At 37.7% G+C, this 72089-nt stretch overlaps 1 pseudogene; it reads left to right on the top strand.

The window, feature by feature from the left end:
- The first annotated feature begins 39173 nt into the window (after positions 1-39173).
- Positions 39174-45024, top strand: LOC149162588 (leucine--tRNA ligase, cytoplasmic pseudogene; annotated as a pseudogene).
- The last annotated feature ends 27065 nt before the right edge of the window (positions 45025-72089 follow it).

Raw genomic sequence — 72089 nt, 5'->3', positions numbered from 1 at the left:
CTTTGCTTTGACTGTTGCTAAGGAACTATCACCCTTAGAGTGGGATAGGGTCATTCCGTGTCGGATACTTTTCCCTACAACAGACTGGCGACTCCGCTGGGGAGCCTATCCTGTTGGTAGCTTGTGTTTCTTGCTATTCATTTCCTAAACAAAGGGAGTACCGAATCGAACTGAATTCGAGTCCATCAAATGCAAAGTAGAGGGCAGCTACTCTAGCTCAGTTCTGGGCATGTTTATGATTTGAAGAGCTGATCCACAAGGACTCTTAATAGCTCTTTGTGATAGTGTTCATCTTCCTTTAATCATCCTCTAGTGTATGCTTGATTGATAGCCTCTGATTTGGCCAAAAACAGTTGATTTTTGAGCAATCTGTGACCCGGATCCAAAGAGAAACGAGACTTTTCTCTTCAGCGCAGGCATTGTGAAGGCAGTCTGCATTTCAACGCAGGTCCCGAAGGGGCTACCTGCGCTGAATGTCAAACTGACAGTGTTCTACCTGCGCTGATCCAGTTTTGCATTGTGCAGCTGGGGTTCCCTGCTTTCTGTTGCCCAGTTTTCAGTATTGTTTTGCAGCCTGTTGTCAACCTGTATACCCATCTGAAACTACCTTTCTTTGCCATCATTCCGCCTCGGTTGTGTGAAGAAACTGTGATTGTTCTTTGTTGTATTTCTTACTTCATTTAAAGTTTCCCATAACGAAAGTGAACTAGTCTTGTTGTGGCCTCTTAGATCTAGACCTATGATAAAGTGTCGTTTCGATCCCAAGAGTTAGTATTTGCTGTTCATAGCTGATTGAGCATTTGCTTTCGTTATATGGTTCGGATTCCAATATTTCTAGTGCTGAACCAAGTAGATCTTAAGGTGTTCTTTTGATTTTGGACAAAAGCTTGTTTGTTTTCGCTTGAAATTGAATTCGAAATTGCACAACAGCTTTCTTTTTGTAATACATCAACATTAAGAAAGACGAAAAGAAATACCTGCATTGTGCATGTGCATTTTGACAGTTTGCATGTCGATTTAGGAAAAGTGCATCAGTGTGTGCTCTATGATCTGTTTGAAAAGATGATGTCTTTCTTTTCCCTCAGTAGTTAAGATTTTCATAAGTTGAAAGAATTGAAAAAGCTTGCTTCTCATTCTTAGACTGCATTTAGGAGTTGTACCATACATCACGTGGTGATCCATAAAGGCAAACTGCTAAGCAAGATCAACTTAAAATGAACTGAATTTACATAACAACGCTTTGAAACATAACGAAACACATAGAGGTCTAAGCTAGAGACGTGTTCCGGCGTCGTTAAGCCTAGTGACTGTCGTCTCGGGGAAGGTGGGTGATTCCTCCTGAGAGCCGGTAGCGCTAGTACGGACTTGTGCTCCCACGTACCGTCGCGTATATATTGGGAGACCCCTATAGGAACAAACCTTTTATCCATAGGAAGCCGTGTCGGCCGCCCTACTGATCGCGATGCAGTGAACACAGCATTCACGAAGATCGACCACTCGTACCGTAAAACGTATTCTGTGGTTTCGCGAAAGGTTTGGCACACCCTCTGCCTAGAACTCCAGAGTAGTTTCTTTTGGCCTTTTTCAAACTCTATAACTGAAAAAGTCCATCCGAGCATTTGTCACTTCAGGCTCGTTAATACATCGAAGGAGACTAGAGTCATCTTTAGCTTTTTCTCGACTCTTAAAAAGTGAAAAAGCAAGTTGTGTCTTAAAAGCGTCGTCATATAAAATTCATTTTAAGCGGAACATAATCACCCCTTATTCCTACGTTGATCTTCAGATTGAGAACATGGAACACACCAATCAAGGAATCCCCCATGATGGGAATCCTAGTCCCTTCTCCTCTTGGGGAGAAGTTGGTGCGCCCCACATGGCCACATTGTCGCTTCCAGGGCTGACAATTGGCCTGCCTATTTGGCTGTTCTCAACCAGTGTAGTTCAGAACACCGCGGTTCCTGAACAGTCGAGTCAACAGTTAGATCAGTCTAGAGCTATCCTCTAGCCTTCCACTTCTTATAAGTCCCCCTCCGATCCTTCTTCTTCGAAAGGTGGAGCCGGCAAAAGCCAAGCTCCCGAGGAGAAAAAGGAGAAGAAGAAGAAAGAAAAGAAGAAGAAGGAGCCTAAGGTGACTGGGGGCAAGCAAAAGACATCTAACAAAAATCCACACACAGCACGGACCAGGCCCAAATCGCCATGTGTCATATGTAGAGGAGACCACTTCCACCGAGATTGTCCCAGTATTCCCCGGATACTAAGGGACTGGTCCCCTCGTTTGCACGATTCGGAAGCATCAACCTCTGACAGCCAGGTCGAATGCTTACCGTCATCCAACGAAAGTGAAGGTTCTAGACAAAGAAGGGGAGCAAGATCCCCCTGCGAACTGTGTGAAGGCAATCACACCCTCCGCCATTGTCCCTTTTTAGACAAAGCAAAGAGAGTTTTGGAAGATCAACCGATTCCACCGTTGCTACTTCCTCCTGGATACCAAAAACTCGCGCCAAGTCCTTCGTTGGTTGAAAATACAGCTGTCCCGCTCAAGTGGTCAGCTGAAGAGTCAGTCACTGAAAATGAACCTACTGAATCCGGACCAGACGAAAGTCCAAAGGTCGAAACGGAAGTTGACCCGGTTCTCCCTTCAGAAGTTTCATCGTCAGATGACGCCGTCACTGAAGATTCATCTCCAGCTGACACCCGCACCGAAGAGAATAAGGATGACACCATCCAGATTCTTTTCATCAACACCGATTTTGATGAGCATCAGGGCAATGCGCCCACTCCTTTATCGCAGGAAGGAGCATCGTCAGGATCATATCCGGCCGTATATTCGGTCCCACCACCAAGCAACCTGGTTGTGTCCTTCGATTGGAACCAACTAGGCAGACCCCGGTTACCAGCCAGTATACCGTTCAGAATTATAGTCCAAATATACAGAATGGTAATGGCTGGAACTATCATTGATGAAGGGGCATCTGTGAGTATCCTATCCTCTATTGCTTGGAAAGCACTGGGTTCACCGGCGCTTTTGCCTGAGATGAGAAATCTCTCGGGTTTTGATAAAGGAACCAGTCGACCATTAGGGATCCTATCTAATGTGCCTATTACATTGAAAGGGAAGGCTGTCAAAATGAACTTGATGGTCGTCCAAGGACCCTTGGATTATAACCTACTCCTTGGACGAGACTACATATATTGCATGGGTGCAATAGTCTCCTCACTCTTTCGAATAATGTGTTTTCCCCATGAAGGAAGAATGGTCAAGCTCGTAGACCAACTTTCATTCCCGGGGTCACGCATCGCGAATAGTCACATACCCATCCTGAATGGTCTTTTCAATCAAGAAAGGCCTCCACCCCCGGTTCTTCTTCCCGATGAGTGCGAGTGATTCGGGAAAGTAGGGCTGGAACCCAGGGGGCATGCATCCTGGCCTGCTATGGGCAGAGAAAACCCTGGGTATAAGGTAGAATTTCCGCGAGAGAATATGACTAGTCCGTACCCCGTCCCAAACTTTTTCTTCAAAAAGGAAGAGCCGGCAAAGTGCCAAGGCTCCATGAAGAAGGGTTGTAGCAGGAAGTGGGGTTGTTCTGGAATAAGATTCTTTTGTCAAAGTTATGTGTTTGATACAAATGGTCACTCACCGTTGTCTATTTTGGTAGACAGCGCCGAAGAAATGTTTTATACGTAATCTTTGGGTAACCTGAAAGAGGTAAGCCTCACCCGTTAAAAACAAATGTTTTGACGATGAAGTAGGGGCAGCCTTGAAATTATACTTTATACCCGGGGGCATGCAAACCTCTTGGAATGCAAGCACGGGCGGCTATTTGTTTTTTAGTTTTTTAGGTCCTCCCTTTAAACCTGTAGGTCTAACCCTTTAAACTCGTAGGATTAGTCGATACCCAACTTGCACGAAGAGGGGATGTGGAGCAAAGTGTAGGGAGATGAAGCTCTTTAAAAAATAGCAATCTTCCAGGAGACCTTCCTATCTTATGACTGGTAAAAACGAGCAGTTTTGGCAAAAGTTCATGCTCGTTAAAAAATAAACGCAAAACCGAGCAGTTTTAGCAAGAGTTCATGCTCATTAAAAAATAAATGCACATGTGAGCAAGCTTCCCTCCAGAGTTCAAGCTCATTCAGAAAAAATGAACCGGTAAATGACCATTTGAGACCGTAAATCCATCAGCCATAAGAACCTTGGTCGTGTTTGCACCATCACCTCCATTTTTCATTTGGCCAATCATTCACCTCCACTTGATTGTTTACCTATTTTGAGGAACAGCTGCGAAGAGTGATTTCACCTAGCCATCCTTGTAACATTGCCGTGATTGGAAAATTCCAACCTGTACCTGGAATCTACTGCTATCCCTGTTTATCACTCGTTCCTCAAAATATGAGTCTTCTTTGAGCTCTTTTCACTGACTCGTAAAAAATGAAAAGTTTGCCGAGTTTTGGCCTTCCAGCTCGTTAAAAGGACCGGAAGAGCTATCCCTCCTCTAGATTTTAATCTTTTTGGACCTGAGGGATTATTGCACAAAAAGATCGAGAGCTTGTCTAGTTCGGCTCGATAAAATTATCGAACATTCATCCCTTCTGTATTGTTTTACACTTTTTCGGACTTAAGGGATTAGATGACGAAAAAGGACCTCTGGAGTCAACTTTATGTACCTTTTTAGACTCTCTAAAAATGAAAAGGACCGAGTTGTCTTTGTCACTAGACTCATTAAATGAATTAAAATAGCGACAAACTTGTCTTTAGACGAGAACGAGTTTCCCTATCGCTAGGCTCGTTAAAACATAGCGATGGGCTTGCCCGAAGGGCAGGTTATAGAACAAGCATATGTTATCCTCCTCAAGCTTGACAAAAATAAAGAGGTACTGGTCAGAAATGACTGGGGAAAAATTGGGAGAACCTCAAAGCTTAAATGGTAGCAAGTCGCTCTTGAACATGACACTTTTGCCTCCGTACCACATCGGGTTGGGTTGTTTTCATTCACCGGTTCCTTCGCCATGGTCTCGCCATACCATCCACATTTGGGGTAATGCTACCAATCCATCACATCAGTGTCGTTATATGTTCAAGAGATGTCATTCAGGAAAAAGTCAACCGTGTCCCATCCACTGCCATACATCATCTTTCATCCTTTCATGACCGCCACCCTGAATCATATTTCACAGATCGTTTTCACCTTCATCACAATGATTAGCTCCATTCTATGTCACTGATGTGGGATTCATTAAGGCCCTCCTTTGACAGATCGCTTCTTGTCGACATCAGCTCATTATCCAAGAAGTTGATCTAGGAACAAACCCCCAGTACTTTGAAGCTTGCATGCCTCAATGGCAAGTTTCTCACTTCCGGCGATAGGTATACATCAATGACCTTCGACCGGAGGATTTTGCGTGGTGTTCGACACCAAGTCCTATATTCACGCCACGTGAATTGTACTGCAGTACCTTGAGGGTCATCATCATTATCGGTGATTCCTCTCGCGCTTGTTAACAGTTTACATTATTGACTGGTAATCAAGCGATGTCTTTCCATGTTCGACTCCAAGAAATTCTCACATGGATCGACTTGTACTTAGAGTGAAGATCGAACGAGTTTGAAGACCCTGGATCTAGTTTCATCCATCCGGGCTGCGATATATATTCAGGAGATAAAAACATTAACATGTGCAGCAGATGATCATCCTAAGTAAAGGATGATAATTTTAGCAGAGGATTATCAGTCTACCATCAGACGATCGTCTGTTCTATATATAGAAAATGTATTTATAAAGCTGAGCATGGGAAATGCCCGCATCAGATAGATCATGAAAGCAGTATGAAAAATAATGTATTGTATTGTATCTTATTACAGGTCACCTCCCGGCGATTGAATGAACTTCGGATCCTCCTAATAAAGCATTTCACCCGATAAACGACCTCATACTTTAGGGGGCAACTGTTATAGACATTTTTGTGCCTTACAGCATGAAGCATGAAGTGTCAATAATCTGAGGGATCCAAAGTCCCTAAACATGTTGTTCCTACCCTTAGAGGAACAAGGTCAGCAAACCACAGCACTTCAGATCAGTTCTCCACTGAAAAACACTCAAAAACAGGTCAATTTTGGATCATGTCAACTGCTCCACTGAGCACCTGCGTTGAATGTCAAAAGCTCCATGGTGTACCTGCGCTGAATGTCAAGTTCATCAAAGGCTACCTGCGCTGAGCACGTTTGGACATGTGGAGGAATCTTTCCTCAATGTGTCAGTGCCCAGGAAGCTTCCAAATTGACACTTGGATCAAAAGATTCGCCTAAGTGAAGAGTAAGAGGTTCTAAAACTCCGAGTGGAAGGTAGAATCTCCAAGTGGACTCAAGAACTGAAGAACAACTGGGGTTGAAGAGGACACCAGTCACACATTCAGCGGACTTATCTTCACTCCAAAACTCTATATAAGGATCTCATCCCATGGGATCTGGAGGACGGAATTTTGTGCAAAGAATTGCTGTTGGTTTACAGTTGGTATCATTGGGTGATTGCTTGAAGGAGGTGAAGAGGAGATTTCTTTCCGTCGGGACGGTGATACTGGATTGGGCCTCTTATGGTTGTATCGCTACCTGAACCTTACTTTCTTCCATTAATAAAGCATTTGAGGTTCTTCTATTCGCATGTGTTTCAATGATGTATTGTCTTACTTGCGTATTTGATTTATGCTAATCCTTGAATCAATTATGAATGCATGCTTCTTGTAGTTTCCATTTCTTATCTTGTTTGCAGGATCTCGTGTAGCTGGGCCCGTGAGAAGACTTGAAGCTGGGAGCAAGCGGCAAAGAGAGAAGATTGGATCGACCATTTGCGCAAGACATCGGTAAGTGGATCTCTTCCTTTCCTCTTTTGCATGTCATAAAGAAGTAATCTTAGATAGCTTTGCTTTGACTGTTGCTAAGGAACTATCACCCTTAGAGTGGGATAGGGTCATTCCGTGTCGGATACTTTTCCCTACAACACTACCATGTAGAAATTTCCTGTAGATTCACAAGCTCATGCAATTTACTAAAGAAAAAGTCAAGAATCTACTTCTACTTTCAACCAGCGGAAGCCAATGGATCAATGAAAACAATAATAGTGTTAGAAAATTATATATTACGGAGCAATGGAACACATAAAATATTGCAGAAATATAAACACAGAAAACGCACAAAACAAGAGAGACACAGATATACGTGGTTCACCCAGTTTGGGCTACGTCCACCCCGAACAGCCAGTCCTTCCTTTCTATTATCCAGCAAAATGAAGAGATACAACCTACAGCAAATCCGCTGTAATATCCTCTGTTTTCTCTCACAGTCTCACCTCTCTGTTTCTCGCTCACCGAATACACATCTATCTCACAGCCTCAAATACAATGCCCTCATATAAAGAGAGGGGTTGCCTTCTAGGGCAAAAAACCCTAAACTAAACATAAGTTCTACCGTCAGATCATCCGCCTAATGAACGGCCCAGATTGACTAGAAATTACTATACTTTTACAAGGCAATTTTACAGCTGTTTTTAGCTTCGGGGGCGCTGCCGCCCCCCCCTGGACCCCCCACGGCAGCGATTATTTTACGGGCGGCGTTGCTGCCCCATTTTGAACTGGGGTCCAATGTGCCGGTACTATAGAAGATAATCAGGCTCCACACCCAACAATCTCCCACTTGGAGACTGATTGTAGCAACTCCACCGCTGCTCCATTTGCTGGACAATGACTCCTCTTTGGACCTGGCTGTTTCTCATCTTCATTGTCATCCTTGAAGACCAACTGAGACTGAGCATATTCTCAGTTTCTCCCTGGTTACAACTTTTGTTAGCATATCTGCAGGATTCTGGCTAGTGTGTATCTTTTCCAGCTTCAACTCTCCATCTTCCAACACTGATCGTATGAAATGGTACTTGAGCTGTATGTGTTTAGTCCTGGAATGAAACGCTGAGTTCTTTGCAAGATGAATGGCACTTTGACTATCACTGTATAACGTGCCCATATCATGCTCCTTACCCAATTCACCCATAAACCTTTGTAACAAAATCATTTCTTTACTAGCCTCTGTAGCAGCAACATACTCTGCTTCTGTTGTTGAAAGTGCAACAACACTTTGGATTTTTGAAACCCAACTGACAGCTGTTCCTCCAACAGTAAATACATATCTTGTAGTTCTCCTCCTATTATCTCTGTCACCTGCCATATCTGCATCAACATATCCTTGTAGGGATATGTTTGAACCACCAAAGCATAATGCCTGATTTGTGGTACCTCTCAAATATCTGAGAATCCATTTCACTGCCATCCAATGTTCCTTTCCTAGATTGTTCATGTACCTGCTTACAACTCCCACTGCATGTGCAATATCAGGCCTTGTGCAGACCATTGCATACATTAAGCTTCCAACTACTGATGCATATGGAACTTTAGACATATAATCCATGTCTTCTTGGGTCTTTGGGCACATTTCCTTGCTAAGTTTGAAATGGCTAGCAAAAGGTGTACTAACTGGTTTTGCATTGTGCATGTTAAATCTTTTCAACACCTTTTGTATGTACTCATTCTGAGACAATGTTAATTTACGATTTTTCCTGTCTGTAGTTATTCTCATACCAAGGATTTGTTTCGCAGCTCCCAAATCCTTCATTGCAAATGAATTTGCCAATTTTCTTTTGAGCACATTTATTTCCTGCATGTTAGATCCTGCAACAAGCATGTCATCTACATACAATAACAATATAATATAGCTGCCATCATTTTGCTTTTTCAAATAAACACAATGATCAGAGTGACATCTAGTATAACCTTGTTCAGACATAAACTTGTCAAATTTTAGATACCACTGCCTTGGAGCCTGTTTTAAACCATACAAGCTCTTCTTCAACCTGCACACAAGTTTCTCCTTCCCTTTCACCTCATATCCTTGTGGCTGCTGCATATATATCTCTTCCTCCAAATCCCCATGGAGAAAGGCTGTCTTTACATCTAACTGCTCAAGATGCAAATCTTCAGCTGCTACAAGACTTAAAATAGTTCTGATTGAAGTCATTTTAACAACAGGAGAAAATATTTCATCAAAATCAATACCTTTCTTCTGTGCAAACCCCTTCACCACAAGTCTAGCTTTGTACCTTTGCTTTCCTCCATCTTCTTCCTTCAGCCTGTAAACCCATTTATTCTTCAATGTAGTTTTTCCTGCAGGCAACCTGACTAAATCCCAAGTCTGGTTATGCATTAAGGAATCCATCTCTTCTTCCATGGCTACCTCCCACTTCTTCTTGCTTTCAACCTACATTGCTTCTTCATAACATTCAGGTTCACCGGAATCAGTCAACAATAAATAATATAATGAAGGAGAGTATCGTTCAGGAGGTCTACTTGTCCTGGTAGATCATCTAACACCACTTTCAGGTGTTTGGGGTGCCTGTTGCTGTTGTGGTGGTTGTTGTTGTTGTGGTTGTTGATTATTATTATTTTCAGGCACCTTTACTTTTTCAGTGATTTCATCAAGAACTGCGTATTCCTTGTTTTCCTTTTCCTGTTTCTTTTCCTGCAACTAATTCTTATACAAGACCTTTTCATTGAATATTACATCTCTGCTCCTAATGATTTTGTGATTTTCGTAATCATATAAGCGATAACCAAAATCATTAACACCATATCCAATAAAGGTACATTTCTTTGACTTTGCCTCAAGCTTTGTTCTATTTTCTTTATCAATATGGACAAAGGCCTCACAACCAAAAGGCTTTAAAATAGAGTAGTTTACCTTTTCACCTGTCCATGCTTCCTCTGGAACACCACCATCCAAGGAACTTGAAGGCCCTCTGTTTATTAGATAAACAGCAGTATCTACAGCATCTGCCCAAAACTGTAAAGGCAATCCTGCATGCAATCTCATGCACCTTGCACGCTCCATGATTGTTCTGTTCATCCTTTCTGACACACCATTTTCTTGTGGTGTTCTTGGAACTGTCTTCTCTCTGCGAATTCCATGCTCTGAACAATACCTATCAAACTCTTTGTTGCAATATTCACCTCCATTTTCTGATCTAAGACACTTCAATTTCTTTCCTGTCTCAATCTCAACCAAAGCTTTCCATTTCTTGAAAGTATCAAATACATCAGATTTATTCTTAATACAATAAATCCAAGTTTTTCTAGTTGCATCATCAATAAAAGCAACATAATAACGAGAGCCACCAAGAGATGATACCTGAGCAGGTCCCCATACGTCTATATGCACAAGCTCTAATTTTTCGTTCTTCTTTTCTTTCCCAACTCTGAGAAATCTGACTCTCTTCTGTTTTCCATAAATGCAGTTCTCACAGAAGTCCAAATCAACATTCTTCAAACCCGGCAACAAATTCCTTGAGTGAAGAATCTTCATCCCCTTTTCACTCATGTGTCCGAGCCTATGATGCCATAATGCTGCATCTGCTCCTCTGGAAGTTAAAGCATTAACAGAGTTAGAAATACCATTGCATAAATACAATGTACCAACCTTTTCACCTTTTTCTATTACCAGGGCTCCTTTAGTGACATTCCAAGCTTTATCTGTGAAAGTTGTCACACAACCTTCACCGCCTAACTGCCCTGTTGAAATCATATTTTTCTTTAGATCTGGAACATGCCTTACCTCCTTTAATAGCCATTGGTTTCCATTCTGCTGTTTTACAAGAACCTTACCCATTCCAACGATTTTACAGGGTTTATCATCACCTAGACGAACTTGTCCAAAATCTCCTTGAACATAGTCATGAAAGTATTTCTTATCAGGTGTGGCATGGAATGAAGCCCCTGAATCTACCACCCAGGAATCAGTAATATTTTCGAAAGAAAGAATCAAAGCATCTTGTAACACCTCACCTGTCACATTTGCTTCATGATTGTTTTCTTGCTGTGCATCCCCTTCTTTTCCCTTCTGAGATCTACAGTCTTTCTTTAGGTGTCCTTTCTTTCCACATTTCCAACACACTATCCCCGATCTGGACTTGGATCTGCCTTTCCTTGATTTACTGCGATATCCTGAGCTCTTTCCTCTTTCCATTTTTCTTCCTCTAGACTCTGCACTCAAAGCATTTCCCGATGTCTCACCAGAGCTTTTCCGTCGCATTTCCTTGCTAAGGATAGCACCGACAACATCATCAAACTTTAAAGTACTAGATCCAGAAACAGAGTTACTAATGGCCATTACCAAACCATTCCAACTTTCTGGTAATGAGCACAAGAATAACAGAGCTCTAACTTCATCATCAAAGTTTACCCCTACAGAGCTTAACTGACTTGTAACTGTATTAAAATCATTTAAATGGTTTACAACAGATCCACCTTCCGACATATTCATATTAAATAACCGTTTCATAAGAAATACCTTGTTTGAGGCCGAGGGTTTTTCATATAGTTTCGACAACGTCTGCATCAAACCCTCTGTCGTGGTTTCCTTCGAAATGTTGAAGGCGAATGATGTAGCAAGGCACAACCGTATTGTTCCGAGTGCCTTTCTATCGAGAAGGTTCCATTCTTCGTCTTTCATACCCGTCGGCATCTTTGTTCTTCGCCCAATGGTAGGTATAGATCTTTCTGATACAGATAATCTTCCATCTGCATCTTCCACAGCGAGAAGTTTTGGCCGTTAAATTTCTCGACCCTAAACTTACCATCTTCCGCCATTGCTCCCACTCGAACCAGGAACCCTTCTTTCCTGCGAGTTTATCAGCCAAATAGACCTTCGGCTCTGATACCAGTTGTTAGAAAATTATATATTACGGAGCAATGGAACACATAAAATATTGCAGAAATATAAACACAGAAAACGCACAAAACAAGAGAGACACAGATATATGTGGTTCACCCAGTTTGGGCTACGTCCACCTCGAACAGCCAGTCCTTCCTTTCTATTATCCAGCAAAATGAAGAGATACAACCTACAGCAAATCCGCTGTAATATCCTCTATTTTCTCTCACAGTCTCACCTCTCTGTTTCTCGCTCACCGAATACACATCTATCTCACAGCCTCAAATACAATGCCCTCATATAAAGAGAGGGGTTGCCTTCTAGGGCAAAAAACCCTAAACTAAACATAAGTTCTACTGTCAGATCATCCACCTAATGAACGGCCCAGATTGACTAGAAATTACTATACTTTTACAAGGCAATTTTACAGCTGTTTTTAGCTTCGGGGGCGCTGCCGCCCCCCCCTGGACCCCCCACGGCAGCGATTATTTTACGGGCGGCGTTGCCGCCCCATTTTGAACTGGGGTCCAATATGCTGGTACTATAGAAGATAATCAGGCTCCACACCCAACAAATAGCAAGAGGAAGAAAAATCAATGGCACATAACATAATACGTTTTCCTGGGGAAAACCACAGTTCAAAAATCCTACTATCTGTATTGCATTAAATCAGAAATCCAAGATGATAATACAATGCTTGTTCTCACAAGAACAATCCCAACACTTAGTATAATCAATCCTCAGCTCACAAGCAAGCTCTTGGCCAACACTTAGCCAATTCTGCAGCTCTCCAAGCCCCTATTTCCTTGCACAATTCCTATGGCTGAATAACCCATATTAATGGGAATTTAGTGCATCCAAAACTGTGAAATCCATTCTAGGTTTAGTTCCTGATTGCATGCATGATCTATAAAACTCAGTAAATCATACAACTGATAGTACACTATCCCTGCACTCTAGTGTCAACTGGGTCTTTCTCAGAATTGACATGTATCAGTTTCTGATGAGGGAATCTTTAGTTAACTGGAGTAGCACTAGTGGATGCATTAGTGCACCAATTAATTTTTAACTCTCTATTAGTTCCACAAACAGTTTGGAACTAATTTAACTGAACTTAAATCACTAAAATGAGTTATCTAATTACACCTCACAATTAAACTCATATTGGACCCCTAAAACTTAGGGAGAACATATACATGACTTCAAAAATACTTCCAACATGAAATTCTTAAGCTAATTAAATTAATTAAACTTAATTAACTATTTACAAGCTGCTATGAGAATAGAATTCGATTTTAATTCAAGGACAAATTAAACTGGAATTTCTGAATTCTATTTTTAACATTTCTTGTTGCTATTTTCAACATTTAGTTATTAGATAAATTTGGTCTTTTACAATTCAATTTCAAACTACATAAAATTAGTCATTTTATACAAATGAACCAATTAGAAAATAGAAATTCAAATTTAAAAAAAGTTCAATATTAGTTTTTAATTTTCAAAATATTCAATTTAATATTTTGTATTTCAAAACTTTAATAAACTTATAGAATTTGTTTAAAAATTTCAAAAGTAATTGAAAGTCAAATTCTAGACCAAAAAAAAAAACAATATAACATGCCAACTTAAATCACTCATATTAATTATAGTTAATAAATGGTTATAAAAATTATCTACTTTAAAAACACAACATAAATTAAAATACATAAAGTTTATTTATCATTTTATTTTTGCAAAATTTCATATGTATTTTTCTTAGAGTTACATGATTGTTAGAGTAAATTTGGATATCTAATGAATCTTATATAAAAAAATATGATCTATTCGCTGGAATTTTAAAATATTAAATTGATTTTAATGTTAATTTGGAAATGTATAAATATAAGATTATCATGCATACATATTTTTATTAAAATAACAAATTACATATAAATCTTGTTTTAAACAAGATTTTGGTAAAGATCATTTAATAAATATTTTTCAAATACTAAATATAGAGTACTTTTGAAAATAAATGGTAAATTAATTTAGGTCATAATGATATTATAAATGTTTCACATTATCAATTAACAAAATTAATAAATTACTGTCATGCGGAAAGAGTCGATTTTGCGGACAAAACCAACTTCCCTAGAAGCTTAAGGCTTTCTAGTGACAAACAAGACAATTAAGAACAATCCTTCTCTAAATATGCATTTACAATATGAGTAATCAAGTGTTTAGATCCTACCTGTAGTCCAACGTTGTTGTAGTAGTCCAGCCTCGTCGATTCGGATGAGCTCCTCCTTCTCTTCGAAACCTGCATTCACTAACAATCAAACGATTAAATAGCACCTGAATATCTCATAAAATAAAATATATTTAACATACAGACCAATGAGTATATGAAACAACTCATTAATAACAAATTGTTGAGAAGAATGGACTTATTTGTATTAATAGGAAACAAAAGAAACCATTACAACCTGAGCCTTGGTGTTGTGCAGGTCCCTCCTAGGGTTCAACAAGAGTTCTCCTTTACTTTGATCAGCTCACCCACTTCCAAATGAAACAAGAAAGGATGGGAATCTCTCCTCACAAGCTTCTACAAGGAAGTCCTAATTCTAGCAGAATCTACCCTTAGGAATGTTCAGCTTTCAACCTCCCCTTCCTCTGGCCCAATGCCTGTATTTATAGTGCTTTGGAGGAAGTTAATTAGGTCCACCATGAATGGGATAAGCCCCTCTTTCAATGGGATAGCTCCCCTCTTCATGGGATAAGTTCCTCTTTCTTTGGGGTGCATGAACCATCTGGAGGCGCTCAATACACGTCAAACCATCTTCTAGAATGCTCTAGATTTGACCACAAGTAAATTTTTAAAGATGAAACTCGCGCCTTTTGACCTTTACAGGGGTACGCATTCACCCCTTTACATACAGAGCGTACAAGTACGCAGGTATTGTGAACTTGGGTTGCGTACACGCAGGTAAGGCTAAGAGAAACTGCGTACCCAGAGATAATTGACTTCAAATGACTTTTCTCTCTTTCTTGGAGTTTGACATGAAGAGCAGAGGCATGAGACTTGCCAAGGAGGATAGTATGACAGTTGATGGAGCCATACTAACTGCAAATAGTCATGGTGACAAATTTTAGTGTAACAAATTGCCCCCTAAAGTGTGAAGCCTGTAGTAGATTAGGGTTTTATATCATCTAGGAAGGGTGAAGTACTTTATCATTTCAAGGATTATCTTGTGGAGAGCCCGGTTAGAACCTGCAAATATTCAACACAAAATACATATATAAGATGATATCATCGCTGAGGTAGGCATTCCCATACTCAGATTGAAAACTCTAACTAACAATCTAACTATTGCTCTGATACAGGAATGATTTTGCAGTACATCACAATCATAGACTCATGTAGACACAGTATGGACGCAGCCATCTGTTTATGATTAGTCTACTATATAATGAATACAAAACTCCTCGCAGCCTGGATGGTGGAAACTAGATCCAGGGTCTTCATTTCTGCTTCCCGAATTGGTACGATTCTATCCATGCGAATAAATGAGTTGATGTCGAACATGGTAGAAACCACTTGATTACCAGTCGATGATGTAAACTGTTAACAAGTGTGAGAGAAACCACCAGTGATGTCAATGGTTCTCAAAGTACCCAGTACAATCCATGAGATGTGAATGAATGGGTTGATGTCGAACACATCACGGAATCCTTTGATCGAAAGTCAATGATGTAAACTGTCGTCAAAGGCGAGAAACCTGCCATTGATGCATGCAGACTTCAAGGTACTGATGATTTCTAAGTCATCTTTCTAGATAATGCGCTGATGTCGATAGAAAGCGACCCGTTGCAGGCAAGCCCACAACACGAAATCATAGTTCAAGTTGAAGAAATGTTGCTGTAAGGACTGACTCAGGGATGGTCAAAATGGATGACAAGTATTTTTCATATGAATGGTTTATTTGCAGAGACCTCTTGAACACATAACGACACGACAGATGGCTTGGCGACGATTGACCCAAAGTTAATACCCAGAAACGGTTGAAGACTTTCAAAGTGGTTTAATCAACTTTAAGGCAAAGGATTTCCCAACCCAGGTGAATGAAAAGTGTCGTGTTCAAGAGCGGTGATAAGGTTCTTCTGTGACAAAGGATAACAAATAGGCTCATTCTTCTCTCTTTTCCCCCACCATTTCTGGCAAGTACCTCTTTATTTTTTACAAGCTTGAGGAGGATAACATATGCTTGATTATAAGCTCATCCTTCGGATGAGTCCAACTTAGTTTAGATTCGGACCCTAAGAAGGAGTGGTCCGTTCCTATTTGTAATCGAACAGGTCCTTTACTGTGAAATTTTAACGAGTCCAGTATAGGAGAAACTCGGCGTTTTTCAATTTTAGAGAGTCTGAAAAAACTAAAGAAGACTCCAAGGTTGAACTTTTTCGTAAATTTGTGTCTCCCAAGCCCGAAAAAGTATAAAATGATACTTGAGAGAACTGCTTGATATTGCGACCAAGGAGTACTTTCATGATTAGTGCCTCTGACCTGAAAAGTAAAAAGCGATCAAGGGCACGTCGTTTTATTTTCAGTATCGAATTTGAAACGACAAAAATCCGGCAATCTTTTCGTGTTTTTACGGTCAGAAAAGAGCTATAAGAGGACCGTCTTTTAATTCCATTTTAACGAGTGTAAAAGAAACGCTCGGCAATCTTTTCATGTTTTAGGAGTCAGAAAAGGGCTTAAAAGATGAATCTGATGTCTTGGTTCGTGAAAAATGATAATTTTCCTTGAAAGTCCTTTTGTCCTGCACAAAAACAACACATTACTCATACCTGTTTAAGATAGGCAAAAATACATTGAAAAATATCCTTTCATGGTGAAAAATAAACAAACCTAGCATTCATTTATCCAAAAAACCTATAAAAAGACCTTTTACCATGTCATTTTTACCATTTTACTGTTGAGGGAGAGAAAAGGGCTTTTGGCAAGAAACTTCCCGTGGACTTTGCGGAGAATCCGACCGTCGGAATCGAGCGCCGTCTCTTTCAGGTATTTCACAACATCCTCCTCTTTGTTTTCACCTGTTCAGAATTTCATTTTAGGCCCTAGTTTGATTTTTTGGGGGCTTTGGGGTTTCAAGATCCGATTTTCGGGGTACGCAGGTGCCCCATGGGTGACCTGCGTACCCCGACATTTTCTCCATTGGGAAAATGGCAGGCATACGCAACCTACCTTCAGAGCAGCTGCGTACCCACGCTCTGTTTCTGAAAGTAGGGTGCGTACTCCGCGCAAAGCATTTTTAAACCCCCAAATCTCAAATTTGAACCATTAATTTTTTATTTAGTGAATTCTAATGGATGTTTTCTGGTGTGTAGATTGCCCACCATGCTTGATTAGCGCGAAAGAGAACACGAAGATGTCGATTTGGCCGCAATAAATCATCAACCCTCCATTGATGCTTTGAAGGCATGCGGTCTCTACAAATATTGGGCCATACCTGGCATGAGGGCCCAGGTGCGATTCTTAGAGTGGCTGGTTGAAAGGTGGAACGTTCAGGATCAATGCTTTTACATCGGAGGGCACCAGCTCGAGATAGAGCCCTCAGACATATATTTTCTCCCTGGTTTGCCCAATAGGGGCGAACAACTGTCTCTGTTCGGGACTAGGCCGGGTGGCCAATCCCTTGCTAGTCTCCAGTTAGAGTGGTGCAATAATCAAAACCAGGAGAAGGGGATAGAAATCAAATACATATCCCGACCTGAACTTATGGTAATTGCCTTTACAGTTACCAGACTTTGCGGGGCTGCCGCTTTGCACATAGCCACTGGATCCCAAATGCGAATGGCTATTGATTGCTTCCGAGGCACCATTTTCAACTGGTGCGATGCTGTGTTGGCCAATTTAAAGGGCCAACTGACTAGGGCAAAGAACGGGCAATTAAAGACTTTTGGGTATGCGCCTTTAGTTGTGAGCTTTGCCCTAGAGAGAGTTCTGATGCTGATCCCGCAACATCTCACTGTTGAGGTTGGGCCTCCTCGGGAGCCTAAGTTGATGCGATGGGTTGCGGTGATGGCCTGGCATCCTGATGAGGGAGCGGGAGTTGTCCGATTTCCTGCGGGTTACTTTCATTGGTTGGAGGACCAGGTCTTTGCGATCCAGAATTTTCCTTATGCCGGAGTGGATTTTCGCGGTGATCCGGACATGGTTCTTCCACAGGGAGAACAATGGGACGACAGAGGTACTTCATTTTCACAAGTTTTTAAATTATCTATTTTTTTGTTTTTTATATATCGTCTCAAAACTGACAGTAAAAATTTTCAAAATGCAGATGTAGGCCCACGGTGTCCAGCCAATCTCCGGCCTTTTGAGAGGAGACAACCAGCTGCACCGGCACCGGTCCCACAGGACGAGGCTGCAGAGACACTAGCTGAGTTGGAGCAAGACCTAGAGCGTCTGACGGCGGATATACCAGAGACTACTATAGATGATATTCCTATCGGACTTCAGCACTATGTAGTCGCAGTCCCAGGACCTTTTAGGAGGTTCTTGTGTAGGGTAGCCCGTGCAGTGGTGTCGTATAGGGAGCACCACCAGTGATTGGATGGTCACTTTATAGACACATGTGATATTTTGGTTTTTTGTACTTATCATTTTTGCCGATCATAAGGTGTTTTTCAACCTATGATCGAAGACGATGTATATTTTTTGACACACTCCTATCTATATATATCATTATTACCAGCTTATTTTGTTAAACATGTGTGATGAAATATTTGTAAATTTACATTTATGATTATTGCAAATGTCTATTTAACATTCGAGAAGCAATTGCATCTGCTAATGTATTTAAAGACCTTGGAATATGCTGATATTCAATGTAATCAAATTCACGTTCCAAGAGACGCACTCTCAAAAACAACCTTAATAACACTGGATTTCTAATGGCATAGACTCTATTAAGCTGCAATACAACGAGTTCAGAATCTAACCTCACTATCAAACTCTGAATCCCAAATGAAATAGATTCAGATAATAACTCAATCACTGCACTGTATTCTGCAATGTTGTTTATTGTTTGACCGAGGCTCACCCCATGCATAGAAACTAACTCGTCAGAGGGCGAATAGATAACCTAGGCTGCGGAAGAGATATTTCATGTACTACGACAAGCACCATCAGCGAATCCAATGTACGTTTGGAGAGGCGTCGACATCTGCAATATCAAGAGTAAAACCAAGATAAGCCAGAATAACGACGAAAAACACACTCTCTAAACTATGCACACTGTCTAAACTAACAAACACACCAGCTAGAAAGAAAACTTAACCTAACTAATATCTCCATACCCATCATTTAAGCATAATTCCTCTTTAGATAAAGTCCATTTCTGGGTTTACCCAAAGAGTCCTCGTCAAAGTCTACCAGCTCATAGGCCCCTTTTTCTAGCTTTCGCTTGACAATGTAGGCCCCATGCCACATAGGAACGAATTTTCTAGCACCTAATTTATCATTAGCTTGATCATATAACAACACTAGGTCTCCTTCCGAAAAATTTCGAGGGGTCACATTTCGATCATACTGAGCTTTCATACGTTTTGCGTGAGTCTCGATTGCCAATGCAACATCACGTCGAGTCTCATGTAATTTAGCTAAGTATATGTTGATGCCTCGAAAATCGCTGCAACAACATTGGGGGATAACCACTCGGTCCGGACCTTAAAATCAGCTCCTTTTCCGTTTGGTGTGGTGGCTCCGACTGGTTCAACTAGGTCCAGTTACCTTTTCCCTATTGCTATTGGTTTATGATGTATCTTTACATACCAGTAGACAGGGATATCAGATCACTTCTTCTTGCTGATCAGGTAAGAGAATGACCCTTAAGCTGATTTGGGTTCAGCCAAACCACAACTAAAGTTTTGCCTCTTTGAGGAGAGGACTTAAAAGAATGTAGAATTTACTCTAAATGCAAGCTTATTCTATGATGCAAGCAAAAGAAACTAATCTAAATCCTATCTTAATTAGGTAGATATAGATCTAACCCAACTAAGAGCAAGATAATTAAAGTATTGGGATTTAGATATGTCTTGTTTATAATGAATACCAAGTTAATGAAGTAGTTCAATTAACTGATATTATGGATATCAAAACACATCCTATTGAGACCTCTTAACTGAAATAATAAACCAACAACACTCAGGAAGTAGTTCACATAAATGATATTGATTATCAAATCAACAAATCCAATAACTAAACAATAATATATGGAAATAGTTCACAACATAATATTATTCAATAAATCAGTTTTAATAAGGCAAATTTCTGAGTAAATAGTTACTCAGAAATCAGAAATTAATCCATAAGAACAGAGATACATGATAACAACATTGAGACAAACTACCCATATTGAAAATAGTGCACAAACATGAATAAAATGACACATTCCTGTTATCATAAAAATGAAACTGATATTTGAAATAGTAGTATTAAAAATACCAATTTATTGCATCCATTTCTCTGATCTTGGTCCCCAACAGTCCTTTGCATTGCTTGAACTTCTAAAACTAGAGCCACAATAGTGCAAACTCTGCCCCTCATACATAATCCAAGATACAAAGGAAAAATCCTTAATAATCTCCAGATCTGAGATTTTCTCTCCTCTCTCCTACAACTCTAAATTCCTATTACAGTAGTGCTTTTAGAAGTCTAGCATTGCAGAGGAGAGCAGCCCCTTTTACATTCTGCAATCTATTATTTATAATATTTGTGAAGGAATTCTTGAGAGAAGAGTTTGTTGAAGAGAAATCTGTTAAATCCAATTTTATTTGCTCAAAAATCCTGATCTTCAATTGCTGGAGCCTTCTCATTGATTAAGATCTTTTTCTCCATATTCTTTCCACTGTTTTCCTGCAAAAAGAAATCAAAATAAATTAAAATGCAACAATAAAATCAATCATGGCATTGCTGGCATTTAAATCAAATCCAATCAAATTCTATTTAAATAAATAATTGAAAATAAACTATAAACTTTCTCTTGATGCCTGGGATGGTTTAATTGGCCAGAGATATGATTAACCAATGGATTTGCAATTAGAAGAGGTTCTGGACAAATGACAATGAAGAAAATAACTCAGAAAATTGATTTTGTTTTCAAAATTCGTAGCTTGATCTTCTGCCTGATTTTTGACCCAATAAATGATTAAATCTGTTAGTGAAACCTCCTCCAAAATGTTCTCCTTGATTTTCTCTTTCCAATGAGCCGTCCTAGGCCTCATTTGGCCAAGTAAAACTCATTCTATGAGCTTCCAAAGTTGATGAGTCAAATCTGGCATGAATCTGGAAATTCTGTTGCTGGGCTTAAAAAAATCAAAATTCTCATTAAAAATTAAATCCTAAATTAGAATTCTAATTAATTATTAATTATAAACTAAACTAATTATTAATAAACTAATTATTAATTAAAATTAATCTAACTAACTAATATAATTAATTATATATAAACAAATTTAATCTAATAAAAAAAATAATTAATATTAATCTAAATGATATTTAAATTTAAATCAATGAAATTAATTAAATATTATAAATTAATTAATCTAATTAATTTAAAACTTATTAATTAAATAATATATATTAACTAATTTAAAATATTACATAATTACTTTAATATATTATATCATAACATAAACTAATATACCAACCTTCTTTATTTTTACATTTCACTCATACGTGAGTGATTTCAAAAGCAAATACCAAACCGTTTAACGAGACTTAGGGTTAAAGAATGATGTTCTATCGCATCGGCAAATCGGGGAATGGAGGTGTCGGCGCTTTTAAAATGTGTCAAACCAAAATCCCCGATGTGATATCGCATCGGGGTAGATGTGTTATCGGGTGGTCATCGAGGTTTATTATAATGAAAATCCCCGATGCGATATATGTTTATTCCCTTTTGACTTAAGTTTTTCGGCGATCGGGGATATGGGTGTATCGGGGGTATGGAATGACATGCACCGATATAAATCCCCGATGCGATCAAGTTTTATTTTATATATTATATTTTTTATATATTAAATTTTAATTTAATTAAATTAATTATATATTAATTTAATTAAATTAAGATTTAATATTATTTTATTTTATTTTGATTTTATTAAAATGAAATTTAGTTAAGCTGTGAAATTGTATAAACTACAGCCACTTGAAAAATAAAATAAAAATAAACTACAGCCACTTCGAAAATTTTGGATTTTCGAGATTAATAATTGATTTAGACATCAGAGTGAATTTCTTAAAATCTCGATAATTAATGATTTGGCTGCATAACTAAAAATGGAAAAATGTTAGTAAAAACACGCTATGGGTTAATATTTAAAATGAATGAGTTATTGAACTAATTTATTTACAAAATGCAATATTGTACATTTTATGCAATTTTAACCCAGGCTACATAAATAATCAGACTTTCAAAAGAGTGCCATTTTCAAACCAGTTGACCAAATGAGGCGAAACAAGCATCAATGGGAAGCTTATAAAAAATCGATTCTATCAAAGCAATCAAAACAAGAATCTAAAGAAAACGAAAAATTAACAAAAGCGTAGGGTAATCAACTAAATAAAAATTCAAAAGGTGCTTAGCAAATTTTTTTTTATAGAAAGGGTCCCCATTATTTGAGTTAAGCAAGTCAAAAATGGGGGGTTGTGTTTTTACCACAACAATGGCGACACACGGGAGAAGAACCAGTTATCTCTGTTATGAATGAGATTTTCCTAAAATTAAAGCAAAAATAATTAAAGAAGAGAAAATTATGCTTGAAATGCTTGACTAAGTTTATTAATCTGAATAAAAACAGGATTCATCTAATTGTAATTTTCCTCAAAATTTCTAATAAATTAAAATATTTCAAAACTCTATATCAGTCCTTAATTAGTTGTAGAGATAAAGCAGGGGTCACTTTACAACTTAGCTTTCAAAATATACTCCTTTGTCATAGGTAGAGCCACTGCTGCCAGCAAACATCTATAGTTTCGACAGGGTTACCTTTTAATCATAAATGATTCAGAATCCTATCTGTTTAAGAATTATTGATCTAGAGATAAATCCATTTATATATGTATTATTTTTTTATTTTTTTTTATTTTTTATTTTTTAAATAAATCTTAAAAGCCATTGTCCTAGTATGGTAGCCAGATAGTTGACAATGCCATTCACTGGTTAAAATTGGACTGAACAAGCTGGCTCATGATGAGACCCCTTGTCTTATAATTGTTTGCAATCATAAGCCATTACCCTGGTTTGTTTAGCAGTGTTGGTAATGTCAGCCTATTTTTCCCCTATGATCATGGTAAGCAGGCTCATGATGAGACCTCTTATCTTTTAAGTTTAAATATATTTCTGGATTATACTCTAGAAAATAAGACTCTTTGGGACAGGGAGAATCATTGACTCCTTAAGAGTTACGAATGAAAATTTCAGAGTTAAAGGTGCTTTGCTGTAAAGTGTATTTACTTGGTTAAAAATAACTTTTCTTGACTGATAATGGAACTTTGAAAGATCCTAATGAAATTTTGAAATCTCAAAATGATTATAATTTGATGAAAATGAAATTTTCAGATTTTATGATACTTTGCCAACTTCTCTTGATTGGTAATCTCTTCCTTAAGTATGTCTACCTCTATAATAAGAAAATCAAACTTCATTAAGAGATTTAAGAAAAAGCTAATAGGTGACTATTAACAATTTTTTTCCACGTATCCTGACCATTGTTAGGTTACAAATAGGCCTTCCATATAAATAATGACATTCACCAAAATCAAAATTGAAATCCAAAGGAAAAGAATTCTTATGCTAAAATGAGAAAAGAAATCAGCAAACAAAAATAAAAACAAAGAAATCTCTAAAAATGGGAAGGAAAATCCAAGTTTCGCATGATAAACTTCAAACAAGAATGTTTATACCAATGTCTCCAACAATATGAAGAAAAAGAAAATAAGCATGTAATCATTCCTTTTTATGTTGAGATTTAGAAAAACATACCTTGCAGAGTTGTGAATGCTTTAGGCTTTTAGATAACAGTGATTGTAAAATTCAGCCACCATGAAAACTCTCTGTCTGATATTAATTTTCTTGTTTCAAAGCATCATCTTAATTGTTTTCCAATGAAATGAATGCTAAAGAAACAAATTAAAGGTTCAGAAACTTCCTGGTGTAGATGTTTCATCGAAGATCATCGCTGCTTCATGAAATAAAGCTAGGAGAAGAGTATGGACTTTGAAAATATGATTCAGCAGAAGATTGAAAAATTTTATGAAGAGCTGCAAAACAGAGTTTTATATCAGCATAATTTAAAAACAAAATGAAACTAGAGTGATGAAATGGAAATTAACGAAAGTGGGTACATGATTCTTACCATTGGATAATTTCTTTTGGTCTTACCCAAAAGGTATCAGTTTCTCCAAACTAGCTGACTTCTTATTTTAATTAACATTAAAAACATGAAGAAGTCAAACTAACCAAAATCCTATAACCCAAAATCATTATTTATTTTATTTAAACTAAAGCAAGCAGTAAAATGTAAAAATGGAATGCTCAGTGCTCAAGGGAATTGAAATTAAAAGAAATGCATTAGAAATGAGAATGAGAATTTGCAATAATGACTGTTTCTCAAAGTAATATAAGTTTCATATAAATTCCATGATTTTATAAATTGTCTAGAATCAAGACCAAATCCAAAATAATAAGATTTAAATATGAAGATAGATAGGTCTTGAATTCCATTTTTTAATTATGGAATTAAATATATATAAAACTAAAATGTATGAGAAATTAAAATGATTTTTGTATGCTGCAAATTCGTCAACAATTGCTTTCTTACCATAGTGGTTACCCAAGCTTGCTTTTTTAAAATAACAAATCGCTGTATCAGATGATTCGCATCACATATATCTTCACCATGTTTGAATTTTAATTTGCAAGACTTCATTTTTGTCGCTATGCCATATATCGATTAAATGTTAATGGCTGAAAGGCATGCATTGGAAGCTATTGCATTGGAGATTGTAATAGCAAACTGCTGATAAGAACATGTGCAATGAAATGAGGCGATCGGGGCATATTTACACTGTGCTTCCCACATCGCACATCGCAGATTCAGAGATATGATGTAAGCATAAATAACAATGCGACGAAGCGATTGCGATATCGGCGATTGGCAAACTTTTGTTACCCGATATAACATGATATGATTCTTGCGATGCCGATATGCGATGAATGACGTGTCTAGTCGGCGATCGACAATTTTTAGCACATGGTGTAACAATATTTGATATGCCGATATGCGATGAAGAGTGGACCCGATAATTTTATGATGAAAATTTGATAACATATCGGATCCGAGACATCGACCGCTTTAAAGTTATGCTCCTACCATTATTGCGATTGAGTGGATGCGATAGTTTTTATAAACTTGATTCGAATTTCATATCGGGTCCATAATTATGTGGTCATCGCAATATCGGTAAAGTCATTTATCGGAGATCAGCGATTCACTGATCATGGAAGTATACTTCACTTGCAAACCTCCGATATGCGAAATGCGATATGGCATATGAGTAAGATAATACATCGGAGGTCTTTGATGAGCAAAGAAATGCTAAGAATTACTTCCGATGAAATCTTATGATGCGAATGGTCTTATGATATTCCTTGGAATTTCAATTGGGTTTTCTAAGTGAATAAAAGCAAAATTAAAAAATGCTTAAATTCTAATGCATCACAAATAAAATTTCCCTGAGCCTATTGCAAATTTGAAATGGGTTTACTGCTTACTTCAAGTTTTGAAAACAAATGAAAACCTGCAAATAAAACAAAACACAAATAAAAAATAAACTAAGGAAAATATGAACTAATAATGGATGAGAATAAACTTGTAAATGCGTACCTGAAAGGAATTTGTCTGTAAATTTTACCTTATGAATCTTCAAATTCTTCCTTCGATTTATCAAAATTTTGACTTTGTTCAAAATAATCTCATCATTTATTCTAAATCTAAGTGTGCAATCAGCCTAAATAAAATTTGTTTATTCATGTCCAGGGAATATAAAATTTATCAGAAATAAATATTAAGCTATGCTTCCCTTTTGAAGTGAAACAACAATTTATTACCTCTGCTAATTCCGAATTAATCTTGAGAAAAATCTATATTGTTATAGTGACTGTTCAATAATGCCTTCAGTAAATATAGATGATGCGTTTTACAGCATCAGATAATAAACTAAAGATTAGAATGAGAATAAGCCACTAAATATGGAAAAAATATCAAAACAGATTTGAATGTGTGCACTTAGTAAAATGGACATCCTTAAGGTCAGCTTTTAGCAAATTCCGAGGAAGATAATATGAACTTCATATGATTACTGTGAAAGGTTAGACTGACTAATAATGATGGAATTAGAATTAAGCTTATCATAGTCAATCATACATTTCATGAGATAATGGGATCATGAAGCTTTCATATCCTCAACCTTTATCATATAAATTTCAAAAGAAAATCCTGAAATGAAGAAAAGTGGCTTTGAGGCAATCGATACCAAGTGCAACTTTAATTGAATTTAATCAAGAGATTATTCAGAATAGGCAGGTTAGAGGTATTGCTGTAAGAAATTAGAAAAACGAAAGCAAGAATTAAAATTTTCTGATAGGGAAAAATGTTTTCACTGAACATGTATGAGAATGGCTGATTGCTTTGTTTTATTTTTAATCTACAGAACTGTTGAAAATAAATTAACTATATAAAACAAGCTAACTAAATTAATTCTACTCCTATTCTAACCATATACATGAAAATGACTAGGTATAGTCATATTTCCAGTGTAGTCATTTTTTCATTTTAATTGCTGCATGTATGTACAGTTGAAATGTTATTAACAAAAATACAGATTTGACTAAACTAAGGAAAATAAATGTGAAATCAGAATGTACAGTTATTGTTAGGAACTTAATCTCTCTCTCCTGAAATTTCCTTTCCAATTGACTACCAATTGGATCATAAAAATCTGGATGGATTTCTATTAAGGATTGAGAAATGTTCAAAGGAAGAGATAACAGACCAGATTGTGAAGATGAGCTTTTGGATTCTTTGACCTGAAAAAATTTGTTAGTGTTATGTACAAATGTTAAATCATTGACAATTTTACTTGAAGGAAAAATTTCCAAACAATTTTCAAATGAGTCAATGAAAAATGGATGGAAGCCTTTCAAATAAAATGGCAATTTATTAATTGAATTGAATTGCTGGCCAGATTGCAAAAATACATTCTCTTGTTGACATTGCCTTTGAAAAGATAGAAGCTTTTGATGAAACATTAGCATTGATATAAATTGGAATATTAATATCTTTCGATGCTGATGATTATAATATGAAACTTGAATTTCCCAATTGGGCAATGCATCAATTGAGTGTTTGATAGTAAGGTGTTCAATATGCCAGCAAAAAGTGTGAAAATTTTGCAAAATAAAATCAGAAAATAAATCTAAGTTTAAACAAAATAACTGTGAAAGAAAAACTAAAATGAAATCACTATTTGTACAACTAATGTTACAGCACAATTGGGATTGTTTTGAAATGATTTCATTTTCACAAGGAATGGCCAGAATTATGGAATTTGAATAATTTTGAATTCCAACTTGTGAAATAGAAAACGAATTATGATTATGAATAGGAATGGAAGTTTGATCCTCATATGAATCATAAATTGGAATGATTTCTTGAATGGTGAAATCATAAAGATAATTCGCTGCTCTAAAATGAGGATTAGTTGGGATAATTCCTAAATTGAAGTGTTCCTCATCCTCATATGTTATTTGAATTTTATCATGAGGATTCTCTTGAGAATAATAGAAATCAACATCCTCAATGTCAGAGTAATCATCATAAATGACCTCACAAGATTGTCTGGAATTCCCTTCAATCTCATCCAATATATCCAAACATGGAGGAACAAGAATTTCATGTTCATTAATAGCAAAAGAATGATCATTAGTTACTTCTCTATCTTGATAAAAACTTAATGGTAATTCATTTAGATCAGTCTCTGTATTTTCTAAAATATCATTAATACCAAGAGGAAAAATATTACCATCATTGAACATATCAGGATAAAGGAAAAAATGTGAACCTGAAACAATGCATTTAAAACAGTCTCTGTTTGAGAGCTCTTGTGCATTATGCTCATTGTAAATTTTAGATTGCAGATCATTTCTTTGCGTGCATATGCTTTCTTGAAGAACGCTGCTTTGCTGCTGTGATTTCGGCCTTTGCTCATCATGGAGAAATTCAGAAATTTGTACAGCAGTTTGCATTTTATTTACTTTGATTGCTGCTTGTACTTGCTGATTTGCGATTTGATTTTCCGAATTTACTTCAAAGTAGCTTTCAGATTTCAAGGCGGCTTCTTCTCCAAAATTGCTACTGTTGTCTTCTTGCATTTGATTAGAAATATCTTCTAAGCTTTGTAAAACCACTTCATCACAATTTATTTGCACATCCAAATTGGGATTCTCATTTATATTGGAAGGGGATGGAACAAAGCTTGAATCAATTTCATATGGATAGGGAATGGTTGGAAGAGAACAAATATATTTAAACCAATCTAATGATTCTTCTTTTGTAGGTTTATCTTCGTCCTTAAATCTTAAACAATTCAAGTGAAATCGAATATGAAAATCATTAACAGACTCATTTTTAAACCTTCATAGATATTCAATTTCTTCACATACCTGTTCATAATCTTAGCCGTCAAATTTACAAATGAAAATTGTAACAAATTGATCCCAGCTATGGATTGAGGCAACTGGAAGAGTTTTGCACCAGTTTTTGGCTTTTGCCGCAAATGTGAGAGTAAAAATTCTGCATAAAATACCTTCATCAATTCCTTGAAAATCATAATTTGAAATGTTTTGAATAAATTGAAAGACATGGTTAAAAGCAGAAGAATTTCTCTTACCATTGAATTTTGCCTGAGACAAGAGTCTTACCACTTCGGGTGGAGTATTGGAGGATGCACATCCATGGATACAACTCCAAATTGGAAGTTTAAGAGGAGCCATAAACAAAATGTTAAAATTGAAAAGACTTCAATAAACAAATTTCTCAGGCCCTCCTTCTAGCGCCAAAAATGTTGATGCCTAGAAAATCGCTGCAACAACATTGGAGGATAACCACTCGGTCCGGACCTTAAAAGCAGCGCCTTTTCCGTTTGGTGTGGTGGCTCCGACTGGTTCAACTAGGTCCGTTACCTTTTCCCTATTGCTATTGGTTTATGATGTATCTTTACATACCAGTAGACAGGGATATCAGATCACTTCTTCTTGCTGATCAGGCAAGAGAATGACCCTTAAGCTGATTTGGGTTCAGCCAAACCACAACTAAAATTTTGCCTCTTTGAGGAGAGGACTTAAAAGAATGTAGAATTTACTCTAAATGCAAGCTTATTCTATGATGCAAGCAAAAGAAACTAATCTAAATCCTATCTTAATTAGGTAGATATAGATCTAACCCAACTAAGAGCAAGATAATTAAAGTATTGGGATTTAGATATGTCTTGTTTATAATGAATACCAAGTTAATGAAGTAATTCAATTAACTGATATTATGGATATCAAAACACATCCTATTGAGACCTCTTAACTGAAATAATAAACCAACAACACTCAGGAAGTAGTTCACATAAATGATATTGATTATCAAATCAACAAATCCAATAACTAAACAATAATATGTGGAAATAGTTCACAACATAATATTATTCAATAAATCAGTTTAATAAGGCAAATTTCTGAGTAAATAGTTACTCAGAAATCAGAAATTATTCCATAAGAACAGAGATACATGATAACAACATTGAGCCAAACTACCCATATTGACAATAGTGCATAAACATGAATAAAATGACACATTCCTGTTATCATAAAAATGAAACTGATATTTGAAATAGTAGTATTAAAAATACCAATTTATTGCATCCATTTCTCTGATCTTGGTCCCCAACAGTCTTTTGCATTGCTTGAACTTCTAAAACTAGAGCCACAATAGTGCAAACTCTGCCCCTCATACATAATCCAAGATACAAAGGAAAAATCCTTAATAATCCCCAGATCTGAGATTTTCTCTCCTCTCTCCTACAACTCTAAATTCCTATTACAGTAGTTCTTTTAGAAGTCTAGCATTGTAGAGGAGAGCAACCCCTTTTACATTCTGCAATCTATTATTTATAATATTTGTGAAGGAATTCTTGAGAGAAGAGTTTGTTGAAGAGAAATCTGTTAAATCCAATTTTATTTGCTCAAAAATCCTGATATTCAATTGCTGGAGCCTTCTCATTGATTAAGATCTTTTTCTCCATATTCTTTCCATTGTTTTCCAGCAAAAAGAAATCAAAATAAATTAAAATGCAACAATAAAATCAATCATGGCATTGCTGGCATTTAAATCAAATTCAATCAAATTCTATTTAAATAAATAATTGAAAATAAACTATAAACTTTCTCTTGATGCCTGGGATGGTTTAATTGGCCAGAGATATGATTAACCAATGGATTTGCAATTAGAAGAGGTTCTGGACAAATGACAATGAAGAAAATAACTCAGAAAATTGATTTTGTTTTCAAAATTCGTAGCTTGATCTTCTGCCTGATTTTTGACCCAATAAATGATTAAATCTGTTAGTGAAACCTCCTCCAAAATGTTCTCCTTGATTTTCTCTTTCCAATGAGCCGTCCTGGGCCTCATTTGGCCAAGTAAAACTCATTCTATGAGCTTCCAAAGTTGATGAGTCAAATCTGGCATGAATCTGGAAATTCTGTTGCTGGGCTAAAAAAAATCAAAATTCTCATTAAAAATTAAATCCTAAATTAGAATTCTAATTAATTCTAAATTAATTATTAATTATAAACTAAACTAATTATTAATAAACTATTTATTAATTAAAATTAATCTAACTAACTAATATAATTAATTATTTATAAACAAATTTAATCTAATAAAAAAAATAATTAATATTAATCTAAATGATATTTAAATTTAAATCAATGAAATTAATTAAATATTATAAATTAATTAATCTAATTAATTTAAAACTTATTAATTAAATAATATATATTAACTAATTTAAAATATTACATAATTACTTTAATATATTATATCATAACATAAACTAATATACCAACCTTCTTTATTTTTACATTTCACTCATACGTGAGTGATTTCAAAAGCAAATACCAAACCGTTTAACGAGACTTAGGGTTAAAGAGTGATGTCCTATCACATCGGCAAATCGGGGAATGGAGGTGTCGGCGCTTTTAAAATGTGTCAAACCAAAATCCCCGATGTGATATCGCATCGGGGTAGATGTGTTATCGGGTGGTCATCGAGGTTTATTATAATGAAAATCCCCGATGCGATATATGTTTATTCCCTTTTGACTTAAGTTTTTCGGCGATCGGGGATATGGGTGTATCGGGGGTATGGAATGACATGCACCGATATAAATCCCCGATGCGATCAAGTTTTATTTTATATATTATATTTTTTATATATTAAATTTTAATTTAATTAAATTAATTATATATTAATTTAATTAAATTAAGATTTAATATTATTTTATTTTATTTTGATTTTATTAAAATGAAATTTAGTTAAGCTGTGAAATTGTATAAACTACAGCCACTTGAAAAATAAAATAAAAATAAACTACAGCCACTTCGAAAATTTTGGATTTTCGATATTAATAATTGATTTAGACATCAGAGTGAATTTCTTAAAATCTCGATAATTAATGATTTGGCTACATAACTAAAAATGGAAAAATGTTAGTAAAAACACGCTATGGGTTAATATTTAAAATGAATGAGTTATTGAACTAATTTATTTACAAAATGCAATATTGTACATTTTATGCAATTTTAACCCAGGCTACATAAATAATCAGACTTTCAAAAGAGTGCCATTTTCAAACCAGTTGACCAAATGAGGCGAAACAAGCATCAATGGGAAGCTTATAAAAAATCGATTCTATCAAAGCAATCAAAACAAGAATCTAAAGAAAACGAAAAATTAACAAAAGCGTAGGGTAATCAACTAAATAAAAATTCAAAAGGTGCTTAGCAAATTTTTTTTTATAGAAGGGGGTCCCCATTATTTGAGTTAAGCAAGTCAAAAATGGGGGGTTGTGTTTTTACCACAACAGTATAACAGACGCTTCTCCTCTTCGGAAGTAGCTGGGAGTAATTCGATGGCCATTTGCAGTGACGGGATTTCGCATTCAATGGGCAGCACAGCTTCCAAATCATAAACTAATTGGAAAGGAGTGAACCCTGTTGATGTTTTTACTGAGGTTCGGTACGCCCAAAGCGCTGAAAATAACATGTTGTGCCAATTCGACCGATGAATACCAATGATTCGTCGGATCATGATAACTAGAACTTTGTTGATGGACTCAACCAGACCGTTCGCTTGGGGATAATAAGGAGTAGAACTATCATGATGTAAACCAAGCTGGCCTGTAAGTTCTGTCATCATAATGTTTCGAAAATGGCGCCCATGGTCAGTGATTATCGATTGTGGGACACCAAACCTAGCAATAATGTGATTGAATATGAAAATTGCAGCTGTCTTGCCGTCTGCCTCGAATGTAGGCATCGCCTCGGCCCACTTAGTAAAATAATCAACCGCAAGGATGATATACGCATGCCCCCCGGCCGAGTGAGGGTTACAAGTAATAAAATCGATACCCCATTTGGTGAAAGGACCAACAACAATTATAGGGTGGAGAGGAGCAGGTGGCACGCGCATCTTTCGATCAAACTCTTGACAGTTGTGGCATTTTCGGACCGCAATAATACAGTCTTTAAACAAGGACGACCAGAAATAGCCAGCGCGCAATATCTTTTGGGCTGTGGCATACCCAGACATATGACCGCCACACGCTCCAGAGTGACAGTCATTCAAAACCCTTTCAGCTTCCTCGTGAGTTAAGCAACGTCGAAAAATCAAATCCGCTCCACGACGATAAAGAGTATCTCCAATAATTTTGTATTGTTGGGATTGGAATCGAATTTTTCGACGCTTCGACTTTGAAATTTCGGGCCGAAAGGATTGGGTCTGGAGATAGACGATTATATCCCCATACCACGGATCTAAAGTGCTGATAAGAAACAAAGATTCATCCGCAATGGGCTCCTCTGCCACTGTTTCCATATCAGCACGCGGGAAATCACACATTAACTCGGCAAAGACTAAAGATTTCTTAGACTTGGATTTCTCGAACTCCAAGTCGAACTCTTGCAGGATAACGATCCATTTAGAGTACTTGCCCCCTAAAAATTGTTTAGTCAAAATATAGATCATAGGGTTGCAATCCGAAATCACTGTAGTTTTACGGAGTAGAATGTAGTGACGAAATCGCTGGACAGCTTGAACGACTGCCAGTGCCAACTTTTCCACATGTGAGTACTTTAGCTCGGTTGGATTTAACGTCCGACTAAGGTAATAGATCACATGTTCCGTTCCGAATTCATCTTCCTGAACTAAGACCATTCCAATGGTGGAGTGGGACGCGGCGAGATACAAAAAGTAATCCTGGTTGTAGTTGGGAGGATGCAGCAACAGTACATGGGTCAACGCGTGCTTAAGTGCATCAAAAGATTTCTGAGCTATCTCATCCCAAGAGAATTGAGCGTTTTGTTTCAACAACCGGGTGAAACCCTTTGTAACCTCGGCGTAGTTAGGAATGAACTGACGTAAAAAGTTTGCTTTCCCCTGCAAACTTTGGAGTTGGCGAAGACTCGAAGGAGGAGGCAATTTGATGATAGCTTCTACCTTCGAGGGATCGACGCGGATACCGGCTTTTGAAACTACAAATCCTAGCAATCGTCCCACTTCTATGCAGAAGACACATTTGTGTGGGTTCAACCGAATACGATAATGCCGACACCTCATAAAAATGGCTCGTAAATGGACAAGGTGATCAGCTCGATGTAAAGAATGAGCAGGCAAATCATCGAGATACGGTTGCACAATGTGTTTGATGTCGTGAAACGCATAAGACATTGCCCTTTGAAAAGTGGCTCCGGCATTCTTAAGTCCAAAAGGTAATTTGCAGTAAGCAAATGTCCCCCAAGGACAAATGAAAGCCGTTTTTGGTTGATCGGCAGGTAGAATATTGATTTGATTGTAACCGGAAAAACCGTCCATAAAGGAAAATATTTCACTACCGGCACAATCATCAATTATTTGATCGATATAGGGCATGGGATAGTTGTCTTTTGGACAAGCACGATTAATATCCCTATAGTCGATACATATTCTTATTGTTCCCTATTTCTTGTTAACTGGAACAATATTCGATACCCAATCCGTTAACGGGATCGGATAAATGAAACCTGCTTTCAACAGCTTCTCTACTTCTGCTTTAATTGCAGCCGCTTTTCGAGGGTGTATCTGACGCAGACGTTGCCGAACGGGTTTAGCGTCCAGGTAAGTCTTGATTTCATGAACAACAATGGAGGGATCAATTCCTGGCATTTCCTCATAGGACCAGGCAAACACGTCGTGGAATTCTTGAAATAGGGCCTTGTATGTTTGAATTTCGTCATCTGTACACGAGGCACCTATATGAATGTTCTCAACAATTCCAGGTTTGACTGAAATGTCAATGGCAATAGTTTGGGAAATGTTCCCCAAATTCAACTCTGAATCAGGATGTTTCATGGGATTCTGAGCGTCCTTGACATATTCAGCTGTAAAGATTGATGAAAAATCATTTTCAAAAGCATCATCCTCAGGTAAAAACGAAGATCTATGATGGAGATCTTCCCATGGTAGATCGTCTACACTTAGGATTTCGCGAAGTTGTTCGTCAGATGACACAACTTCAGGAAACGCTATCCATTCTGAGGTTGATGTGAAAAGTGATTCCTCACGGACCACATTCATTTAGTCGATTTGGGTTGAACGCGGGTCGGTAAAAGACTGCACGGCTTCATAGGCAATTTCATATGGACTCAAAGGCATAGCATCACCGAATGAGTCTATCTCAGATTCAGATGGGACAATCCAAGGATCATCATAAATAATGGTGTCTGATGTAATCATATGAATGAATGCAAATGAAGGGTCTGCGTTGATTGGAGGAAAAGGAAAAGTTCCCAGTAAACCGGAATCTTTAACTAATCCTACGCCAACATCCTTATAAGGGATAGTCGTTTTACCGACATGCTGGATACTCTCTGAAGAGGCTGGGTCGGATGAAAAGTAAGCCAGCTGGTCTATTGTCACGATCTTGCCATTATGTGGAAACTTTATTACTCTGAAGACCGATGAAACGACCGCTGTCATAGCGTAAGACCAACTGCGACCCAAAAGAAGGTTGTAGTCTAGAGGGGCATCAACCACCTCCACATCCAGACTAACGGTTTTTCCTTCAACCCCTATAGGCAACTCCTGTAGAATGCCAAACGGATGGAACCCACGGCCATCAAAGGCCTTAAGAATTGTTGGGGATTGGTTCAGTGAAGGAGAACCAAGCGATCTCCAACACTGAATCGACATAATACACGTGGAAGCTCCCTCATCAATTACAGTCCGATGAATAGGTCTGTTTTTGACTATCACTGGGATCTGGAAAGCCATCTGATGAGGCAAACGCGGTGTACTATTTTCTAAATCGAAGATTATTAGGTTCGGGTCCTGAACATCAACAGCTCCTATAGCCGACAAAAGTAATTTGCGTTGTGCTGGGCATGATTGCAGCACTTCCAAAGCTGACATTGCTGAGGGTGAAACAGCTAAGTCCTCAACAATGTTATAATTCTGGGCCGCTCTCGCATGTGGATTGAAAGCAGACTTTCGAAGTATACCCTTGGCGGGCGGTTTGATTACTAAGTCCGGGTTAGGTTTCTCGATCTGTAGTGGATTGGAACCGGGAGCTGAGGTTGATGGATTAGAATGAGAAGATTCTGCTTCTTTGCCATCAACAGGACTTTTACTACCATAATCTTGCGATCGAGTCGCAATCCGTACATGAGACATCATCAATATGGGTTCTTCACTGGCATTCGAGGAAGAACCTATCATTTTACTCTCCTGGTTTGGAAATGGATCTTTCAAAACAGCAGGAGTTGGGGAACCTTTGACGATTTTCACAACCTCTGCCCGATGAGGGCAATCTCTTGTAAAATGATCTTCTTCACAAATTAGACAAGGATAACGAGGTTTGCGCTTTTCGTCATTGGTTTCCGACTTTTCTTTTTTCTCCTTTGGAGCCTTGTCTGCTTTATCCTTCTTCTTGCCTTTCTTTTTCCCACCGTTTTTTGATTTAGCCGTAGATGACTCTACAGCGTGAATGTCGGCGGTAACTTCAACAGAAGATTCTCCTGTCGGGGAGTCTGGTAAGGTTATAATCGGAGAAGAATTCTTTGAGGATTTCTTCTTACTTTTAGTGTTCACCGTACCAATCATGCCATCAGTAGGATGAGATCCCGAAGGAGTAGCAGCGATTTGATTTGACTTAGGAAGATCTGGGATCTTCTCGTGTAACGTACCCGACTGAGTATAAACTAAGTCAAGGTACTGCGCTTGAGCAATGACTTGCTCCTCAGTAACTACTCCGGCCTTAGCTACGTCTTCAGTAATCTTCGGTAACAATGATTTAACAAACCATTCAGCTAAGATTTGGTCCGGGATAAAAACTTTCACTAAACGTCTTCGACGTCTCCATTCATGAATATGATCGGAAATATAAGTGGACGTCGATTGCTTTAATGAAGTTAGTAACTCAGTACCATTATCGTATCTGACTGGCAACTGAAAATGAGTTAGGAACGAGGTAGCTAGCTGGCTAAAATTATAAAAAGAGGCCCGTGGTAACTCAATGTACCACTTGGCCATGAGACCAATGAGTGTACGCTGGAAAAGACGTAAGCGGATCGAATCATCCGAGATGGAATTTGAGGCACACCAGAGGTGGTAAGTCATCACATGATTCGACGGGTCCTCTCCAGACTTACCTTCGAACTTGGGTATATCACTGGGCAACTTATTTGGCATTGGCGGCCAAAACGAAAGATAATTGATTGGATCGTTCATTAGGCGCGACAAGTCGGGTAAATCCAAAGTTGCGATAAACGGTAATTGCTGATTAGGATCCCGAAAATTCTGGGTCACAAGACGAGTCCCAGGAGGAGGATATCCAGGATAACTAGGAATAGGAATCGCATTCGGGATATTGTATCCTCCCGGAAAACCAGGATTAACCGGACTGTACTGGGGTTGTTGAGGTTGTTGATAAGTGTACCCAGGATATGGTTGATACTGGTAAACTGGTTGTTGGACAGCAGGACCGAATTGGTACTGTCCCTGGTACTGTTGATAAGTGAATTGTGGTTGACTTGTGACAACAGTACTTAAACCAGGTTGCCCTACAGGTATCTGAACCGTGGTTTGAATCGTAGATCCAGACAACAGTAAAGATGTCTGAGGAGTGGTTGCAAAGACAGTAGAAACCGGAGCTGTCGGTACTCCAGAAGTAAGTGCGGTAGACTGAACAGATGTTGCGGTAGTTGCAGCAGTCGTTTGAGATGGAGTACTAGGTGCAATGGGCGACTGAGTAACTACCGAAGTTACAGAAGTTTGAATATTTGACTGGACTGGTTGCTGGGGTGAACCAGAAACTAAGGGTTGTCCAGTTTGAGATGACAACTGTATACTCGGCTGCAACACCTGTTGAACTTGTGATGGATCCCACACTATCATTCCGGGGTATTGACCCGTAACAGGTTGAGGATACTGAGATCCGTAACCAGGTTGAGGGTAGGATTGATAATTGAAAGGTACATTTCCTATACTTTGAACATAAGATTGACCTTGGGGTGGTAGATAACCTTGACTCGAGTACTGACCTTGGGGTTGATACCCTTGAGGCACGTACTGATACTGGGGTTGACCTTGACTCAAGTACTGACCTTGGGGTTGATACCCTTGAGGCACGTACTGATACTGGGGTTGACCTTGGGGTACATATTGAGGCTAGGGTTGACCTTGAGGAATGTATTGTACCACGGGTATATACTGTCCTTGAGGTTGCCCCCCAGACGCATTTTGTGTACCTTGAGGTTGCCCCCCAGGTGTTACTTGAGGCTGCCCCCCAGGCGGTAACTGCGCACCTTGAGGTTGAGAACTAGGATTTGAACCTGACATCATGTAAATGTCTCCTACGCTCAACGGTTTATTACCATTGTTTCCAGTTAATAACCCATGTTCAATGGGTTGAGGAGATGCTCTCGCAAAAGTACCAGAAAGTGACTGATACCTAGTGGGAACAGAAGGACCGCCGTACAAAAATGATTCAGGCGATTGAGTAAACATGGATGACTGACCTGACATATTTACAGGAGTATAAATACCTCCAGGTGGATAAGGAGTACGAGGTGGAGAAAAACTTGACCCTGAGTTGTCTAAATAATTAGTTAATGAAAGATACCAAGTAGTACTTCTAGGAGGACTGTAAAAAATGGATTCACACTCCCTTAGATCAATAGTAGGTTGATGTTCAGGGATAGGGACGCCTATATCTTCTTCTGGAGCAAGTTCTTCAATAGCTATCAAACCAGAAGGGAGATTTTCGGTGATGACTCTTTCTACCCTAGGTGAACCTGGAGCACTAGAAGTCGGAGTAACAGGTTCAGATATTTCAGGTTCTTCGCCTATATCACTAGTAGATGAAAAACTACCAGCAAGCTTGGAAACTGTAACAGCTTCAGGATTGTAGCCTGTTTCTAGACTTTGGTAATCCGGATGAACTACCAACGAAGACTCTCCTTCTTCAGGTGACCCTACTTTACTGCCACTAGGAGTTACAAGGACTTTCAAACCTTCGTAATGACCCGGAACCTCTTCAGGAGGTTGGCCTCGAAGTCTACGAGACCTCCTCAACAAATCGGCCACGGTTACAACTTCAGGAGACTTGCCCCGAGTTCCAGGGGACTGTCTCGGTAATTCAGCCACAGTTAAAAACTTTTAACTACTGCACACGCAAACAAAGTAAAATCTCAAAGCAAACCGCCTAAAGTCTCTAAAGAACCAAACAAATTTGAATCACACGCCTAAAGAATTTAGGGCGTCAAACCATGCACAAACAGTAGCCTTCCGGACCGAAAACGCTAGTTGGTGATGAAGCCCAACGTCGCCGGATTCAGTACAGAAGTGGCGGGCAGAACAGTTACCCCGGAAACCTGCTTAATGAATAGACCGGCACAAGTTCCTCCACTTTAACCGTCTCGAGTGAAGTGAAGCCCCCGGAAAATCCAAGTGTGTCTAGCCGACGTCTGCTCCAGGTACAGTGGGATCTTCCCTCCACCGTCACCTCGGTAGAATCCTAAAGATAATGGTCACTAAGGTTACTAACAGCAACAAATATACCTGGGGGAATAGTCTACGACCCGATAGCACGCAAGGGCAGAGTAACAAGCTCAATCCCCTTGCCGGCTCCTTGACAATAATCCAAAGTTTACCGACAAGTGACCCCAAGCTCCTCGACAATAATCCGAGGTTTACCGTTTGTAGTACGTGCGTATCTGGCATCTTTCCCAATGAAGGAGGATTGATCCCCTCACTGGTTCGGACACGGTCTCGTGCTTCTCCTTTAAGAGGAGCTTTCCCAGAGCATAAATGAAACATCTGGATTTATCCTATCACAAGATGAGCTACTTGTTTGGTTTTGTTGTCTTGGAGAGTTTATTACTCTCCTACTCCAAGACACTAGCCTGATCTATATTGGTGTTTTAGAGCCCTAGTAAATAAAAAGTTACTAAGTTAATTTTACTTTAAGCGTTAATTTTATGGCTTTTCTTTAGGACAAAAGGTAGTGGAGATGAAACTGGTGGTGTGTAGACTCGACTCGCAACCACTACAAAGATGCACCTAAGATGATTTACACTACTTTTCCTTTCTTTCAATGAATTTCCTAGCTAAGAGAGTTGGAGAATGCAAAATTTTATAAAAGACAACTTTCTTGGCAAAGACAATCAAAGAAACAATCTCTTTATCTTTTCCAAAGCATACAACACATGACCACTAATTATTTCATGAAAATTCCTTTTTCTTTCAAAGACTTCAAACGCTACCAAAGCAAACTTTTTCCCAAAAGAATTTTTGTATTTTTTCTTATATTAACAAAGCATATAAAACTACTTAACAAAAATCAACTTTAACAAATCTATGAAAATCCAATCAAGTTTACTTAAAAGCAAATCTAAGGGAAATTTACCTAAAAGAAAAACTAATGAGGAAAAAGCCTACAAAATATAATTCCAGGATGTTTTACTCAGTCAAAAAGCAACCAAGGATCAGTTCATGCAGAATCATAAACTAATCAAAAACAAAATCGAAATCTTTTTGTTCTTTTTCTCAAGAATGAAATTCAAAGTTTTAATCAACAAACTTTCTCGAAATTCGCAAAGAGACAACACAAAGGTAGGTTTCTCACAAAGGTGGATTTTATGAAAGGTCTGACTCCTAAGAAGACTGAAAAGACCAGGGATATCCAAGGTTTTTACAACTTCTAAAGCCAAAGTCACTACAAGACCAATGCAAAAATCAACCCTAAGGTGAAACTTCTATGAATTCCACTAAAACCCTCGACGCTAACGGAACAAGTTCAGATGAAGATCTCTGACAGGTAACCAGTGGATCTGGGCAGTAAAAACAAATTAAAAACAAAATCTAAGAGGCAAAAAGGAAAAAATTGAAATTTTCTCAAATTTGACAGGGGTACGCAGGTGACCTGTTTGCACAGGTGCGGGTACGCTCTGTGCACAAAGCTGCAGTGCGTACAGGTACGCACTGTGCCTAACTCAGAGGCTGCGTACTGCTGGCAAAACTAAGAAAAATAAAAATCTAACTTAACCCTAAGCTATTCCACCCAAATACACAGTCAGACAGCCAAAAACCAGAAAGCAATCGACTTTTCTCAGATCAAAATATCAAATCAAAAAGAACTCAAGCACATTCATGGAATCCCCAGTGGAGTCGCCATTTTGTCATGCGGAAAGAGTCGATTTTGCGGACAAAACCAACCTCCCTAGAAGCTTAAGGCTTTCTAGTGACAAACAAGACAATTAAGAACAATCCTTCTCTAAATATGCATTTACAATATGAGTAATCAAGTGTTTAGATCCTACCTGTAGTCCAACGCTGTTGTAGTAGTCCAGCCTCGTCGATCCGGATGAGCTCCTCCTTCTCTTCGAAACCTGCATTCACTAACAATCAAACGATTAAATAACACCTGAGTATCTCATAAAATAAAACATATTTAACATACAAACCAAGGAGTATATGAAACAACTCATTAATAACAAATTGTTGAGAAGAAATGACTTATTTGTATTAATAGGAAACAAAAGAAACCATTACAACCTAAGCCTTGGTGTTGTGCAGGTCCCTCCCAGGGTCCAACAAGAGTTCTCCTTTACTTTGATCAGCTCACCCACTTCCAAATGAAACAAAAAAGGATGGGAATCTCTCCTCACAAGCTTCTACAAGGAAGTCCTAATTCCAGCAGTATCTACCCTTAGGAATGTTCAGCTTTCAACCTCCCCTCCCTTTGGCCCAATGCCTGTATTTATAGTGCTTTGGAGGAAGTTAATTAGGTCCACCATGAATGGGATAAGCCCCTCTTTCAATGGGATAGCTCCCCTCTTCATGGGATAAGTTTCTCTTTCTTTGGGGTGCATGAACCATCTGGAGGCGCTCAATACACGTCAAACCATCTTCTAGAATGCTCTAGATTTGACCACAAGTAACTTTTTTAAGATGAAACTCGCGCCTTTTGACCTTTACAGGGGTACGCACCCACCCCTTTACATACAGAGCGTACAAGTACGCAGGTATTGTGAACTTGGGTTGCGTACAACGTAGGTAAGGCTAAGAGAAACTGCGTACCCAGAGATAATTGACTTCAAATGACTTTTCTCTCTTTCTTGGAGTTTGACATGAAGAGCAGAGGCATGAGACTTGCCAAGGAGGATAGTATGACAGTTGATGGAGCCATACTAACTGCAAATAGTCATGGTGACAAATTTTAGTGTAACAATTACAATTAATTATACAACATATTCCTCGTAAAAGGTCACATGTTCAAATCAATAGGGGATAGAGTATGTACAAACATGTATAATTCATAGTCAAATTCCTACTCAGAGTGGGTCCCTTGTCCCACAAACAAAGGAGTTTCATACACCAATTTGGTGTTTGTTTAATTGAGACCTTGACTGAACTACTACTAAACACAATTTAGTCATCACAAACTAAGGGTATGCAAAAGCCAACAACAAGCTACTTATATTATATAAATTCCAAAAAATAAATATAGATTGAATAAAGTTAATGGTTCCAATATAATGTTCAAAAAAGTGGACACGTTTGTATTTTCATAACTGAACCAATGTCATATGATTTAGGTTCAAGTTCAAATTCGGAAACCGTTATTGCTGAAGATACCTAGAAAGGATACCATTCTAGATGTGGAGGAAATGGAAAATCATGAGACTATTATTGTAGAAGATACCTCAGAAGGATAATAGATCCATCGTATATGTGGAGGAAACACTTATAAAATGATGGAAAAGAAATCAGGGTCCTCGATAGTAAAAGGAATAAATAATAAACCTTATAATATAGGTTATCTCCTACTAAATACACTCCTGAATACTTGCCAATGTATACCATTACTTTGAATGCTCTTGAATTTTGAGAGTCTTAGGTAAATTCTTGAGAGAGTCTTGGGTAAAGTTCTTTGGGCCTAGTCATATAGGGTGGACCTTGAGTGATTTCTTAGAAAAATAACATACTCTAAATAAATACTAGAATTAATAAATTATGCATGTTGACATGAGCACAAGAACAATCTATGGTATGGCATGCTTTTGAGTGAGATGTGAAATGTTTTTCTTATCGATATATGTCACTAGTGAGCAATTAAAAGGACTAGTACTAGTAAAAGATGTATGAAATCATTGAACTCACTATCCTACTTCTCAGTAATGTGTACGAGTATGTTTTAATCATAACATATATTTATATTATTCATATGAAAAATTCATATAACCTAGAAGTCAAAAAGAGATTTGGGACGCAATTTGGTAAGATTCATGTGTTTTCATCCTCTCTGAGTCTCTTTGTGATCCATTTTATTTTGTAATAAGTTATCTTGTGGTGGTGCCTTTGTGTGCGAGTTACTATTCCTGTCCTAGTATGTTCTACTATGGAATGTTAGGGTATGTGAAACCACCTTAAAATTATTCAACTATGACTCCATTCTATATGTAGTGCTATTTTTTCATTTATTTTGGATTGGTGAGTATGACACATTTGAAATCAATGATATTAATGTATTTATTATCACTGAGAAGGCTTCCCTTCATCTTGCATATCAACATATGTATAAGATTCTTGAGAAGCCCCATGCTTGTTAGAGATATATGGCCATGAGTTGATTGGTTTATCGTTGAAGTCACCTCGGGTAGTCAATGTGGTTGTGTATGATCTTCCCATTCACAGGGTTATAAGAGACAAAGGCAATAGAATAGTAACCAATGTCCCCAATAATTCAGCGAATGATTCTATAGCCTTGTTAGATATAATGTTTAAACCTACCCTTAGGGCCCAGTTCCTTGGAATGGATGAATGAGTTTTCCATTTAATGTAATCCTTATAATTAACACTCTATATTTCAAGGAAAAGTCATCTAAAACTCCAGATTATCTTATCCTATAGATTTCACAGAAGGAACAATGATAGTGGGGGAGTTTAAGGGAAAAAAATTTCAAGAAGATATACCTCTAATTAGGAAAAATATTTTGGAGATAAGGGAGGAAGTTGCGTATAGGGAGCTTGCAAAAAAAGGTAGTCTCTAGGTAAAGTGATGAATGTGTTGTGGCCCATACCGACCAATGGTGCATAACTTATGGTGAACTTGAGTGGAAAGAAAAGGAAACAAAGATTTTGACCAAGATGGAGCTGTATTATGATGAGGCTAGGCATGGATTTGAGCATACATTAAGTTGGCTTAATCAATGGGCATGTCTTATATAATTTGGTCTTGGAACAAGAATTCAATGGGATGGTCAATTTCTCATTGAGTCGTTAGTGAACTCCACAATATCTATGGCCTATTACACAACTTCCCATGTTTTGAAAAATGGGGACATTATTGCAGGAATGTTGCTCTAATCGATCCATAGCGAATGTCATCTCAGGCTTGGGATTATATATTCCTTGAGGGACCCACAATAATTGGTTTTTTCCACATATCTCCTGAAACACATGAAGAAAGAGTTTGAATATTGGTATCCTTTTAATTTGTGAGTATCTAGTAAGGATTTAATTTAGAAACATCTAATATTTTGTATTTACAATCACACTGCCATATTCCATAAGAATAAATAACCCTGTTTATTTAGAGGCAATGGGAACTTTATGCCGAATTCGAAAAAATGTCAAAGTCTATAGGAAATTTCAAAACATTACATGAGGAAATAGAAGACTTCTCTTCAGATGCCACTCAATTTTATTTGGCTGATGTAGGAGATGGCATGGATGATGCCAATTTTGTTTATGAGACTACCAATGTTGTGATTCTTTGTTTGAAAAATGATATTGCATGGATGGAGGATATTTTGGCTACAGACTCGTCCTTAAGGAAAGGCCCTCCTTCAACTTTTTCAAATCAGGTATTTTCTAATGAAATAAACATTGTAGTCAAGTTGACTAAATACAACTACAATTCAATGATGTTCAGGGAGGCCTTGAAGATAGGTTTCTATGATATTCAGGCAGCTCGAGATGAGTACAAATTATCCTGTTCTTTAGGGGGCATGAATATAGACTTACTATGGAGATTCATGGATGTCCAAACAAGGTTAATCACTCCCATATGCCCTAATTATGCAAAACATGTTTGGAAAGAGGTTTTGAAGAAGGATGGATTTGTATTCAAATCAGGGTGGCCAACTGCAGATCTCCCTAATCTTACCCTTCAATGAGCCAATAAATATCTATAATATACAATTTTTTCCATGAGGAAGCTTCTTTAGAAGTAGAAATTTTCTCTAAATAAGTCCAAGAAAGGTCGAACAAACACTACAACAATAGTTGAAGAGTAAAATCCAACTATAGGATTACTCTATGTTGCAGAAAAGTATGAAGTTTGGAAAGAATAATGCTTGAATATTCTCTAAGAAAATTATAATAAAGGTAGCTACTATGACCAAGCCTGCATATCGACTACTTTGAAGGACAATTGTATTGGGCAACTTGTCGATTGTAGAATAATTCTTAAACAATGCATGCCATTTATAGGTTGAAAAGGTTGAAAAGGATGAAATATTTGTTGTTGAGCCTAGCTAGATGTTATGAGATGCAAGTGTTGCAATAAAACATTGACTTAATCAAATAGGACTTAAAATGTTGGAAATAATTAAAGAATAATAAAATAATAAAATAAATTAAGAAATTTTTTTATGACTAAATAATAATTAAAAATACTTTAGTGCATGAGTACCTGAATGAGCTCCTATTTGTTTCGAGAATAATTTCTTGGAGTAGTCTAATCTTGGAGCAAACCTCCATTGATTCGTCGAAGCAGCGACGAAGTCAACATTGACTTTGTTGTTGCTCTGTTCAAGGGAGGTTTGTTCCTAGATCATATGAATCCAAATTTATTCTCAATTGAATAGAGCCAACGATGTCAAGGTGGAAGCACTTATTGGTGGTGGGGGGGGGGGGGGGGCGGCGCGCGCGCGAGGGGAGGGAATTTGGGAAAGAATATGATTTCTGGTTACGAAAAATGTGTTTTGAATCTATAAATATATTTAACAACATAGAAAACATTGGGGAATAAAAAATATCTTTACCAAAGTTTGTGAAAAATTGACCATAAAAGAGAAAAACCATCTATTAGTTAGACTATGCTATTATAGAATTAGTTATTATATATCAATTTTGTGAAGATGGAAGCTCTTATGGGGGGGGGGTGATTTTGGGCCACTTTTGGGCAAGAATGTGATTCTTGTTACTAAAAATGTGTTTTGAATCTATAACTAGATTCAAAAACCTAGAAAACCTTGGGGCATTTAGATTTAGTAGGTTATACAACTCAAACTTATGATTCTAAAAGATCTTTATCGAAATTTGGGAAAAAATTACCAGTTAAAGTGAAAAACATCTATTAGTTAGACCACCCGATTATAGAATTACTTATTATATATAATTTTTTTTGATATAATTAAACATATAGAATATTTGTGACTCCATTAGGTTATATCCATATAATAATAATATATTTTTAAGGTCTCAACCAAACATACAAAAAATTGGTGTATGAGACTCCTTTGTTTGTGGGACAAGAGACCCACTCCGAGTGGGAATTTGACTGTGAATTCTATAAGTGTGTACATACTATACCCCATGGATTTAAACATGTGACCTTTTACCATGAATATGTCTAATTGTAATATATTAATTTTGTTAATTGAGAATGTTAAATGTTTATAATATCATATCACCTGAATTAATTTGACATTTATTTTCAAAAGTACTTTATATTTAGTATTTAAAAAATATTTATCAAATTATCTTGACCAAAATATTGTTCAAAGCAACATTATGACATGTAATTTATGATATATACATGACAATCTTTTATTTATACATTTCCAAATTACATTATAATTAATTTAATATTTTAAAATTCTATTAGTTCTAAAATTCCAACTAATATATCATATATCATATATATATATATATATATATATATATATATATATATATATTTTAATATTTTTATATAAGATTCATGAGATATCCAAAGTTAATCTAACAATTATGTAACTCTAAGAAAAATACATATGAAAATTTGCAAAAATAAAATGATAAATAATCTTTTAATATATTTTAAGCTGTGATTTTAAAGTAGATAATTTTTGTAACCATTTATTAACTATAATTAATATGAATGATTTATTTTTAAAAATTAGTTATGTGGTATTATTCAAACATACAAAGAACTTATATTTGACTCTCATAATATGGAGTTGATATGAACTCATCATCTATTGAATTATTATAGTGTGATTGCTCATATTTTACTTGTATAATAAAAAAGTTAGTCATAAATGACCACTAAATGACGGGAATTAAAATCTCCAACCTATCAATTTCATGTTTCAATTTTGAAGGGACATTTAATAATTGTTGATACCCGTTGGGAATTTACGCTCCTAATATGCGACTATGGTAGTGTGAACCTCCTGTAATATTTAGTTATCCGAGCTATTTAATTATAATAAATATGTCAAAGGCTTGAAGCTCAAAATATTGTTGATGTTCCCACCACCCACATTGTTTGTTGATTGAACCGACTTTACTGAAGTGGAAGGCTCATCTGTTGATTGATCTTGTTGATTGAACCGACTTTAGAGAATTTGAAGGCTCATATGATAACAATATTTTTTATTGAATCATGAACCAACTATATTGAAGTGGAAGGCTCATCTGCTTTGTTTCCTCACCTGCAATTTGAAGAGTGGATGCACTAGCACTAATAGTAAGTATCACCTCAACATTCACAAAAACCATGCCTCCATTCTTTCTTGATCTGCACTTTTTTTTTGCAAATGTTGTAATTAAATAAAAAAGGGATATTACAAGCCAATCTTTCCAACACTCCCCATCATGAGGTTTGGGGAACCTAATGAGAAAAAATGGTTTCCCATTGTAAGGAAGATGGTGCAATGGTGGGCAGGAAAAAACTATGTTTCACCCTACAACTACCCAAGTTGACTATGTCTACATGTACTATTTATAAATTAAAGTGTGATTACAATGGATTTCATGTTGGATAGTGCCATCTGTCAGAGGTTATGCAGGTGCGGATTGGGAAAGTAACTCATTAAAAGGAAAAGAATAATTGTGGACAAGAAGACATAGAAAAAGGGAAGACTGAATCTAGAGAAGACATAATAGAAAATAGGGAGGAGAAATCCAGGGTGAGAAAAAGAGAACCAAGAGAACCACCATGGATGAGAACACGTAGAGGAGTTCACTATGGAGAAGCACACACAGGGAGGAAATTCTAGTTGTTCTACGACTCCTAAGGGAGTTGTCTTACTTTCTAGTTTAGGAATAGGGGACAAGAGGAGCTTCTCCAACTGAGGGTAAACCTCGGGACATCCATGGGGCTAGAGGGTGGAGATTGTTTTTCTCTAGAATCCTTTGACAACCATGGTGGCGGTTTGGCTCTTAGATTCTCGACAAGAAGTTCTAGGGTCTCCTTTGCTTGTTGACTGGTTGACAGTGGGTTTTGGATTTCCTTAGTTGGTGGAGCCATTGTGTTTCAGGGTGGAAGTGAAGCCTCTAGATTCCCTGGAGGGTCAAGGTGAATCCTTTGGATTCCCTAAAGTCTTATAGCTATTAAGCAATTGAAGGGTGGAGGCAGTAGACCTTGAATTCAATTTGAAATTATGGATTGCTATGTGGTTGGTGGGTGGAGGTGGGAGAGTCTCTAGAGTCATTTTTTCAATCAATAGTTGGTGCACAATCCCTTTACCAAGCCATCTCAGTCTCTGTAATCCATCTTGGGGGTGATAGTTGCAATTGAGGACTGACTGCAACTATCTACGACTGGGTGGATAATCATAGTCTCTGACTTAGTTGCCTAAAATCTCATAACATAAGTACTCTTATGTATCATTTACATGATAATGATTGTATGTTTCATTTCTAGTTGAAATGGTGTTGTTATGCATAAGGAAAATGCATGTTTATGTCGTTTCATTTCTAGTTGAAATGGTGTTGATAAGCACAAGGAAAATACATGATTGTGCATTGCATTTCTAGTTGAAATGGTATTGCTATGCACAAGGAAAATACATGATTATAATGTTACTGTTACACAATAAGTAATGGAAAGTGAAAAATATAAAGGCATTGGAATGACCCATAAGAGGCTTGATTTGATTACAAAAATATTTAGAAGAGGAATTCTTCTTATTATAATATGATGTTACCTTGATGATAGTCTGCATTGGCATGGTTAATGTTACAAAGTGATAATGTTGAGGATTTCCACCTCCCTTATTCATATTAACAAGTGACTTATACGGGGGCATATATAGCCTGGTGTAATGTGTGCCATGGTGATGGGTATACACATTCATTAGAACCAAGACTTGGTTTAGAGGATCTATGAGCTCTTGTGAGCAAGGCATGACCTTATAGGATGATTTGATCTGATTTTTCCAGCCTTTCATTCTCAACAGAATGCATCCTCATTCTATTTTCTTTAATGTTGAATCTCCTCATGCTAGACACCATAGTCTGTGCCATATCTTGGTGATGAGATAGTGTGGCATCTTCTTTCTTGAGTGGTTGGTGATAGCCATGGTGTTCCAGGGAATGTTACTTCGTTCAGAGGAATAAACCTTTGGTCCTTGCTAATAGCCAAATGTCATGGATATTCTTGGCGAGCACTCCAATTTCATTGTCCAGGTCACTGCAAGCCCTAGGTTGCACATTGGTATTGTTAGAGCCTAAATCTGCCTTAGGCTGAAGGAAGGAAAAATTCAGGATAACCACAAACCACACTCAGTCTGGTAGCTAGCCCTACCAGAATAGGAGAGGGCTCTCTCCGGGTCACGCTCAGTAAAAAATAAACAATATGGTCTGAGATGACTCAAAATGAATACTGATTTTAGGCTAGTAAATAAATATGAAAGAGGTAATTTAATGAATGACTGAATTTTCTGGGCTGTATGGGACAAAGGACAACATGAGCTGAGAAATTAAATCAAAGACACAGATTGTTTCATGAGGCAAGATAGGCAGGAAGTTTAGCAATCAAATTGAAGTAATATGGAGTGGAAAGACTGTTGAGAGGTTGAAAAGGGCATATGTAATGAATCCTTTTCAGACAGAAGAAGACACACAGAGCATGAACGCTTTCCCAAGGCAGAGCAATAAAATGGATTCTACCTTTCTTACTTAAAAGCTTTCAACTAGAAACGATTATGAAGGAATGGTAAAACATAACAAGATACATATGAAACAGAAAGAAAAGACATATGCTAAACTCACACCACATGAATCTCATAAATCAGAGCTGCATCATTTCATTAATTCTCTGCTAAAACTGTACAGTGAAGCGCTGAGTTTTTCTTCCACACCTTTCCCAGAAACTCCAACCCTTTACAAATGACTTTCAATATCATAAATCAAACTCAACTATGAGAAAATGGATCGACCCAAAATAGGGGATTGTTTAATCATTATTAACAGAAGATGAAAAGCCAACCATCTATAAAAGGAGCAGCGTTACATTTTCTACTCGAATTTGTTGATGACCCATGAAGAGGCGGAAACTGTAGCTGTAGACCCTTTGAATCATAACTGAAGACAAAAATAGGCCTCGTAGCTTATTTCTCTGCTATGGTTGATATCTTCATTTTAACTTTAGGCGTTTCGGTCTTTGACTGTTCGCTTTCCTTTTTGCCATTTGAATAAAACTAATTTTTTAATAAAAATAGATTTGAACGGAGATTTGGCCTTTAGTGAAGGGAAAAACGCATTGTAAATGAACGGTCCCAGCTGTCACAAGGTGAATCCACGCGTTTCTGGGCGATTGGAGTGAGTTTCGACAATTTTTGGCTTTCTGGCTGTGTGCGCCATGCAGCACACCCAGTGCGCCGCGCTTCCTGGATGCGCCGTGCCAGAGGAAAAATGCACAGTGGCAGGAGGCCCTGTGCGCCGCGACCTCCCAATGCGTCGCGCCTTCTCCCAATGCACCGCACGCAATGTATAGAGCATTCTAGTTATGTTGGTTTGGACTGTGGAAGCGATTCTGTTAATGGGGCGCTGATCCAGATAAGAAATATGAGTAACCCCAGTGTTGCATACAAAAATATCAATTGGCCTCAAATCAAAGGATTTCATGTATGGCTGCAGAAATTTCTTTGTAGTCACTTATATCTACAACCTTGACATTGATCCTGTCCTGATCACAGTGTCATTCTTTGAGTATTTCTTCAACTGCCCTTTGAAGATTAGAGAGATTTCTTACTACCAAAGTGATGTAGGAGCCCTGTACAACAACTTCTTTTGCAATTTCAAAGCCAATGCCGCTTGATCCTCCTGTTATAACAATGTGCTTATTTTGAAAACTACAGATAATGCAGGGGTGCCTCCATCTTAAGACGATTACAGTGGTGAAAATAATGGCCGCTGTTAATATTATTTCTTGAACCGCAGGATGTTGGCATGATTATGATTTGCAGTAACATGATTTAGGCCTGTTATCCCTGGAAAATCCGTGCGAGTTATTAGAAATTTGGAAAAATTGTGAGCAGTTTCAGGCCTCTGGCTGTATGCGCCGCGCCTCCCCAGTGCGCCGCGCTAGTTGCCTAGTGCGCCGTGCACTGATCTTCAACCAATTTCGGCTTCTAAACCCTATTTTCACTTCCTTGATTTGTCTTGGCTTTTGCTGATGTCTTTGGTGTGCATATGGATCATCGAATATGAAAATAACTCATGTATACAAAGGACTTTGATTCTTTCTTTTGACAAACCCATTTCTGCAATATTTTGAACTTTGACACTTTATACCTTTAATACATGCTCTGTCCTTTGTTTCCACTGATTTTTGAGCTGATGACGAATCTTTGTCAACTTTTGCAGGTGTGGTGGCATCAGATTTCGGAAAAAAATGACCAGAGGCTGCATTTGAACATTTTCAACCGAAAAACCTTGAAGATATACGTGGAAATTATTTCAAAAGACAAAAAGATGACTTTTTATTCAAAATAGGGTTTTGAAGAAAAGTCATGATCAATCAGTATGACGATGAAATTTTCAAAATGAAAACATATTTTGAACCTCCCTTTGGCTTGCTGGCATTATTTGACATTCTGAAGACCAAACCCTAGACCTAATGACTGAAATGACTCTTTGCTGACCAAGAGATTAGAACAGGACTGTAAATGACTTAAAATTGATTTAATGAACTTCGATGAACAAACCTGAGCCAGCAGTTACAAAGCATGAGGGGTAATGACTGACAAGACCCTTCCATCAGATCATGGCATGCCCCTAGAGAAATGCAACTGAGTGAATCGAGCGAGACACCTAAAAATGAAATGCAAAAAGAGAAATGATCTTTGACGGAGGGATGTAAAGACCGACTCTAACATTGGCTCCAATGGGGATGGTAGCTCCTGGGAGGTGCCATGAACTGCAGATCTTTGGGAGAGCAGATAGTGCCTTTGTCCATTGGGCTATGGAGTCATTATTTCGACAAACAACACAAGACTTTGACTCATTTATTGACTGAAAATCGACTCAATCCGACTCAATTATGAAACCAAAATGACCGAAAAACTGACTCGACAAATTGAACTCAAAATTGAAATCTTTCTTTAGAATTATAGCCTTCACTTTAGGCCCCAGACTGAAGAAAAGATCATAGCACACACTCTTGCAATGAAACTGAAATAAAATGGTATTTATAGTGACAATGGAAACAACAGAAACAACTTAGAAATGATACCGCTTGAGCAGCTGACCATTGACCGGCCCTCCTGGACAATCTTCCCCATTCATCTCCTTCAGAAGAAAGGCATTCTGACCACGATATGCAGCAATTTTGAAAGGACCTTTCCAGAGATTTTCAAACTTACCGTGCTTACCTTTTTCCTCATTTCTTGCATCCCATTTCAGCACCACTTCCTCCAATTGGAATCTGTCCGCCTTTGCTTTTCTGTCATAGATTTTCTTAATCTTCTCCTGCAACTTGGATGTGTTTTGGAAAACTTCTTCTCTTGTCTGCTGCAAATGGACCATTTGATTCAATCTTCTCTGCATAGGATCGTCTTCACTGCCGGCTTCCTGAAGAAGTTTGACTACCAGAGCTGCGAGAGAGGTAGGAAACACTGTATCAACTCCATAAACAAGCTCAAAGGGGGACATACCAATGGATTTCTTCTGACTGACCCGATCTGCCCAAAGTGCATTGACCAACTTCTTATGCCAACTCTTCTTGTTGATTTCCAGTAGCTTCTTAATGATGTTGACTAAAGATTTGTTAGAAGACTCCGCCAACCCATTGCCTTGCGGATGATAGGCAGTTGAGTGACCCAAAATGATTTTATACTTGTTACAAAACTCAATCATCTTCTTTGATTTGAAAGCTGCTGCGTTATCAGTGATCAACTTATTCAGGAAACCAAAACGAGACAAAAGGTTATTCCCCAGGAATGAAATAATTACCGCATTTGTAGCCTGTCTAGTGGGAATTGCTTCGATCCATTTCGTGAAATAATATGTTGTTGTGAGAATCCACCAATGCTGACTGGAAGAAGCGGGATGAATTTCACCAATGAAATCCAACCCCCACTGCTGAAAAGGGACACTCACCTCAATGGGCTTAAGCGGCAAAGGCTGTAATTTTTTCCTTCCTTCAAAAATCTGACATTTATGACAGCTCTTGACAACCTTATATACATCAGCAAACAATGTCAGCCAATAGTACCCCGCACTCAAAATTTTATTTGCTGTTGTTTTCCAAAAAAGGTGACCACCACAATATCCTTTTTGGAAATCCTCCATGATTTGCTTTGCTTCTTCTTCCACCAAACAATTCAGCAGAACACCACCGGGATCTTTCCAATAAAGTGTAGAAGTTAGAATGCAAAACCTAGCAGCCTTTAATTTGAGAGTTCTACTTTTGTTTCTAGTCATGCCGGGTGGTGGTGAAAAATTCAGAAGCACATGTATGATATCTGAATACCATGGAGAAAGAACAAACATTTCAGATACTTGAATTGACGAACCTTCCTCATTCTCATCGGACATAGCAGTGATTAGATTTATGTCTAAGGCGTGCAAGTTTGATTCAGACATTAACTTTGCCAATCCTTGTCCTTTAACAAGCTTTGTGGGCTTTATTTCCACATCATACTCCAACAAAGTTGCAATCCACTTGCCTCGTCTTCCTTCTGGATCTGTCTACACTAAAACATCCTTGACAGTAGCGTTAGGAACATAAGCCAAAATATGAGAATGCAGAATGTATACCCGAAAATCTTTCAATGCTTTCACAAGTGCAAGGGCTTGCTTTTCAATGATGTTGTACTTTAAGGCTGCATCTCTTATAGTTCGGCTGAAGAAAGCAATTGGTCTTTCGTGCTCATCTCTTTTCTGCATCAACACAGCCGCCATAGTATGCTCCGAAGCAAATGAAAACAATATAAAATCCTGAGTGTAATCCGGGCTGATTAGAACTGGAGCTGAAGAAAGAGCCAATTTGACTAAATTGAAAGATTTTACAGCCTCTTCTGTCCACTTCACTTGGCTGTCCTTCTTAAGCATGTTTGTAATCTCTCTTAGGTGTTCAGCAAGATTGGGTACAAAGCGGCATAAAAAATTCATCTTACCATTAAAATATTGAATCTCCTTCTTATTCCGGGGCAAATCGATTTGCTGAATCGCTTGTCCACGTGCTAGATCAATATGAATGCCATCCTTTGATATAATGTGCCCAAGTAGTTTGCCCTCATCCATGGTAAACAAGCTCTTTTTCGGATTCAGCGACAGACCATATTTTCTGCACTTTTGAAAGATAATTTTCAGATGATATAGGTGTTCTTCATCTGATTTGGAAAACATCGTCAGATCATCAAGGTACACAACCACAAATACATCCTTCTCATTTGCGAAAGCCAAGTCCATTGCCCGCTGAAATGTGGCACCCGCGTTCTTCAAACCAAAAGGCATTTTAGTGTAATGAAAAGTTCCCCATGGAGTGGTGAACGCTGTTTTGTCTCGGTCATCTTCATGGACCAAAATTTGGTTATATCCAGAATAACCATCGAGTAGTGACATACGAGATGCTCCAACTACTCGCTGAAGTATATGATCCATTTTGGGCAGTGGATAGTTATCCTTCAATGAAACTTTATTGAGATTCCTAAAATCAATGCACAAGCGAATCTCACCTGTCTTCTTTCGTACGGGCACCAAATTAGAGATCCAGTCCGAAAATCTAATGGGAACAATGATTCCTGATTTGTACAACCTGTTTATCTCCTTTTCAATTGATGGTAGCAATTTTGGATTTAGCCTTCTCAACTTCTATTTGAAAGGTTTCTGATTAGGCTTAATGGGTATAGTGTGCTGAATTATATTGGTATCATATGTCTTTAAGTCAGAATAATCCCAAGAAAACACATCAGCAAAAGATGACAACAAACTGATATATTTGGCTTTTATCTTTTGTGGCAATGCTTTAGACAGTTTTACCATTTTTGGATTTTCAGCTGTTCCGATATTGACCTCTTCAACACCCTTCTCTGTTGGCTGCAATGTTGGTTTGCGGGCTACGTCATCTTGATCAAAGAGTTCTTCTAAAGGTATCAAGCCTTTAGGAATAATGTTATCCTTTAGCTGTAACACTTCCATTTGATTGATCTGCACATCATCTTTACCATCATCATTTTCTACATCAATTGAGGTATCTTTGAACTTACCTTTGTTTTGCAGAAAATCATCAATCTCCTCATCATCTTGGAAAACTTGCCAATACCTCTGATTGTTCGGGACAGTCGGACGATGCTTGACATGGATTTCGAATTTATTACTAGAGTTCATTGGAATCTTCAAGCTACTTGCTGCCTTAGCAAGTGCATCAGCAATGCCATTTTGAATACGAGGCACACACGTCAAGGTATACTCTGAAAATAATTTCAGGATGTCTAGAACTGCATTCCGGTAAGCCCGCATCTGAGGATGCTTTGCTTGATATTCACCTTTGACTTGCTTAATCACCAATTCGGAGTCGCCGTATACAACAATCCTCTTAGCATTCAGCTTTCTTAGAATTTTTAGGCCAGCAATCAAAGCTTCGTACTCAGCTTCATTGTTCGAACAATCAAAAGCTAGCTTGTAAGAACATATCCGCACATTACTAGGCACTTTGTTCGGAGCGGAAAAGGACTGCATACCCATATACCAATTCCAGCACCATCATTTCCCACGGCACCATCGAAATCCATGGTCCAGAGACCATCTTCATCTTCTCCTAAGTGCTGAAATTCTGTTGGCTCTGTTTTTCCTGCTTGCTGTCCATTACCTTCAGCTGATTGCTCAACGGTGTTTTGCTGTTCTTGTCCTTCTTTCTTCAAAACTTCTCTGAAATTCTCTGTTATTTCTGGAATATTTTCTGCTTCAACTAACTGACTATCTATCTCATTGAAACTATCTGAATATAAAACAAAAGACTCTAGATCAGTATGTACATAATTAATCGGATGATTAATCGGTTTCTCCTTGCTAGTAATCATGTATTTCATTTTTTGTTCCCGGTACAATTTTCTCATTTGGCCAAACACAGGAATCGTTGCATAGGAAAAATCTAGTTGTAATGTCCCTTTTAATTTCGCTCCCCAAGACCTGGAAAGAAGCATACCGAATCTGGGAGGAATATCTGCCACAACAATATCCATCAAAACATTCTTCATTGGGATTTGATCCAGACTTACAACCAAGTCTTTGATGAGCCCGATGCATCTTACTCGGCTGGAATCAAATGAATAGAGATCATGGTATTTCCTGGTGATGTCCAAACCCAGCTTATCCATGATAGCCTTTGGCATAAGATTGTGGGAAGCTCCGGAATCGAACATGGCATTATGTAACACAAAATCATGCAATCTTAAACTGATATAAAAAGGTGGCACATCACTATCTGGAGACTCACCATTCAATGTTGGCCCAAAAATCAATTCGGGTTGATCATCTTCGACATTCACCATATCAGACATTGGATCCAAATTCAAAATTTTAGAAACTTGCCCTCTATAACTGTTGTTCCTCATTATTTCAGTCAAGGGAATGGATACCTTCAATTTAGAAATTTCATTCTCTAAACTAAAAGCTGAAGTCTTTTCTACCTCTTTGACTGGGACATCTTTCTTTTCCTTTTCTTTCGATACAATTGGCTGATTTGATTTTTCTGCTGATGGTGATTTGCTGATATTGGAATCAACTGCCTCTTTTCCTTTCTTTTGTACAACAGGTGAATCATTCTTTGATGCTGAAACTTCCTTCCTCTTCTGAATTGGGTTAACAGGCACATCTCTGTTTCTAAGTGAATATTGTCGCTGCTGAGCAGACAGAGCATTCATATAACCTCTTTGATACTCATCTGATTCTTCTTCCAAAGCTGTGTCATTTGCTAGAATGAAATCTGCATCTTTGTGTGCAACTGAACTTTCTGCATACTCCTCATCTTCAGTAATATAAATAGGCAAATCATCAGGAGTAAAGAAGTGGTTTTCTTCCCCTATCACATTCTCTTCCTCATTTGACTCCGGTCCATGCATAAAATTTTGCTGCAGAGGTGGCTATACTAGCTGTTGTGCTGTCTGATCTTGGGTTCACTGCTCTCTCTGTTTTATTCTATATTGTGGCTGCTGCTGGCCACGGAAGTTAGGATTTCTAACTTGTGGCTCAGGTTTGTCAAGTTTCACCCTTTCAAACATCTACTCTACCTTCCGGAGTAATTGATCTATCGAGGAAGACTCTTCTTTTATTGTGACCTTCTTTTCTGTTTTTGCTCTAGCCCTCTTGGCCAACAGATTTGCTTCAACGCTGACCGCGATCTTCTGCATGTCTTCCATTGTGGCCGGCTCTCTCTCTCTTAGCTGATAAGCCATGTCAGCATCAAAACCATCCGGAAACTTCATCATGGCTAGCCCCACAGGTGGCCTTAGATGATCAGGAATTGCATTATAAACGGAATTGAATCTAATGCAGTAGTCTTGGACCGACTCACCAACGTTTCGCTTGATCTGCTCATATTCAACAAGAATTTGAAGAGGATTCTTTTTCACTTCCCAGTGGTCTAAAAATTGTCTTTGTAGGTCGGCCAAGGTAGTGATACTTGCAGCCGGCAAAGCTCTGAACCATTTCCTAACTTCACCCGCAAATGTTTGTACAAAGAGTCTCATTGTCACATTTTCTGCATCGATCTCATGAAGGTCATAGAAATCTGCCATTCTGTCCACATGTTGCTGAGCGGTAATGCTGTGAGGAGTGCCATCAAACAAAGGAATTTTGCTTTGATAATCTGCGGGCATATCATCCAAAACTTGAGGCAGCACAAGAGGTGCAAAACGAGCAGCCATCACTCTTGGTGGATTTGGTCTTGGGGATGTTGGAGGAGTGGGTGCGGCTGATGTGTGAGGCGTATGAGGAGGGGTGTGCGGAGGAGAAGCAATTTTGGATGTAGAAGGAGTAGATGGAGGTAAATTTGCTGCAGGAGTTGCAGATGCAGTTTCTGGGAAATCAACGAGGTTTGAAGCCACAATTGAAGTTTGAAGCTGTGTCACAATATAATCATCAATTGACCGGTTAGCCCTTTCAGTTTCTAGGTCTACAAGAAAATGCGGATTGGGGACAGTAGAGCCAACAACACTTTCGGATTTGGTCTCAAACAATGATATTTCAAACTGCTCATCAAAATCAAGCTCTTCAAGATACTCAAAAATGGTAGGACATGAATGGGATTTGAACACAGGAGTTATAGAGCTCTCTTGACGAAGAAGTCTTGGAATCAAATTGGGATTTTTGTAGACAGGAGGAGGATCTGGATCCGAATTAGCTCTGGTATATCTTCTTGAATCCAGTGTGCTATCTTCAAAATATCAAAAGGACATAAAAAACTTACTCAACCTATCAAATCCTAAACTTATCATTCGGAAGCTTAGAATTATCAGAAGTATTGGGGTGTTTGTAGGTTAAGCTTGTCGTTTACACAATGAAGAAGACTAACAAACAAAGAATTTCTTCCCCAGTGGAGTCGCCACTATGTTAGAGCCTAAATCTGCCTTAGGCTGAAGGAAGGAAAAATTCAGGATAACCACAAACCACGCTCAGTTTGGTAGCTAGCCCTACCAGAATAGGAGAGGGCTCTATCCGGGTCACACTTAGTAAAAAATAAACAATATGGTCTGAGATGACTCAAAACGAATACTGATTTTAGGCTATTAAATAAATATGAAAGAGGTAATTTAATGAATGACTGAATTTTCTGGGCTGTATGGGACAAAGGACAGCATGAGCTGAGAAATTAAATCAAAGACACAGATTGTTTCATGAGGCAAGATAGGCAGGAAGTTTAGCAATCAAATTGAAGTAATATGGAGTGGAAAGACTATTGAGAGGTTGAAAAGGGCATATGTAATGAATCCTTTTCAGACAGAAGAAGACACATAGAGCATGAACACTTTCCCAAGGCAGAGCAATAAACTGGATTCTACCTTTCTTACTTAAAAGCTTTCAACTAGAAATGATTATGAAGGAATAGTAAAACATAACAAGATACATATGAAATAGAAAGAAAAGACATATGCTAAACTCACACCACATGAATATCATAAATTAGAGCTGCATCATTTCATTAATTCTCTGCTAAAACTGTACAGTGAAGCGCTGAGTTTTTCTTCCACACCTTTCCCAGAAACTCCAACCCTTTACAAATGACTTTCAATACCATAAATAAACTCCACTATGAGAAAATGGATCGACCCAAAATAGGGGATTGTTTAATCATTATTAACAGAAGATGAAAAGCCAACCATCTGTAAAAGGAGCAGCATTACATTTTCTACTCGAATCTGTTGATGACCCATGAAGAGGTGGAAACTGTAGCTGTAGACCCTTTGAATCATAACTAAAGATAAAAATAGGCCTCATAGCTTATTTCTCTGCTATGGTTGATATCTTCATTTTAACTTTAGGTGTTTCGGTCTTTGATTGTTTGCTTTCCTTTTTCCCGTTTGAATAAAACTAATTTTTTAATAAGAATAGATTTGAACGGAGATTTGGCCTTTAGTGAAGAGAAAAATGCATTGTAAATGAACGGTCCTAGCTATCACAAGGTGAATCCACATGTTTCTAGGCGATTGGAGTGAGTTTCAACAATTTTTGGCTTTCTGGCTGTGTGCGCCACGCTTCCTGGATGCGCCACACCAGAGGAAAAATGTGTTGGAAATAATACTGAGAGGGGGGGTGAATCAGTATTATCAAGCCAAATATTCTCTTTTTCAAATTCAGATGATATACGCTACTTCAGTTAATTAAAACTGCGTATATACGCAACTATGTCGAAATAAAACCGCGTATACAATGCAAACTCATAATTTACTTTATCTGTCAGATGATGATTGTTAATCTGTGTATCAAAATCAATTAACCAATAACCAAGAACAGCAAAAATAGAGCAGAAGACAATCACACACAAGAACACAAGATATAAGGTGGAAACCCAATGTGGGTGAAAACCACCTGCTGCAATTCGTCTCTATCTTCTTTTAATTAGAAACTTCTTTTTACAATTGTACTGGTGCAGTCCTTTACCAGTACGCAGGCTGCAACCTGCAGAGAGCTACAACTCTCTCTCGTTTTCCAGCTTCTCCTGGATGGGAGCTACAACCCCCTTAGCTCTTGCACTAGCAAAGATACTAGTACGTAGGTGATGGCCTACAGAAGGCTACAACCTTCTCTTTCTTTCAGGGACCACGTTTCATAAATTTTCAGACTGGATCCACAAATAGCATCAATCAAACATCAAGAATTTCTGCATCACTCAATCACCTTTTCACCAATCAAAAATGAATCAAAATAAACAATTCTCTGACGACTGTATCCAGATCACAGTAACAGTAACCACACACTAAATCTGAACCCAGAACACTGCAGCAATAAACAGAAGCAACAAGATCACAACTCAAAATATATACGCTACTTTAATAACCTGAAACCTACGTGCATACGCTTCTGCGTATGGAACAACTTGCGTATACACTGTTTCCCTTCACTGAACCAGCGTATATATGCGCCTTCGCTTCACTGAACCTGCGTATAGATCTATAAAAAATAATTCGCTCTTTCAGATATTCAAACACCAATTAACCCAGATTATCAGTTTTATAGATCAAGCAAGCGCCACATGTAACAGATCAAAATCATACAGAGATACTATCATTCAAGCTTAAAGATTATGATCCATCAAGAGAACTTATCCTTCTCTTTGCGCTAAGGTTCCTCCTTCATTCAGATCCAGATCTACACCATAACCCAATTACCAGTATTCCAGATCTAGCACTTTATCAGATATTCAACAATAATTCAGATGATCTTTTGCCACATGCTCTCCTTCCTCTTTTATAGTTTTAGGCCTTCCACAATACCACGGTCCAAAACCATAATAAACCAATACCACGGACCCAATACTTGGGATCAACACGTCTGACGAGGTACCATGGTCCAAAACCATAGGTTCAAATACCAAGGACTAACTACCACAGACCAAAGGTAAGTTCTCCAACATATACGTGCTTTTCTTTGCATGAAAGTGCATGTATACGCACACGCGTCTTTGAAACGTCTAACTCGCGTGTACACGCGTCTTCGTTTAGATGAACCTGCATATATGTATTTTCCTTCATTCTGAAAGCCTGAACTGAGATCTGTTACCAAAGAGATTTGCCATCAAGGACAACACCTGTTCCATAGCTCCAATCCTGTGTCATAATGCCAACAAAATGCATAATGGCAGGAGGCCCTGTGCGTCGCGACCTCCCAATGCGTCGTGCCTTCTCGCAATGCGCTGCACGCAATGTATAGAGCGTTCCAGTTATGTTGGTTTGGACTGTGGAAGTGATTCTATCAATGGGGAGCTGATCCAGATAAGAAATACGAGTAACCCCAGCGTTGCATACAAAAATATCAATTGGCCTCCACTCAGAGGATTTCATGTATGGCTGCAGAAATTGCTTCGTAGTCACTTATATCTGCAACCTTGACATTGATCCTGTCCTGATCACAGTGTCCTTCTTTGAGGATTTCTTCAGCTGCCTTTTGAAGATTAGAGAGATTTCTTGCTACCAAAGTGACGTAGGAGCCCTGTACAACAGCTTCTTTTGCAATTTCAAAGCCAATGCCACTTGATCCTCCTGTTATAACAACGTGCTTATTTTGCAAACTACGGATAATGCAGGGGCGCCTCCATCTTAAGACGATTACAGTGGTGAAAACAATGGCCACTGTTAATATTATTGCTTGAACCGTAGGATGTTGGCATGATTATGATTTGCAGTAACATGAGTTAGGCCTGTTATCCCTGGCAAATCCGTGCGAGTTATTAGCAATTTGGAAAAATTGTGAGCAGTTTCGGGCCTCTGGCTGTATGCGCCGCACCTCCCCAGTGCACGGCGCCAGTGTTATTTTGCACTGAATGGTCGCGCCCAGTGCGCTGCGCCAATTGCCCAGTGCACCGCGCTAGTTGCCCAGTGCGCCGTGCACTGATCTTCAACCAATTTCGGCTTCTAAACTCTGTTTTCACTTCCTTGATTTGTCTTGGCTTTTGCTGCTGTCTTTGCCGTGCATATGGATCATTGAATATGAAAATAACTCATGTATACAAAGGACTTTGATTCTTTCTTTTGACAAACCCATTTCTGCAATATTTTGAACTTTGACACTTTACACCTTTAATACATGCTCTGTCCTTTGTTTCCACTGATTTTTGAGCTGATGATGAATCTTTGTCAACTTTTACAGGCGTGGTGGCATCAGATTTCGACAAAAAATTACCAGAGGCTGCATTTGAACATTTTCAACCGAAAAACCTTGAAGATATACATGGAAATTATTTCAAAAGACGAAAATACGACTTTTTCTTCAAAACATGGTTTTGAAGAAAAGTCATGATCAATCAGTATGACGATGAAATTTTCAAAATGAAAACATATTTTGAGCCTCCCTCTGGCCTGCTGGCAATATTTGACATTCTAAAGACCAAACCCTAGACCTAATGACTGAAATGACTCTTTGCTGACCAAGAGATTAGAACAGGGCTATAAATGACTTAAAATTGATTTAATGAACTTCGATGAACAGACCTGAGCCAGCAGGTACAAAGCATGAGGGGTAATGACTGACAAGACCCTTCCATCAGATCATGGCATGCCCCTAGTGGAATGCAACTGAGTGAATCGAGCGAGACACCTAAAAATGAAATGCAAAAAGAGAAATGATCTATGACGGAGGGATGTAAAGACCAACTCTAACAGGTGTGCAAATATTTGAGGAGAACTGATCTCCTCATACCTTGTTGGTACATTATATAACCCATTGATCTTGGAAGAATAAACTTGTGGTAAGCTTAGGAGGGAGGCAAAATGTTGGTAGAACCATTGTGGCAAGACCAAGATATGACTCCTTCGTGAATGTTGCATAGGACAAAAGGAAGGAAAATCTTATGGAAACCCACTAGGTTCAAGACCAAGCATGTTGCTTAAGCTCTGACAAAATCCTCCTTGGTTTGGGCCATGTTGAAGTTTTGTTGTGAGTAGCATGGTTGCAACCTTAGGCTTAGAATTATCCTTATAGTCTTGCCACTTAACCTTATCTGTGTGACCTGACAAGAAGCCTCATCATGGAGGCAACAAGTTGAAGGTTCAGACGGTACCTTACCGCTAGAGGGATGGGAGGAAGGATGAAACACCCGAAGGTGTGGCCATAAAACTCAATCTAGAGAAACCCCAACAATGAACCGTAAGAAACAACTAGGGTATTCCCTCACGACTTAATCGTATATGAGATTCTGGGTTAAGATCAAGAAGGTTGAATAAAAACTATGCCAGAGTCAGAGCTGACCTCCTACTTAGGAGTTCATATGCATATGAGGCCAGGTTTAGAACCAACATAGAAGAAGCGATATTGCGACCGGAATAATGAGACAACCTCTGAGCATAATTATATATTAGGTTTTTGAATCATGATTTTTCTCAATAAGGGTTCCAAATACAAGATTGTTAGAGGATTCCCATGCTAGACGTTGTGTTCGTGCCACTCCAACTAGGTGGTGGGTTGTGAATGATTTGTTAAGTTGATTTCTTTCATTTCAACTCGCACTAACATACTGGGGATGGTATTTTATGCATGGTCCCCATTATGTGATTATGGCCTCTCTAAAAATGCCTGAACCTTCACATGCTGGAGTATGTCATGCCTGGTGTATTCAAATCCCAAAGATACAATTCTTGCAACCCTTTTCAATCTTTTCCATAGGATAAGGTTCTAGTGGGTTCTCCCCCAACACATCCATGTTGTCCATCTATTATAATAATATTGTACTGATCTGCCTCTAGCTCAACCTCTTTTATACTAGCACACTGAATTAATTTTCACCTTTTCTTCTTGATGGAAAATCAATTCGGTGTGATGGAGGAAAAGAATTTGAGTTGGAGGCAGATTAGTAAAAGAGTATTATAGCATATGGAAAGCACACATGTGTTGGGGGAAAACCCACTAGAACATTATCCTATAGGAAAATATGAAAAGGGATGCATAAATTATATCCTTGGACTTGAATACATCAAATATGGTACACTCCAACATGTGAAGGTTCAAGGATTTTGAGCGAGGAAAGAATCATATCATGAGGACCATGTGTAAAAGACCATCCCCAGGATGGTTGTTCCATTTGAAATGAAAGAAAGTGGCTGAAGAATTATTGAATTTAAATTTGGTTGCAGGAGCGAACATGCGAGATATCACATTAAACCATGGATTATCGAGACAAGGAGATAAACTTGGTTAATATTGAGGTAAAAGGAATAAAACAAGCTAGAACTAATTTGGATGAAAGGAAGACATGGGAAAACCATTGTATCAAACCAATCCAATGGAATATTTTTATCAGAATTATGTAGAAATACAGGGATCAGGATTGAAAAATCATGATGTGGGGATCAATGTCATGTTCGGCTATGAGAAGGAAGTGGGAAGCATGGAATGCTATAAAATACCACCCAAGGGACTTATGTAGAACAAATAAACTATTTAGAGAAAGTGTAAGTATAGAAAAAGAATAGAGGGAATAAGAATTGTTTAGGAGTGAAGAAAGAAGGACTACAAAAGGGTGCCGCTAAACTGAAGAAGTATGAGGGAGCTCACAGAGGGAGTTGAAGGGAGAATGAGAAGGATTTCGGAAATGGAAATAGGAACCACCCGTAACATTGACACTAATAATATGACACGACTGTGGAAAAGGAGACTGTGTCATAGTAGCTTGGATGAGGGAAATAGGAATGGGAGGTATAGGTCGAGAAGGGTGGTTAAGTTGTTTCAAGAGGTCTAGATAGAAGAAGGTCCCCACCAATCACATAGATGGTTCTCATGTAAGGCTACAACCATACCAGTTATTTTACCCCAACAAACTTTAAAGGATGGCTTTTCAAGTCCATATGGAATAACTCCATCAGGGAAACCTCCACAAGGAGGGTTGTAGCAATAGGATAGGGTTTTGTCCCAGTGCATGTTGGAATTGTGTAGGGTTTCCTAGGACAAAACCCCCACCTTAGAATTTGGAAAAGACTGGGACTTGTTTCATGAAGAAAACAACCAACTTAACGTCTTTCCTACCCTTGTGAATGAGGAGTGTAGGTACAGTTGCAAGAAGGAGATAAATACGAGTGACATATATAGAAATCGACCTTGGAGCAATAGTGATGGCAATGATTATTTTTCTAAGATCCCTGCTGTCAGGAGGGAAGAGGTGGCACTCACCTCTTAGCCTATTAGAGGAACTCCTAGATGATTGGCTTCCTTGATCACACCTACAACAATTGTTCTAGAAGCATGAAGACAACCTATGTAACAATAGAATAGTATTGGGTCCATAGGGATAGGATAAGGAATTAGTGGCTCGGGACAAGGTACATTTTTATGTGGGGAACCTGTTGGAGCCTAGAAATTTTTTGTTTAATTTTGTAAGTATAGAGCCACATAGCAAGGATGAGGAGTGTGTTAGGTATGAGTGGAGTGTAGCACATTGTTGGTGTAGGAAGCAGGGCACGACATAGAAGGACACCAGGAAGAAAGGGTGGTGGTGGCACCAAGGATGGGGGTGCATATGAAGTAATATTGGTAGTTAATATTTCACAGAAGGATAGATCTGAATGAGAATGTCATGGCAGGTAGGAGGCATGAGATATTTTGTAGGAGGATGAGAAAGGGCAGAGTGGAGCTGTCTGGAAGGGAAATATTTTGAAAGGTTGGTATTTCGCATGGAATAGCTTGGGGATGTAGTATGAAATATGTTAGTGATATGCAGGACAATTGGAGAAATTAGAAAAGAGGGATGAGAGGATTCGAGAGGCTTCTAGGTGAGGATAAAACGAGTTTCTAAGGACGAAATGAGATTGGTCGTAAAATGTTGGATGTTGAACAAAGAAGAGAGCGGAGTTGTATGGTCTGGTTATGTAATTTTTGTGTAGTGTTTGTATGTCTAGAGGCATAGGAATTATGTGTGAGTTGATAGCTATGGAACAAATTATAGACATCTTTGGTGGAACAAATAACTTCTACTATCAATTATTTTTTGCATAAGAGGCAGGTACTAAGCAGTAACACTGGATATTACAATTGTTTTTTTTTAACATAACTTTTAGAAAATGCTCTCCAATATAAATTAATCATACATATAGCAATTTATTATAGGAAACTATACATATAATATAATTTATAAAGTTCAATGAAAATAAAAACATTTTCAATCTTTTAGGGAAATACTTTTAACAAGAAAATGTTACAACATGTAGAGTAAATTAACTTTAAAACCACAACAAATAATTTTAAATTCAAAGATGTGCCTTTCAGCAATAACTAAGTGGAGAAGGAAGCACATGGGACAGACAAGTGGCATGTGAAAATTGAAGGGTATGTTTATGTGTGATATGACATGAATTCTGACATCATCTCAGAAGAAGAATCTCAAAAGAAATTCAAAGCGATGTTTTTTAAGAAAATTCTGAGATCATCTTTCCAAGGAAATGTGGAAGGTGGAGACTAATCATGTTACATGGAGCATTGGACAAATCATAATCGAAAGCAAGTATATGTGAGCCTGTGGGCCATATCGGAACTTGAATCTCAGAAGTATTGAAATGGGATTCTCAAAAAAACCTTCAAGGAGAAACTCCTAAAATGACATGGTAAGCGTAAAAACTATGCAAATTTTTATATCCCCTTTGTTCTCTTCAAACACCTAGTGTAATAAATGAGAATATATGATACATAGACATGGGTCCTCACCCCCTTATGTTATCATCCAATCCACAAACAAAAAAAATAATTAGTTTTATATGACAATATTGATGGCCCCATTTAGGCGGATAATTTGATGGTCAAATTTGAATAGTGGGAGGTAGGGGCCTTATAATGTCAGTTGGGGGGGGGGGGGTCCACTATTAGAGTTCCACCCTCCCATTGAATGGCTACAATCTGCCCAAATAAATTGATGGTATGCCGGGGGTATGGTACAATTTGGCGTAAAACGAGGGGGGTGTCTCGCTGTCATGGTTTTTCCCCTCCCATTGAATGATTATTATTCGCTTGGCCAAATCGATGGTATGCGGGGGGAAGGTCCCATTTGGCATACAAAGGGGAGGGGTTCCCTCTATCACAAGGTAAAACAAATCTAGCATGCATTACATTTGTTTCCAGTAGAAAAAAAGCATCGCAAAATAAAACAAACCTAGTCCATTCTCTCTCGGGAGGAAGGTCTCGAAGAAAACAAATATTCCAAGGTAAAACAAATCTAGTGCATGCTAGAATTTTTTAGACTAGCACAAACACAAGCATTACAAGATAAAACAAACATAGCACATGTTAGATTTGTTTCTAGCACAAAAGAAAGCATTGCAAGGTAAATAAATCTAGCACGTGCTAGATTTGTTTCTAGCACAAACAAACACATTGCAAGGTAAAACAAATATAGCATGCACTAGATTTGTTTTTAGCACAAACACAAGTATTTTAAGGTAAAACATATCTATCATGTGTTAGATTTCCTTCTGGAAAAAAAATATTTGCAAGGAAAAACAAATCTAGTGTGGGATAGATATGTTTATAGCATCAACACCAGCATTGCAGTGTAAAACAAATGTATCGTGTGCTAGATTTCCTTCTACAACAAACATAAGCATTTCAAAGTAAAACAAATCTAATTCATGGTATATTTGTTTCTAGCACAAACAACAACATTGAAAGCTAAAAGTAATCTAAAACACATTATATTTTCTTCTAACATGAACATAGGCATTGCAAGGTAAAATAAATCTAAAATGCACTAGATTTGTTTCTAGCACGAACACAAGGATTGCAAGTTTAAACAAATCTGGCACTTCGTAGATTTATTTCTAGCACATACACAAGCATGCTAAAATAAAAAAATTTAGTGTGCAGTAGATTTCCTTCTATCACAAAGACAATCATTTCAAGATAAAACAAATCTAGCACGCGCTAGATTTTCTTCACAATGCAATGTGCTTTTGGTTGTGCAAGGAGGATATCGACCATGCACTAGATATATTTTTCCTTTTAATATTTTTATTATTCTTGTTTATTTTAATACAAATATAGTGGTGAAAGAAATGATAGTATTTATAATTCAGATTTTCTTCAACAAAGTTCTTACTTTTATTTTTAGAAAGCTATATTTGTTTTAGCTTGCATTGTGCTTTTTTTGTGCAAGGATGATATCTACCCTACGCTAGATTTATTTTTCCCTGTAATATTGTTATTATTCTTGTTCATATTAATACAAATATAGTGGTGAAAGAAAAGATAGTATTTATAATTCATATTTTTTTCTATAATTAGTTTGGTAATAATTTCTTACTTTTATTTTCACAAACCATGGTCTACTGATAACTCTAGGATTATCTTGTTCGAGATTCACTTCTCTTGTGGGTTGATGAAAACTCCATTGAATATTTTTAAAATTTCATTGAGGGCTCCTCCACCAAATTTTTAAATCATCTACAATAGTTCTTTATATTAGTGTGATCCCCAAATGAACCTATCCTTGTCTCATGAATATACTGACAAGCAAAAAGAGCCAAACCAGAGATTATATAAAAAAAATAAGACAAGGCTATTGCTTATGGAGGTGCAGGCCTCTACCCTATTATTCATGGGATTAAACTCAAATATAATTCCTTGATGCCTCATTCTCCTTTCTCTATACGCAAGGCATAATTCATTTTAAGAAAATCTCCTCCACATAATTCATTGTTCTCTTATTGAATAGTTTCATCTCCGCCTTGTATAACTGTTGAGGGTCATCACCAAGGGGTTGAGGTTTGAATCCCGACTAGAGGTCAGATGTCAGCCTTGTCTCTTGAGAAACTCCTCCACAATACTCCCTACTCCATGCTAACTAAATTAGCCATGTGTCTCATTGTCATTTTACTAAGGTGTTAGTTTGTTTTAGTAACTAGCCAAGTGGGCCTTTGGTAATGTAATGGGTGTAGTGATAGGAATCTAGGAGTTTTAAGGCTCTAGAAAAATGTCCCATTTTTAATGTTTTTATAGAGATATTTTTCCAGCTAGTGTTCTTGTATATGTAAGTTTGTGTGTAATAGTGTAGTCAAAGGTACCTTGGAATAAGAGATTTGTGAATTTGGAAAGGGAGAAGCCCCCAAGTGCATTTCTAAGAAAAGATGCATACAAGAGTTCTGTAAGTCTATATGTATATAATTTTCTAGACAAAAAAAGGATACAAGCTTTAAATCCTTTACATGTGTTAATGTATGATTTCTCTACTTAGTCTCTTGGTATATTAAATTATTTTTAGTTTATGTTTAAAAATGAAGAAGAGCTTGAAGAATAGAGCCAATTTATTTCCTCTGTAAATTCTTTAATTCAAAAGTAAATATGTTTGACCTTTCTGTGTCTTTATTTTGGTCTGGATATGTGTAAATTTCCTTCCCATAGGATAATATGGATATGTTGTTAAAATAATAACAACTTTAGAGACAAGGGTTGTTGATGCAATAGAGAGTCCAGACTATACATCTAAAAAGGGTTGAGAAGGATTCGATCTAAGCTATTGTGATTCCTCTGATGTCTACTTTTGTTCTGGATAGAACCTGTGCAACATAAGTTCTATAAATTTCGAAGAGGAAGCTGACAATATATTTCCATCACTCAATTTGAGCAAGGGAATCCCAAGTCTCTTTGATTTTTGACATATTAGGTGGATAGGAGAAGGAGTTGTGTTGATAGTGAGCGTAGGGAGATTGGGAGTCTTATATGAAATTTCATTGCATGTAGTTGAATGCTAATGGAGGCGACCAGTCTTGAGGTGATTGTGTTTGAAGAGCATGAATTAGAGGCTTATATCTCAAGGATCGCCACAAACATTCTAGGTAGGAGCCGACTCTAGGGTATTTGAATCTTTAGCAAAGAATATAACAAAAATAATTAAGTGAGGGTGAGCCCCAAAGGAAATTGACTCTACATAGTCAGACTCAACCTCCATTGAATTGGTCAAGGTTCGTGCTAGTTGGCATTGGATTTTTATGTTAGTTGAGGCGAACGAAGTTGGGATTGAGGTATGTAGGTATGACTAGTAATTTGAGTTGGTTTGTTTCCAAAAAGGCCTGACTCTAGACCTCATAGTCAGAGACAACCAACGTTGATAAAAGTGTGGTTTCGATTATGAAAAAGAGAAAGGTTTTCACTATTATATTGGACAGAAGAAAGAGTGCAGGTGTGTAGAATTCGAGGGGGAAGAAAATGACATAATTTCACCATCGCTACAGCAACATAACAAAGGTCTTGGAGCAATTTCGACACGCTATTATAGGGGCGTACTATCACAATATATGACCATTTTTGGAATTAAAATTTCATTTTCATTCATGTTAATAATTATTTTATTATTGCTTGTAGAATCTCATTGCCCCAAATTGAGAAAAATGTTACAATCATCATCTAAGAAATGGAAAATTATGCCAAGTCAAACTGCAGTTTCAAGAATAACTTCTACCTATATTTTTGAAATTATATGAAAGTACATTACATCAAGCAAATTTTAGTTTTTTCGATATCGATATTTTTAAATAGAAACTCCCATAAATATGTTTCCTGATATGTATCTATTTGGGTGCATAGATGGAATCAAACCACATAAATTAGGAATAATTGTTAATTTCTATGCTCACAATGATAGTGAGATCAACTTCCAAGTGGAGGATATTGGAGAAAATGAAGTAAAATTAGTTTCTTGTGAAGTGGAGTATACAAAATTTAGACCAGACTTGATTGAAGCATCAAGTAATGATTCACCAAATTCACTAAAGAATTCAATGTTTAAGTTGGATAGCTATGAGAGCTTCACCAAATCTGGTATCAAGAGTTGCACAGATATTTTAGAACGTATCACTAAAGTTCTAAAATATCATTGGGTAAAATGTATTGAAATCATTTGTACTTCTTTATTTGCAACAAAGAGGTAAAAATTTGGATAAAATACTAGATGATAAACTTGATGCTCAATTACTTTCTTTGAGGAGAGTATATTTAAATGAGTTGGAATATATCATTGTAGAAAGTGATTTCAAACCTACTGTTGAATTTCAAAAATCTAGGAAAGTTGAATCTGAGACAACGAAGCTTGCAGATCAATGTGATGAAATTCATGAAAAGTTCAAGCACTATTATTTATTTTCAAACTCTTTCAGTAGAATGGTGGATGTTCAAAGATGTAGAGAATCCCCCAAAGTGTTTAAATTGAGGTCAAAAGATGATTCAAATGTTAAACTATTGGTCAAATCATTCCTAGAGAAATTTCAAGCATCATTTCCTGATGCACTTGTAATCCCATTTGATAACAATGAGTCTGATCCACTACTCAATCCTGTAAAGATTGCAAATGAAATAGATTTAGATGTTGAAAACATAAAATTTTGGATAGTTGATGGTCAACACACCATTCAAGCAGTGAAAGAAGTTATAACAAATCCAATATATAGTGTATATGTCGAGGAAAAGAAAAAGTATGGTAGACGTAAAGCTTGTTTCTTGGATCCATTAGTTGAACCTAGTGAGGTTATTTGAATTTGTTGTCAACTCATATATGAAAATAATGTGTTCTATAAAACACCATTTATTGATTGTGTGTGCTCTGTAAGACATTTCTTAACTGCCAATGACAATTTAAAGAAAAGTAGGGTTGGATATTCTAAGACAGTTGAAGACAAGGTATGAAATTTTAATTATTTTTGCACCTATCACTTATTATCATATCTCTCTTTATTTTACACAAATGATTAAACATCATGACTTATTTAAGTTGATAATATAAGTAATATTTTATCATGTTTACAATTAATTCACATTA

The sequence above is a fragment of the Pinus tabuliformis genome, chromosome 5_2 (assembly GCF_031772625.1).
Source record: "Pinus tabuliformis cultivar Carrire ecotype Pingquan chromosome 5_2, CPIR1, whole genome shotgun sequence".
Lineage (NCBI taxonomy): Eukaryota > Viridiplantae > Streptophyta > Pinopsida > Pinales > Pinaceae > Pinus > Pinus tabuliformis.
The sequence above is the reverse complement of the archived record's forward strand: the minus strand, read 5'-3'. Positions and strand labels throughout refer to the sequence as shown.